A 71,290-nucleotide genomic window follows, 5' to 3' on the forward strand; every position below is an offset into this window, starting at 1 on the left:
GTGATTGGGGCAGCAGCTGCCTCTTGCACCCACTGACGGTAATGGCCCTGCTTGCACCTGATGCTGGTGCCAGCCCCAATCGCTCTGCTCCGTCAGCAGATGTGAGCAGGGACAGTGCTGTCAGTGTGTGGGAGTGGCGGCCGACAGGAGACCAGGGGCTGTGGTGGTAGGGGCCGGGCAGGGGCGCAGAGGATGGGCCGAGACCCGCCCCTGTGTCCACCATCGCAGCCTCGTGGCCCACAGTTCCTTTCAAGGTGCATGAATTCGTACACTGGGCCCCTAGTATTTTAATAAACACTGCCTTTATAATTATTCCAAGTGTTTGTATACATTTTTGGGGGACACCCTATATTTGCAAGTGAAACCTACTGGATTTGCTGGTGAACTGGGTGTTAGGTGCAGAGCCACACTGGGGATGCATGGGGCCGAAGGCAAAGATTTTTTGTGGAGACCCTGTCTATAGAAACTATTTGAATGAAAAATGTGTTACCCAATTCATGGACCCAAGTGAGATATAGTGATTTTCCAATGAAGATTTAGAATAATGGATAGAGAAGAAGTACTATGTGTTTGCTTATCATTCAGAGTGTCCGAATACCATCTCTTTATGTTCTTTATTGCCAGTTGTGTCATTTTTGGCTAATTGAATAGTGCTCATCATGATAACGAGGCTGCAATACTGTTATTCCTCATGTTCTTCTTGCCTCTGCTGATCTCATGTCCTTTATTTAGATCTGGACACATCATTACTCATGACACCAGGAACACCATCATACCATCATGAACACCAGCTTCTGGTGACATTCTCAAGGTTGTTTTTCTTTAAATATATATTTTTGTTGATTTCAGAGAGGAAGGGAGAGGGAGAGAGATAGAAACATCAAAGATGAGAGAGAATCACTGATCGGCTGCCTCCTGCATGCCCCACACTGGAGATTGAGCCCAAAATCTAGGCATGTGCCCTGACTGGGAATTGAACCATGACTTCCAGGTTCATAGGTCAATGCTCAACCACTGAGCAACACTGGCCGGGCCATTCTCAAGGTTTTAATGGGCTTTGTTGATGATGAACACAAATGCAATTCTTTTTTAAAAAAATCTTTATTGTTTGAAAGCATTACATATATCCTGTTTTTCCCCCATTGACCCCTTCTAGCTGGCCTTGCCCCCACCCCAGGCCTTCACCACTCTATTGTCTGTGTCCATGACAAATGCAATTTTTAACCAGAGAATGTAGGAAAATGTGAGCGAGATTTTTTTCTGGTCAGGTTAAATGGGCGTGTTTAGAATTTCCTAGTGTAAATGCAGAACACATCTTCTGATCAGGTGTTTCTTATCTTACATTCTTTAGACCACGATCCCTGAAGTGCTAGAATCTTTCATCCTTGACCATGCCCTTGCCTTCCACACACCACCCCCAGCGAGGATAAAGGAAGCGAAAGGAGTGGCCTCATGTCCTCCTGCGTCTAGCACAGCTTAAGACTGACCTGAGGAAGCATGCTGTTGCCCATTGCCTGGAGGGGACCATGGGGTTGCGGAGTCATGGTCTCAACAGCCCTGGGAGGAAAATCTTACTGTTTGCCGAGTATGGAGAAGACACTGGCCAGTCCTTTAAGAACTAGCTGTCTCTTCCTGGCAGCAGGGGTTACAGGCCATGAATAAGAATAGTTTCTTGGGTAAAAATACAGGGATTGTCACCCATAGCAGAGAAAGAAGTTGCCAACTGCTCTCTGAAGGGATATGGCCTTATTGTAAATTCAAGTTTACTAAATAATTAGCCTCCATATTGAAAATTGGGGAAAGCATAATTCTCAGTTAATAGGCAATTTAGATGAGAACATGCTGAGCATTCATAATCTGTACTATAGGCCCGATGCACAAAATTTTTTGCACTGGGGGGGAAGGGTGTCCCTCAGCACAGCCTGCACCCTCTCCAATCTGGGACCCCTCAGGGAATGTCTAACTGCTGGTCGGACATCCCTCTCACAATCCGGGACTGCTGGCTCCCAACCGCTCGCCTGCCTGCCTGCCCGATTGCCCCTAACCACTTCTGCCTGACAGCTTGATCACCCCCTAACCACTCCCCTGCCAGCCTGATCAATGCCTAACTGCTCCCCTGCTGGCCTGATAGCCCCCAACTGCCCTCCCCTGCCATCCCAATCGCCCCCAACTGACCTCTCCTGCCTGTCTGATCGCCCCCAACTGCCCTCCCCTGCTGGCCTGATTTCACCCCCAACTGCCATCCCTTGCTGGCCTGGTTGCCCCTAACTGCCCTCCCCTGCTGGCCTGATTTCACCCCAACTGCCCTCCCCTGCTGGCCTGATTTCACCCCAACTGCCCTCCCCTGCCGGCCTGGTTGCTCCTAACTGGCCTCCCTGCCAACCTGGTCACCACTAACTGCCCTCCTCTGCAGACCTGGTTCCCCCCAACTGCCATCCCCTGCCAGCCTCAGTGCCCCTAACTGCCCTCCCCTGCCGGCCTGGTCACCCCTAACTGCCCTCCCCTGCAGGCCTGGTCCACCCCAACTGCCCTCCCCTGCAGGCCCAATCACCCCCAACTGCCCTCCCCAGCAGGCCTGGTTACCCCCAATTGCCCTCCCCTGCCAGCCTGGTTGCCCCTAACTGTCCTCCCCTGCAGGCCCGGTCACCCCCAACTGCCCTCCCCTGCCGGCCAGATCGCCAACTGCCCTCCCCTGCCTGCCCGATCGCCCCCAACTGCCCTCCCCTCCCAGCCTGATTTCACCCCCAACTGCCCTCCCCTGCCGGCCTGGTCGCCCCTAACTGTCCTCCCCTGCAGGGCTGGTTGCCCCTAACTGCCCTCCCCTGCAGGCCCAGTTGCCCCCAACTGCCCTCCCCTGCTGGCCTGGTCCTCCCCAACTGCCCTCCCCTGCAGGCCTGGTCCTCCCCAACTGCCCTCCCCTGCCGGCCATCTTGTGGCGGCCATCCAGTGACCACATGGGGGCAGCCATCTTGTGTGAGGGCATGACTGTCAATTTGCATATTACCTCTTTATTATATAGGATTTTGATCAGGAAGCATATGGTGAATTCTGATGATGCTCTATTTAGACTTGGAGAGGAAAACTCTGGTTTCTCCTCCCCACCCAGGGAAAGCCCTGCTTTCCCTGTGCGCATTTCTCCTTTGAGTCTCCTTTACTTTCCACACAAAACACTTCACTACTGATACTTCTGGTAAGCAATTCTGTACTGGAACTATCTATTGGGAAATAGTGTCAGATCCCACAGGTTAAGGCAGGGGTGGGCAAACTTTTTGACTCGAGGGCCACAATGGGTTCTTAAACTGGACCGGAGGGCCGGAACAAAAGCATGGATGGAGTGTTTGTGTGAACTAATATAAATTCAAAGTAAAGGAGCGGAGGGGAGAGCAAGAGAACCGGATAGAACAGCCAGATCCGGCCCGCGGGCCGTAGTTTGCCCACGGCTGGTTAAGGGCTCAGTCCCATAAGAATGTCCACCTGTGCTTCTGACCAATTGACTAGATTGGAGGTTCCCACAACCCTCTCCTCAGGTTTGATTAAATTGCTAGAGTGGCTCACAGAACTCAGGGAAACACATTTGCCAGTTTATTAAAGAATAAGATAAAGGATACAGATGAACAACCAGATGAAGGGATACAGAGGGCGAACTCTGGGAGGGTCCTGAGCACAGGAGCTTTGTCCCCGTAGACCCAAGGTGTGTCAGCCTCCAGTAGATCCGTTCGCCCACCTGTAAGCTCTCCAAACCTCGTACTATGTATGGAGGCTTCCTCACATGAGCATGGTCAATGTTAACTTTGTTTCCAGCCGCCTCCCCTCTCTGGAGGGGCTGAAAATTCCAAGCTCTAAGCATGGATTGGCCTTTCTGGTGACCAGCCCCATCCAGGCGCCAGCCAGGATTGTGTCAGAGACCAAATCTTAGAACAATAATGTTCTTATCACTTGGGAAATTACAAGGGTTTCGAGAACCCTGTGATAGGAACCAAGAGCAGAAAAAGACACATGTGTTATCCCCACCCCACCCTGGGTACAATGGACCAGAGGCAGCTGGGTGGTGAGAACTGGTGCTCGGACCCACCTACTCTACTTTAGCCCAAGGGATGGTGGCAGACTGTGGCTGATCCAGAGCCCTGCACTTGTCCCGTGTTCCCGGGTGAGGCATCCAAAATCAGCATGCTGGTGCTGTTTTGGCAGCTGGCCAGTAGGAACCATCAGCTTGTCAGGCTGCTCATCTAGAACTGGGGTCCAGCCACAGGGCCCTGGATGACCCACCCTGTTAGGACAAAAGGCTTGGAATTCCTCAGGGCTTCCAGAGGGTCCCATGCAAATGTGGGGGTGGGGGTATAGGGGTAGGGCCTGGAGAACACCTTAAAGGGAAGAAACAGAATGGGACCCACAGGGGTCCTGGCCTAAATTTGGGGTAACTTGCCAAGACAGCACGGTAGCCCTGGCTTAGAGAATGTGGAGGAAAGTGCTGCAGAGTGCAGGGCTCCCACTTCCTGGTCTAAGGATGCTCCTGGTAGGGTGTGAGACACAGAAAACCAGATCAACTACAAGGTTTCTGGTCTAAGAACAGAAGCGATCATGCTGCCATTGACAGAGCCAGGAAATATGAGGGAGAAGCAGGTGGGGAAGGGTGGGAAAATCAGGACTCAATTTTGGGGAAACTGAAGCTCAGAAAAGTTAAACCCAAAGACGTATCTAGGGTAAGGATGTGAACCGATTGTGTCTTGTCACCCCAGGCGACACTGCCTGCCCCAACCCCATGTGAAGTACCATTTAAAGCATTTATGATACATGAGGCCTAGTGCTGTGCATGTTTCATAAATGATCTCAGTTAGTCCTCCCAACAATGGGCATTCTGACCCCCTTTTAGGGGAAACAAAAGAGGCTTAGAAAAGATCTTGTGTAAGGCCTCGGACTAAGGAGGTGGCAGAGACCAGTGGGCCTTGAATCCAAGCCCATGTGTGCACTCCCAGAGCCATTTCTCCCCTTCTGTCCTGGGACTGTTTTTCCTGAGGTTCCCTCCTTGTCCTCCCACTGGGAATCAGGGAGCTGAAGGGCCTCATCTTTGCCTCCTGGGGAGCCACAGGGCCTCACGCCTGCTATTTTATTTGCTTTGCTCAGACCCAGCTGGCCCCAGTAAGGCCATGTAAGGCCATGGAAAGGCACTCAAAGGAAGGCACCACTCCAGCTGAGAAAAGACCATTGTGGGCCTGTCCATATCTCCAGGACCCAGGTGTGCCCAGAAGCAGGGTCCCTGCACTGTTGGCGTGGGGGACCTCACTGTGGATTGTGCCCCAGGCCTGCCAGGTGCCCAGATCAAGTATTCAACTCTGTGTTCTCACACCCACATGCAACTCTCAGCAAGCCTTGCTGGTTCCAATTTCATAAATCCATCTAGAACTCGCCCCTCCTCTCCTCGCCACGGTGGCCACCCTGGTCCTGTTCACCCTCACCCCCTGTCTGGACAATTGAAATAGTTCTTCCACAGTCTCCCCGCTCCCTCTCCCTTGCCCTCAGTCTGTCCCTACACCCAGAGGGACCCTGTGAACACCTGCATCAGTTTCCTCTGCTCAGAGCCCTCTGGTGGTGCTATCCTACACTGGGCAAAGGTCAGAGTCCTCAACATGGCCCCTGAGGCCCCACATGATCTTTCCCCATCACCTCTTTGCCTCCATGGCCTCCCACTTGCCTTCTTGCCTACCCTGCTCCAGCCACTTGGGCCTCCTTGCTATTCCATGAACACCTCAAGCATATTTCACACCTCAGGGTCTTTGCACTGGTTATTTCTTCCTGGTGGAACAATCCCCACTGCTCCCTTTCTCCCTTCCTTCAAGTCTTTGCTCAACTGCCACCTTCTCAGCCAGGCCTTCCCTGACAATCATGTTTAATATTACCACTCACCCTTTCTGAGTTCCTGACCCTGCTCTGTTTCTCTCAGAAGCCTTCCATGGGCTTTTCCACCAGCGCCCTTCATGGTCTCCCTCATCCAGCTACTGGGCATGGCCACCTTCCCAGACTTCCCTGTGCATTCCATGCCCACTGTACCAGTGCTCCAGGGAGGCTGGTCAAGTTGGTCGCTTAAAACAGAAACTTATTGTCTCACTGTTCTGTGGACAGAATCCAAAATCAGCTTCACTGGGCTAGAGACAAGTATCACTACGGCTACATTCTTTCTAGAGGCTCCAAGGGAAAATTCATTCCTTGACTCTTCCAGCTTTTGGTGACTGCCAGCAATCCTTGGTTTGTGGCCGCATCACTTCAATCTCTACCTCCAAAGTCACATTGCCTTCTCCTCTTCTGTGTCTAACCTCCCTCTGTTCCTCATTTATAAGGACACTGTGATGGCATTTAGAGCCCATGGGGATTATCCAGGATAATTTCTGCATCTCAAGATCTTTAACTTCATCACATCTGCCAAGGCCCTTTTTCCATATGTGTGTGTGTGTGGAATCATTTCCCCCTGGCCAAGTGGCTCAGTTGGTTGGAGCGTTGTCCAGTACACCAAAAGGGTGCAGGTTCGATTCCTGGTCAGGGTACATACCTAGGTTGTGTGTGTTTGATTCCTGGCTGGGGCATATATGGGAGACAATGGATCAGTGTTTCTCTCTCACATCTCTTTTCTCCTCCTCCTCCTCCTCCTCCTCCTCCTCCTCCTCCTCCTCCTCCTCCTCCTCCTCCTCCTCCTCCTCCCCCTCCTCCCTTCTCCTTCACCTTCTCCTTCTTCTCTCTCTTGAATCAGTAAACATATATTCGGGTGAGGATAAATAAATAAAATATTTTTCTCTTTAGCCTTCTGAGTTCTTGGCTGAGACCTCTCCGTAATAAAAGACAGATTAACAAGAGAAAAACAAATGGAAGTTTACTAACATGTATACCTCACTCACGCATGGGAAATATCTGGGGAAACAGAGTAATTCCTCAGGTGGCCCAAGCCACTACTTTAAATACCATCTTCAGCTAAAGACAAAAGGATGGGTGGGTAGGGAGCAGTTATGGGAAGTTACCAAGAAAAGAAAAGAAAAGCAAACAGTGGGTAAGGTTGTTTATAGATTTAAGTGGGTGCCTTCTCCATTGATAAGATTCTCTGATGATTTACAGTCTTCTATCTCTTTCTGGAACAGAGAGGGAGACACCCTTGCCAAGGGTGATTTCCTTACAAATGTCCTTTACAAAAGGGTAACTTCTACTCTGGTTTTAGAGTTTCTCTTGTGTTTGCAGTTTTTCAAAATGATCAGCTCAAAACAATCCCTACACCAAAGAGGCATATTTTGCAATGGTGTATTCTGCTACCCTTCACATATAAGACAGCATTCATAGGTTCCAAGGTTTGGGATCTGGATATATTTAGGCACATATATTTGTGACGGGTAGTTCACAACATGTGTTACTTAAATTGTCACCTGTGGCCACCTGTCACTTACAGGGTTAGCTCCAGTCCACACGGGTCTCCTTGTTGACCAAGGAAAAAGGCCATTATTAATCAGGGCTGCCTGCTTCCTTGTTCTTATTTCTATTTTCTCCCTGAAGCTCCTTTGAAATGCAAGGGCCTCTGAAGCACAGGGCAAACTCTCCTGGTCTCTCATGGGCTAGATGGTACAGTGGGTCCTGGGAGCCAGCACATGTCCACCTCAGTGTGTACTTGATGTAACAGACTGGCATGTGGGAAAGCCTGCTGTGGATGTCAGACACTGTGGAGGTCCCCCCGCACTCCTCCAACCTCTTCTCTGGTGAGGAGCCCCTCCAGGGGTCAGTTCTGATTAGGCTGATCAGTGAACCACATATCCTGTGGCAGGATATGGGCACGAGGCCCAGTTCTGGCCAATGGGATGCAAAGGGAAGTTTGTTGGGTGAGGGTTCTGGGAAAACGTAGAAAAAAGGGATCACAGATCTCAAAGGCTTTGTGGTTTACTAGAACGACATGGAAGGAATGACAAGGGACACCTACAAGTTGGATGACTACCACATTCCCATTCCTTGAGAGGTGTAGATTGACAGCCATAAAAGAACGAAGTAAAAGACAATGGATTTCTTTTAGGACCATAAATCATGGTGCCAGCTGGTCTGGTAGAATCTTACACTGTTGGGAAATAGTGTAGGCTGCTGAGTTGGCAATCAAGTCATAGATTAGCCACTGTTTTCACTTTTTATTTACTTATTTTTATTTATTTATTTTTTGCCACTGTCATCAAAGGTTCTGATGACATATTCTTGAGGGGATCATAGTACTGGTTCACGATGAAGTAAACACAGGAATCTATCATGTGGATTGAGATCTTAGATTTTCTCTAAATGACAGTCTGCATAACATGTAGATCCATCTACTAAGGCAGCTGATCTCTTCTTTGACCTGTCCTTTGAGAGGCACCAAAATATGCCACCCCAAAATATGCCATTGAGAACCAGCAGACACAGGTAAAGCTCTAAAACAGGGCACAACCAGGAAGCAGCCAATGGATGATACTCTCTTGTCCCTGATGTTTCTATCTCTCCCTTCCTCTCTGAAATCAATGAAAATATATATTTTTAAAAATAAATAAAACAGGGCACAAGTTTTCCTTTTGTAAAGTGTAAAATTTAATAAGGAAAACTTTGCTAAGATAAAGTTGGGAGGCCAGAAAAGAAGCTCTCATGCCCTACCACTCATGATCAATTATCACAAACAGGAAAAGACTTACCTTGCATATCTAACAGGAAGCTGTTTTCTACTTTGCTACCGCAGGCAGGAGGAAGATTTTCTCCTTGTTAAGCAACAGCTCAGTCAGTGAGAGACTGTCACACTCAGCCAACAAAAAAGGCACTATACTTCAAACTCCCAGTTCCTCCAATGGACTCATTGTTTGTACCAACCTTCCCATCTCCCTCCTTTCCTCCATAGAAGAACATTAGTCTCCTTTGTTCTCCAGATTTGCCTATGGTTTTGCCACAGCTTGCATGTCCCAAAATGTAATTCTTTACTGTTCCTGAATAAATTGGTTTTTGCTGGTAAAGTAACTAATTATTTTATTATTTAGGTCAACAAAATAAAATTTACATTTATAAAGGAAATTTTCATTTGTAGGTTTCTCTGTCCTTACCAGGAACAGGAGGACTCTTAACAGCTCTCATCAATGAAGAATACAGGACCTCAAGCTGTATAACAGATCTTATTAAACAACCTTTTTTACCAAACTTTTCCCAGACAACTTCCCTTAACTTGCCTCCCCTCTCCCCCAAAGCTCCAAACTCCTTTTCCTTTGTTTTAGCCTAGAATTTAGGCCCTATGTAACTACTAATTTGGCTTACTCAGCAATGGGTACATCCACCTGCATGTGTGATGCACGTGTTACTAAACTTCTTGTTAGAATGGAAAAAGGGCCTTTCTTTCCCTTTGCTGTAGCCTTCCACAGTTTATGAGAAGCACCTGGAAATTAAACCCCAAGATAGTTAGCTCCTCTGATTCAAACAGCCCCTCTGTTCAAACTGCAAGACAAGGTAAGTTACTCTCAAAGCTACATTCTTGCATATACCTCCTTCCTGTTGGTTTACAACCCAGGGATAATTAGTAGAAAGTTCTCTTCCCTGCTCCTCTTCAAACAAGCCTCTTTTGAACTCTTCTTAACTTTTGCTCTAAGAATATTTTACAGGCTTTGGAAAATTCTGATAAGACAATTCCCTAGGACATTTGCCCTGATTGTCTACTGAAGAACTAACAAACTACAACCCCCTGATGTCTGTTCAATTTCAGCTCCCAAATCCCCCTACTTTCCTTGTAACAGCAGCCAAAATTTTAAAAGGGGGAGCAGTTTTTTGTTCTTTGCTTTCCTACTGATTAGCAATGCACCAGCCCTCTCCCTCTGGGGAAAGTAAAATAAACTCCCTCTATCTACATCTATCTCTTCTCTCCGTTGTGAATTCTTTCACAGCCCGCATCACTGGCCCAAAATCCTAACACTTCTATTCATTTTACTCTTGTTAGTCTGTATTTGGCCAGTGTAATTTACAGGGCCCCAGCTGGAGAACCCCAGATGGGTAAAAGAAAGATTTCCACCCCCCTACACTTTGCAAGGTAACACTCATCATGTTACCAAACAAATAAGGGAGATGTTCCCATTCCTCTCACCAGGAGGGAGAAGCAGAGGAAGAAGAGCTCCAGCTTGTTTCTGCCCTTCACAGTTTCCCCAGGAGGAGGAAGGATGGTTCATTGGAGCTCATCCTTGTGCTTCTAATCCTGCCAGAGAGAAGCTTACATTTCAGAGAGTAAGTTCAATTTTGGGGGGTTGGGAAGCCCACTGTGATCACCCACTTAAGCCTTACCAACAAGCAGAACTTTGAATCTCTGTCAGTGATTTCTGAGACGACTTCTCAAATGGCTTCACTGGAAGCAAGAGGCAGGTGTGAGTAGCTTAGAACTAGTCATCTGCAGCCAGACTGCCTGTTCAAAGCCTGCCTCTACATCTTTCTTCCTGGGGGCCAGTTGGTTATTCATGCTAGTCAGTCTCTGTGACCTCAGTTCTCCCATGTAAAAAATGGGGGAGCTAATGCTACCCACCTGTTAGGGTTGTGGTGAGGAGTAAATGATCTAACTTAGGGTATTTCATTGATCTAAGGCAGTGGTCAGCAAACTCATTAGTCAACAGAGCCAAATATCAACAGTACAACGATTGAAATCTCTTTTGAGAGCCAAATTATTTAAACTTAAACTTCTTCTAACGCCACTTCTTCAAAATAGACTCGCCCAGGCCGTGGTATTTTGTGGAAGAGCCACACTCAAGGGGCCAAAGAGCCGCATGTGGCTCGCGAGCTGTAGTTTGCCGACCACGGATCTAAGGGATTAGGATAGGTGTTAAAATAGATGCTCTGTTTTGGTTTAATTAGCCCTGTTTTCTTTAAAATCTTTAAAAACATTTTTATTGGACTGATGCCTAATGGAGTGGAGTGCTCGACCCAGGAAAAGATGGCATTTGGCATCTGTGGGCAATGTGGGAGAGGGGGTCAGCACAGGGACAGTGGTGGGTGTCCCCCTCTAGCCCTCTTCCCAAAGCCACCCTACTCAGTTTCTCTCTGTATGACTCCAGTTTGCTCTGAGCCACCATCCCTTCGCTGGAACCCAGGACAGTAGAGGAGGAAATGGCTGGTCCTAATAAACTCTGCATTTGCTACTGGACAACCAGGCATGTAGCTGTCTGGCTGAAGGCTTTTTTGAATATGTGGACAAATTATGCAATAAGCACTTACTTGATGGAATCATGTTGCTAACATTGCCTGAATATGATCACCGGCCTCCTCTGGAAATCAAAGTCTTAGGGGACATTAAAAGGTTAATGCTTTCTGTCTGAAAATTGCAGAAAGTACATATCGATGTTTTAGAAGAAATGGGATGCAACAGTGACAGTCTCATGAGTTCCACGACCCCTTTCATCAGTGTTCCTCAGAGTGCAGAGTAGCTCTGTAATGGGGAGCCTTCACATGACTGTGATGGACCTATCATTGATTTGAATTCTGATCAATACCAGTACAGGAAGGGTAAAAACAAACATTCTGTTAGAAGATTGGAGCCAGAGTACTGGGAGACCATAGTGAGTTGTATATATGTTTTTATAGTATTTGGATTTACATCTTTCATTATGGTTATAACCCATGAGCTAGTGCCTGACATGCAGACCTATCCACCACTCCCAGATGTATTCTTAGGTAATTTTTGTTTCTAGTTGCCAAATTTGTAGAATAATGCTATAATAGCAATGATAAAAGCATCTTTAATAATAAAAGCGCAATATGCAAATCGACCGAATGGCCAAGCAGTGGAACGACCGTCTGGACATCCTTTTGGATGACCTTCTGGTTGAAGCTGGGGCTGTGAAGGCCTACTCCTGCACGAATTTCTTGGATAGGACCTCTCGTATTTATAATAACTGTTATTGTTCTTTTGATTAATATATACTTTTCATTTGCTTTATCTGATAGTATAGAAAGATATGCTTTGAAATTACCTCTTTCTCTTAGAGTAAACCAGACCTTAATCCTAGATGAGTGAGAGAGACCACTATTTAATTTATTTTTCTATAACTATATTATAGCTCCCTGGGCACTTCAGATTTTAAAGGATTTCCTATAATATTTGTAATAAATGAAATTTGGTTACTTTTTTTAAAAAATGATGACCAGGGCCCTAACTGGTTTGGCTCAGTGGATAGAGCATCGGCCTGCGGACTCAAGGGTCCCGGGTTCGATTCCGGTCAAGGGCATGTACCTTGGTTGCGGGCACATCCCCAGTGGGGGGTGTGCAGGAGGCAGCTGATGTTTCTAACTCTCTATCCCTCTACCTTCCTGTCTGTAAAAAATCAATAAAAAAAATCTATTTAAAAAAAAAAAAATGATGACCAGGGTTCTGCTTTTCCAAAAATATGGGGAGGTCTCCTGTATCACCAAATAAATTGGGATTATCACAAATAAATAAAAAGTTTTATTGATTGATTTTACAGAGAAAGAAGAAGAAGGAGGAGGAGGAGAAGGAGAAGAAGAAGAAGAAGAAGAAGAAGAAGAAGAAGAAGAAGAAGAAGAAGAAGAAGAAGAAGAAGAAGGAGAAGAAGAAGAGAGGGAGGGAGGGAGGGAGGGAGGGAGGGAGAGAAACATCAATTTATTGTCCCATTTATTTAAGCATTCATTAGTTGATCCTTTCCCCCCCCACCCCAGAGTTGAGGACTTTTAATTTGTCCCATAGCTGCTGAAGCAAAATTATGATAAAACATTCTGCTTTCTTTTATACCCCAACACAGACACAAGAAAACTATTTGTAGGGAAAAAATAGTTTTGTACATGGGAAGAAACAATATAAATTCAAAACTTACAGATAAGGGTTAGCTCTACCACTCATCTCTTTAAAAAGTTTATACGAATCTCCAGACAAAACCAACAGGGTATCTCCTTTGAAATGTTACCTAAATGGATTTCCAAGTAGACCACAGGACTGGATACAATCTTGGAATGTCCTTAGAAGGCTCTGTCATTGATCAGCTAACAGAGTGAAAACACCAGAGTCCTTTCTTTCAAAGAAAGAGGGAAAGACAGAGATAGGAGAAACTATTCAAACTTTGTCTTCTTTCCTTGTGGCTTATGGTCTCCTCCTCCTCCTCAGAAGCCTCCTTGACTGCCGAAACCTCCCCAGCCTCTGCTACCAAATCCACCTCAGCCTCCTCTGCCACCACCTCTGCCTCCAAAGCCACCTCTGCCTCCACCATGACCCCCGAAGCCACCTTCACCCTTAGGCTTGGCCCAGTCCCAAGTGTTAGGTCAAGGCGGGCCGGGGGTGGGGTGGGGGCGGGAGTCCAGAGCCGATGCATGCAGCCACAAGGTAGATGGTGACACAGATAACTGGTGCCTTCCTAGACCCCCGGCCCGAGGCGGAAATTCCACACCGCTCATGCCCTCTGCCCTCCCCCCACTAAACAGCTGTATAAAAGAAGTACCGACACTCCCTCTTGGTGCGAACTTCACTGGCCCACCCTTGGACCAGCTAATTTCACCTGGGAGTGCAAGATTAAAACCTCCCCCTTTTAATCGGCCGGACTCTCTGTCTTTTGTCTCCTACATCACGAATCTCTCATTTGGTGCCGAAACCCAGAAGGGTGCGAGCATCCCATTTGACCGTTCATGGTCCGGGGTGCCTCCCTCTTTTCTCCTCGTGGCTCAGGACCCTTAGGCCCCTCCCCCCCAGCTCGGCATCGGCATCAGTAAGTCCCAGCCCATGCCAATTCCTGGTGGTCGTTTCTCCCGCGTCTCTGTCCCTCCAGGAGGGGTTCCGAACCCAAGCAGGCAGCGGAGATGTTCCTGTCCCTCCTCGGTTCTCCGGCCTTTTGGCCTCCTTCCGGACCCCAGGAGGTAGGGAGACGTCCCCTGCTGTCCCTCGGGTTCCCGTCCGTAGCCTTGGCTCAATGACTGGGACACTGGTCCTTAGCCTCGGATACTGACCCCAGGTTTTAGTATGGGCAATCAAAAATCTAAACCGGATCCTAAGACACCTCTAGGGTGTCTCCTCACCAATCTGGCTAAGCTAGGTCTGTCCCAGTATCTGCATCCTAAATGCCTCATTTACTTCTGTAATGTGGCATGGCCTCAGTATGAATTAGACCATGGATCAAAATGGCCTTAGAATGGGACTTTCGACTTCAACATCCTCACTGACCTTAGTAATTTCTGCTGGCGAGCCGGGAAGTGGCCCGAGGTCCCATATGTCCAGGCCTTTTTTTTATCTGCGCTCCCGTCCCTCCCTCTGCTCCTTCTGTTCCACAGCCCAGGTTCTCCTAGCTCAAGAGAAACCCCCTCTGCCTACTGACACCCCTCCACTTTCCACCTTATCTGAACCCCCTGAGAATCTTTCCTCCCCTCCGACTCGTCCACCTCCCTACCCCACAGCTCCTTCTGCCCTGCCGTCTGTTCCCTCCCTTCCCCCATCCTCACTCCCCAACCTCCCTCTGCCGCCCCCTCCCCCAGCACCTTCTCCCTTACCTGCTGACCTTCCCCTTCCCCCACCCCCTCCTGCTTCCCCAGTCAGCAGGCACACCCGCTCCAGGGCTCCTCCTCTCCTCTGCCCCCTCCGGGAAGTTGCAGGGGCTGAGGGAGTGGTCAGGGTCCATGTTCCCTTCTCTCTGTCAGATCTCTCCCAAATTGAGAAGCGGCTGGGGTCCTTTTCCGCCAACCCCCGAAATCAAGGAATTCCGATACCTTTCTCAGGCCTCTGACCTCACCTGGCATGACATCTATGTCATTCTCTCTTCCACCCTGACATCAGATGAAAGGGAAAAAGTCTTAGGATCAGTAACGGACCACGCAGATCAGATCCACCTTACAGATGCCTCTATGCTGGTGGGGGCCCAGGCCGTTCCTCGTCAGGAACCAGGCTGGGAGTACCAACTAGATACTCCCAAAGGGCGAAAGGGTGCTGACGTTGTGACCAGATGCTCCAATGCCTGATAGCTGGCCTACAGGCTGTTTCCCACAAGGTAGTTAATTTTGACAAGCTGAGGGAAGTTACTCAGGGACCAGATGAGAACCCCACGGTCTTCCTTAACAGGCTGATTGAGGCTCTGACCTTATATACTCATCTGGACCCTGGGTCCCCGGCCGGAGCAACAGTTTTAGCCACTCACTTCATTTCGCAGTCGGCCCCAGATATTCGAAAAAAGTTAAAAAAGGCAGAGGATGGCCCTCAGACTCCGGTCCAGGATCTAGTGAATATGGCATTTAAGGTTTTTAATGCCCGTGAGGAGCAGGCAGAATCAGATCGGGAGGCCCGCCTTCAACAAAAGGTGAATCTGCAAACCCAAGCCTTGGTAGCAGCTCTGAGGCCGACGGCAGCCACGCATGGTCCCAAGGGAACTGTGTGTGGTGGGGGTGCAACGAGAGGACGGATGCCACCTGGAGAATGCTTCAAGTGTGAAACGAAGGCCACTGGGCAAAGCAGTGCCCCCAGCCCCGGGCTCCAACCAAGCCCTGCCCGGCATGCGGTCAAAACGGCCACTGGAAAAGTGACTGCCCCTGGAAAAGTGACGGACCCTTTGTGTCTCAGCATAGAGGGGCCACCCTTCCAGCTCATGACCCACCGCGGGCCATGCTGGGACTGGCTGAAGACTGAAGATGCCCGGACTCGACGACCCCCATCACCCTCACCGAGCCCAGGGTAATGCTCAAGTAGTGGGTAAGCTGGTCTCCTTCCTGATCAATACGGGGGCTACCTTCTCTGTCCTACCTTCCTTTTCCGGGCCACTCTTCCCTTCCACGATCTCAGTCATGGGTATTGACGGCAAATCCACCTGCCCACTGGCCACCGGGCCCCTTCCCTGTCTCCTTGACGATAGCCCTATAACCCACTCGTTCCTAGTCATGCCTTTGTGCCCATGACCCTTTTAGGACGGGATATCCTCACTAAACTAGGGGCCACTCTGCAGCTCATTCGGAGCCCTTCAGCCTCCCTGCTTCTTCCGCTCCTGGCCCCCTCCCTTCACGGGAACGCCGATCCCCCACTGCCTGTGTCCCTTGTCGACCCAAAAGTATGGGATACCTCTACCCTGGTGGTTACTAGACACCATACCCCGGTCAGGATCAGACTTAAGGACCCCACCTCATTTCCCTCCCATCCCCAGTTTCCTATCTCTCTAACTCATCACCAAGGGCTCAAACCCCTCATTACTAGGCTTCTGGGGAAGAGTCTCCTCATACCTATCGACTCTCCCTGCAACACCCCCATCCTCCCTGTTAGGAAGGCAGATGGGACCTACCGGCTGGTGCAGAACCTCCAACTAATCAATGAAGCGGTGGTCCCCATCCACCCGGTGGTCCCCAATCCTTACACTCTCTTTTTCCGCATCCCATCTGGCACCACCCACTTTTCCATCCTCGACCTCAAGGACACCTTCTTTACCATTCCTCTGGATACAGACTCTTACCATCTGTTTGCATTTACTTGGGAGGACCCAGACGAGCAGGTAGCCTGCCAACTCACCTTGACGGTTCTGCCCTAGGGGTTCAGAGACAGCCCTCATCTGTTTGGCCAGGCCTTAGCCAGAGACCTCCAACAACGCTCATTAGAACCCAGCATTCTTCTCCAATATGTAGATGATCTCCTTCTCTGCAGCCCCGCTTTAGACATTTCTTGGAGGCAGACAGCTGGCCTCCTCAACTTTCTAGGGGACAAAGGATACCGTGTGTCCCCTGCCAAGGCGCAACTGTCCCCCACCGTCACTTACTTGGGGATCTGTCTGACACCCAATTCCTGAGGACTGACAGTTCACCAAGCACAGGCAATACGAGACCTACAGCCTCCCTCTTCTGCGGAACAGATCTTGTCCTTTCTAGGGCTGGTAGGATTCTTCCGCCATTGGGTCCCAAACTGCTCTCCTAGCTAAGCCCCTATACCAGGCCGCTAAAGAAACACCAGTAGGTCCCCTCTCCTCACCCTCCCTCGTTCGCCAGGCTTTTTCTAAGCTCCAGGATGCCCTTCTGGCATCTCCCCCTCTCTCTCCCGGACATCTCTAACCCTTTCCAACTATTTACTGATGAGAAACAGGGAATAGCTATGGGGTCCTCACCCAGCCCCTAGGGCCAGCCTTCACCCCCGTAGCCTACCTGTCCAGACAGCTTGATCCCATGGTTCGGGGACGGCAGCCCTGCCTCCAGGCTCTGGCTGCAGCCGCTGCTCTCACCAAGGAGGCCCAGAAGATCTGCCTCCAGCAACCCTTACAGGTCTTCTCCACCCATAGGCTACATGATCTTCTGTCACACCTATCCTTATCTCTCCTTGCCCCCTCTCGCATGCAGGAACTCCATCTCCTGTTCCTCGAGAGTCCTGACATCTCCCTAACTCAGTCCCCAGCCCTGAACCCGGCCACTCTCCTTCCCGCTGCCTCCACCCAACCTGTGGCAATGCACTCCTGCCCCAAGGTCTTCGAGGCCCTCACTCAACCTCGCGGGGCTGGGGGGACTCTCAGATCTTCCTCTCTCTAATCCTGACTTAACTCTGTTTGTGGATGGAAGCTTGTGCCTAGACCCCCAGGGGCATTGGAAAGCCTCCTATGCGGTAGTAACACCCAAGTGGACCCTGGAGGCGGCCCGGCTCCCAGAGGGTACCACCTCTCAAAAGGCCGAGCTCATTGCGCTGACCCACACCCTACATCTGGCCAAAGGGAGGAGGTTAAACATATATACAGACTCCAAATATTCCTTTCTGATAGCCCATTGCCACGCGGTTATTTGGAGGGAGAGGGGCTTTCTCTCCACTAAAGGCTCACCTATTATCAATGCTAGACTCATAACCCGCTTACTTGATGCCTTACAGCTTCCCTCCCAGGTAGCCATCATGCACTGCCGAGGCCATCAGACTGACTCCTTGATGGTTACACGGGGAAACGCCTGAGCAGACGCGGTAGCCAGAGGCTTAACTCAGGGTGAAGGGTCCCCAGCCCTGGTCCTGTTCCTTTCCCTTCCCTCCATTACCCCTCAGTATACAGAAGAAGAAAAAAATAAACTCCTACAATGGGGAGGCTCTTCTGGTCCTGAGGGATGGATCTTCATAAATACCAAGATCGCCCTTCCCAAGGCTCAGGTAGGGGCCATTGCCCAACAGGTCCACCGGTTATTGCACATTGGACCGCTGGCACTTTGGAGGTTCCTCGAACCCCTCTTCACCTCACCCACACTGCGAGAGGCAGTCATGAGTGCCTGCTCCTCCTGCTCCACATGTGCAGCTGTCTCACCCCAGGGAGGAATGTGCCCCACCTTTCCTACCCATCAAATGAGGGGACACCTTCCAGGGCAGGACTGGCAGGTAGACTTCACCCATATGCCTCCCCACAAGAAGACCAAATCTCTGCTTACCATGGTAGACACGCTGACAGGGTGGGTAGAGGCCTTCCCTACCCGCAAGGAAACTGCTGAGGTTGTGGCTGAGACCCTAATAACACACATAATCCCTAGGTTTGGCCTCCTCACCTCCATACAATCAGACAACGGCCCAGCTTTTATATCAAGGGTCGTTCAGCAGGTTAGCACCTCTCTTGGCATCTCCTGGAAACTGCACATACCCTACCCCCCACAATCATCGGGTAAGGTCGAGAGGGTCAACGGCCTCCTTAAAGACCATCTAACAAAACTCTCTAGAAATTCGCAGCTCCTGGCCGGACCTCTTGCCCATGGCCCTGACCAGAATCTGGGCTACACCAAGGAGCCCCACTTTCTTAAGCCCTTTTGAACTCCTATATGGGAGACCCCTCTTGCTCAACCATCGTCTCCCTACTGACCCTCCTCTCCTGGCTACTTATCTTCCATACCTGTCCTTACTCAGGCAGTTACTCCGGGAACACGCTGACAGGTTTCTGCCCAGGCCAGAACCAGCCGACCAAGGCTCCCAAGGACTAGCCTTCCAGCAGGGGGACTCACTCCTCCTTAAGAATCTACATCCCAAGGCCTTGGAGCCCAGGTGGACGGGACCTCACACAGTAATCCTCACAACCCCCACCGCGGCCAAACTACTTGGTGATCCATCGTGGCACCACCTCTCCAGACTCAAGAGGACCCTGGAGCAGCATGACTTCTATAAATGTGAGGTGTTGGGCCCCACTAAGGTCTGCCTTAGCCGCCCTCCCCCTTCTCCTTCTCCTCTTGGCAACCTACTGTAAGGTTTAATCAGAGATGTAAGACTTAACCCGACCGAAACCAATAAGTTGACCAAGACAAGCAGGTTAAAGCGAAAAATCGCATTTATTGAAAGCTCTCGGGTGAGGTCCCGCGGTCCGAGAGCACAGGCCGGGGGAGTCACACTTATTCACCGGTGGGCTTCACCAGTGGGCTTAGAGAAAATGAATTCAAATTCTAAGCAAGGTTACAAGCAGAACTTCCCTTTTTATTAAAGAGCCAGCCCTATGTGCACTTAGTGGTTATCTCGCTGCTGGCCTTGAAAACAACACAGTTCTATCCAATTAAAAAATGCACCTGGCATGGCATTGAAATTATGGGCATATCTAGTCTCTGGCCTACAAGGTCAGACAGCTTAAGTTTATTTTCCTCATTATTCAAGCAGGCTAGAAAGCAAAGTTTGTAAAGTTCCTGCTTTCCCAGCCCCAGACCTTACACCTACACCCACCACCACCTGCTTATGTGTGGAGGTTCAAGGTCCGTGAAACCTACGACCAGGACAGCACACAAGTCACCCGGCAGGTGGGATCTCAGAACTACCCTCTGGTCAGATGCCAGGCGGAGATCCTGATTGCTGTTGACCTCCAGTCAGTGTCCAACGGTGGTCGACCGTATGTCTGTTTTGCTTACGACCAGCGGAACCCAGGTGTAATCAAGATGTCAACACCTATGGGGGTTGCCGCTGGTCAGGCTGTGTCATCCATGATGCCTATAATAAGGTCAGGTCTGGCCCCTTTTTTCTGGAAGGACGGGACCTTCAACATCAGGGTCCGGGACCCCTGGGATCAGCGATGGGTTGTGGGCGTTATGGGAAAACTATATGGGGGTGGTTGGAGCTCGACCCCTTCAGGGACCATCTACATCTCCCGGGAATATGTCATGGCCCAGGAGGCCCAAATCCAGGTCTCCAACAGCATCCTACAGTCCAAACAGTCCCTTAAAGGGAAGCTGCCTGATTCCCCCTGGGGTAGAAGTCCTGTCTTCTTCGCTCCAACTTATCCAACACACTCTACTATTCCTCAACGAGACCCACACCCTGCCCAATGTCTCGCACTACTTTCTATGCATCTCTCTCCAAAGACCTTTGCTGGCTGCCGTCCTGCTCATGACTCCTCCAGGAACTCAGGGACACGGTGAATGTCAGCCTCCCCTGGCTGGCATTCCCCTCTGGGAACCTGAAACTCCAGAACCCACCTTGCCCCGCGGATATGCTACCAAACCAGCAATCCGGTAACTGGGGGACGGGTCACTTGGAACTGTACCCAAAACCACACTGCAGCCAGTCCCACCAAGGCCAGCCCGGGTACCTTCTTTTGGTGCAACAGCACCTTAAGCAACTGCATCAACTCCTCTGACCCCCGGCCTTGCTTTGTGGTCACAGTAGTTCCCCAACTAACCTTGTATGGATAGTCGGAGCTCGCCTGGCTGCTCCCTTCACCCCACCCCCGGGCCCGCCGGGCCGCCTTCCTCCCTGTCATGTTGGGGGTAAGTATCGCTGCCTTGGTAGGCCTAGCTGGGGGGCCCTCGGGAACAGCATAATCTCTGCTCAGGATTTCAATGACAAACTCCAGATAGCCCTGGAGTCTACTACCGCCCCCTCAGCCTCCCTGCAGCGGCAAGTAACATCGGTAGCCCAAATAGCCCTGCAGAACCGACGGGCCCTAGACCTTCTCACTGCAGAAAAAGGGGGACCCTGCATGTTCCTTCAGGAAGAATGCTGCTGCCTCATCAACGAGTCTGGAGTGATGGAGGAGAACGTGCAGACCCTGACTGAGCTGAGTGAAGAACTACGTGCAAGACACTCCCGGGACAACTCTCTTTTCAGCTGGCTCCAAAGCCCTTTAGCTACCTGGATCCTACCCCTGATAGGGCCCCTAATTCTCATCTGTGTCTTTTTTTCCCTAGCTCCCTGCCTCCTCAAATTCATCCGCTCGCTGATCGCGGAAATGTCACAGGTGACTGTAAACCAGCTCCTGCTCCACCCCTATACTCGGCTGCCCTCCGACCTGCCTCTGCCTGACCCTGGCCTTTAACATCCCCCCACCCTCTTTGCCCCTGGTCAGCAGGAATTAGCCAGGACGATTTCGGTGCCCCCTATCACCAAAAGGCCGGGATGTTAGGTCGAGGTGCGGGGGGGGGGGGGGGGGGGGGGGGGGAGTCCAGAGCCGAAGCATGCAGCCTGCAGCCTCAAGGTAGATGGTGACACAGATAACTGGTGCCTTCCTAGACCCCTGGCCCGAGGCGGAAATTCCACACTGCTCATGCCCTCCGCCCTTCCCCCCCCCTCCCCGCCGCCCCCCCCCCCCCCCCCCCCCCCCACTAAACAGCTGTATAAAAGAAGTACGACACTCCCTTTCGGCTCGAACTTTCTGGCCCACCCTCGGACCAGTGAATTTCGCCAGGGAGCGCAAGATTAAAACCTCCCCCTTTTAATCGGCCGGACTCTCTGTCTTTTGTCTCCTGCGTCGCGAATCTCTCACCAAGTAACTTTGTTTCCATCAATTTCACCATCTTCCATGCCTCTTTGGCGGCTTTGGCATCTTCCTCACTGTGAAGTTTACAAAACCAACCCCTTTGAAAGAGCCCATCTCCCGATCAATGACTATCCTTGCCTAGACAGAGCCATCAAATGACTCCTTCAGTGTCTCTTCCATAGTATCCTCAGACAGACCTTTGACAAACAGAGTTTTGGATCGATGGCTTTTTGCATTAGGTGATCCTCTGGGTCATTGCAGTTCCAGCCTGATTGCTCTGCCCTCGATTTCTCTTTTATTTCAGGAACTTAAAGCTTCTTTAGCATCTTCAAATGAAGCAAATTCTATAAATGCATACCCTTTAGATTTGCCATTTTGGTTCTGGGGCACTTTGATAAAAGTTGCCTTCTCAAATACTTCCTGAAGAGTTTCTTCTGTTGCACTGTAGAAAGGTTGCTTAAAACCAGAGTTTTTGATTCACCCCTTCAAGTGCTGTTCTTTCCACCTCCATGGTCTTGATTTTGACCTTCTCTCAGTATAGTACAGAGAAATGGATCGCCTATCTATTTCTGTTCCCTGCTTTTCTTCCAAGGTTTTCCTTGCATCAGTTTCTGTCTTAAATGCAATATAAGCAATCCCTTTACTCTTCCCATCCTTGCTGACTAATGTGATCTCCATAGCATCTTCAAACACTTCTTTTAATTCATCCTGAGTAACTTTACCATATAAGGCAGATTTTTTTTTTTTTTTGCCAAAAGTGTTCTTGCATCTCAATCTTTTTTACTGTCTTTTCCCTTTGGTTTTTCTAGTTTAATTTCACTGCCAAAGTCTTTTAAAACAGTGAGTTCTAAGGCTTTTTCCAGGTCCTCTGCAAATTCCAAATCCACATAGCCAAACTTCCTGGACACACCAATTCTGACATCCACAGCAGCAAGATCATTTTTAGCAAAAACATCACTGATACCCATTTTTAACCAGGAGCAGTCTTGCTGAAGTTCAGGTTTCCAACAAAGAGATTGAAAGCCATCATTGGCTCTGTGGCTTCCACTTTCTGTTTCTTGGCCTCAGGAGCAGCTTTCTGTTTGGCCATTTCCTTCTTTCATTTTCCAGATGCTTCTTTGACAATTTCTTCCTCCTCCTCTTTGTCGTCCTCCTCCTCTTCCTCATCATTATCCTCTTCATCAACTTCATCGTCCTCCTCTTCATCTTCATCCTCAGCTGTGCTCTTAGCCTTCACAGGAACAGCTTTTACGGGAGCTTTCTTGCCTTTGGCTGATGCAATCTCCATAGGTTCTTCTTCAGAGTCATCTTCTTCTTCATCCTCATCTTCATCTTCATCACCATCTTCATCATCCTCCTCATTATCTGAGGCAGGAGCAGCAGCAATAGCTTTCATCACTGCTGGCTTAAATTCATCCTCATCTTCATCCTCATCCTCCTCACCATCATTCTCCTCCTCTTCACTGTCATCATCATCTTCCTCATCACTGTCTTCCTTCTTGGCATTCTTGCCGTTCTTTGCTCCCTTGACTGGGTGGCTCTCCCTTCTTACCAGGAGTTGCTACCAGTGCTTTGCCTGGTGTGCCTCCCTTCTTACCAGGTGTGGCTAACGCTTTGGCTGTAATTACTGCCTTTTTGTCAGGGGTTGGCATAGCCACTGCCTTTTTGCCAGGGGTGACAACCGCTTTCTTGCCTGGTGTGGCAACTGCAATCTCTTTTGTTGGGGAAACCATCACCTTCATTCCTGGAGTTGTGGTAGCCTTCTTTTTTTTTTTAAATTTAAATTCTTTATTGTTTAAAGTATTAGATGAGTCTCTTCCCCCCCCCCCCCCATTGACCTCTCCCCGGCCACCCCACCCCCAAGCACAAGCCCTCACCCCTCTACTATCTGTGTCCATTGGTTTTGCTCATATGCATATGTACAAGTCCTTTGGTTGATCTCTTACCCCTCACCTCCCGCCTTCCCTCATAGGTAGTACAGTCTGTTCGATGCTTCTATGTTTCTGGTTCTATTTTTGTTCATCAGTTTATGTTGTTCATTATGTTCCACAAAGGAGTGAGATCATGTGATATTTATCTTTCTCTGACTGGCTTATTTCACTTAGCATAATGCCCTCTAGTTCCATCCATGCTGTGGCAACTGGTAAGAGTTCCTTCTTTTTTACAGCAGCGTAGTATTCCATTGTGTAGATGTACCTGTGGTAGCCTTCTTGCCTTTTTTTCTGAGGAATGATAACCTCTTCTCCACTGCTTTCATCTTCTTCATCTGACATTTCCTCATCTTCACTATCTTCTACCTCCTTTAGAGGAGGAGTCATTTTCTTGGGGTCACCTTGATTTTTACCAGCCTTTGTGAGTTTCACCATGACAGCGGCTTATGGCGGTGGAGTGTGTGCCCAGAGGAATCAAAGGGCGTCAATGGTGGCCACTGATACTGAAGAACCGTAGCGCGTACGTTTCGCTACCAGCTAGAGCTCGAGACTTCATTGGTTGAGTCTTGTATGTGCCCTTAATGGGGATTGAACATGCAACCTTGGGCTATCGGGATGATGTTCTTACCAAGTGAACTACCCAGCCAGGGCTAATTAGCTGTGTTTTTTCTAAGATGCCTCTTATAAGCAAGGTATCTTAGAGTTGATGAGATAGGGTGTATGAAAAGGCTAAGAACAGAGCCTATAGCACAGAAAGTGCCAGGTAAGTGTTAATCAGTGTCATTACTAATTGCTTCTTCTGAGCAACATCCTTCTCACTCTTGGGGGAAGGTCCCTCAGGAAGACAAGGTTCTCTCTCTCTCTCTCTTTCTCTCTAGTGTCTTGTCTGTCTTTCTCCCTATCTCCTGCTGAACTCAAACAAGGAGTAATGTTGTATTGGTGTTGGCAGCCTTCCAACAACAATGTGAGGATGAAACTGAAGCTAGGGATCACAGAGTAGGGAAACACAAACCTGGGCTGCCAATGACATCACTGAGCATCTGGACAGACCATCAAATCTCTGTATGTTTATTTGCAGCCCAAAGCATTCATTGATGGAAGTTGTATGCGTATGTGGGTGTACAAGTATGAGTGAGTGTGTGTATTTGTAAACATTTTCCCTGAAACACTGGTGGGTTCTGAGAGTTCTGAACATGAGCTGTTTTACTAGTGTTTTTATTTGGCCCCTGGCCCACTCTAAGCCACCTACGGGAGTATTCTCCCAGACAGGCCTCTTTCACCACCTCATGCTACAGATGTCTGGGAAGCCCAGTCCAACAGTCTGATTGATGGGTAACCAGGATGTTGTTGTTCAAAAGTGCTCAGAGGCGCCTGGTACCTCATCTCCCTTTGACATAGCAGCAAACTCTTCTGTCTCCAACCCCGGAGGGCTCTGACTTTATTACCTCTCCTCAGACACCCAGACAATCATTCCTATCTTCTCTTCTATATCTCTAGGCCAGTTTCCCACCTTCAACAAAACAATCTCTCTGGAAATTGTCTCCTATTTCCTCCCAGAACAGCATCTCCCTAAGAGTGGAACACACTAGTGAGATCTTAGGTGGTATAAAAAAAGGAACATTTATTTTTTCAAAGAAAAAAAGTTAAGGAGTGATATAAAGTTACCCTTTAACTAAATTAAGTCTAAAATTGATTTAAAGAAGAATAGTAAGTAAATAATAGTTGAAGTACACCTCAAATATGGCTAAAAACCCCAAATGGTACCTGATCCACTGAGGTTTGAGACACTTGGCCTTAGAGAAACTCTGCACTATGTTTCCCCAGGTGATAGCCCCAATTTGTGTGGTTTGGACACAAACTGAGGCTATCACCTGGGGAAACAGTGCAGAGATTTATCCTCCTTCTTTCTTGGGTCTTCTTTTCATATGCATGGGTATCCAACACCTAGCTGTCCCAAATGAGGGTTGATAGTGGTCACCAACCATCCAGATGTCTCTGTGAGAAGCATCAAAGAGATTATATTTACACTAGAGACCCGATGCGCAAGAGTAGGCCTTCCTTCCCCCTGCTGCCAGCACCAGCTTCCCTCTGGCACCTGGAACCTGGGCTTCCTTCACAGCCCCAGCTTCATCCAGAAGGACATCTGGTCTAATTAGCATATTACACTTTTATTATTATAGACTAGAGTCCCAGTGCACAAAATTTGTGCATGGGGGTGTGTGTCCCCAGCCCAGCCTGCACCCACTCCAATTGGGGACCCCCTCGGGGGATGTCCAACTGGCGGTCGGACACCACTCTCACAATCTGGGACTGCTGGCTCCTAACCACTCACCTGCCTGCCTGCCTGATTGCCCCTAACTGTCTCTGCCTGCCTGCCTGATCGCCCCTAACTGCCCTCCCCTGCCAGTCTGATCTCGCCCCCAACTGCCCTCCCCATTTGGCCTAATCTTGCCCCAACTGCCCTCCTCTGTCAGCCAATTTGGTTCTGATTGATCAGTTTTGATGCCAGTCAGCGTCAAAAGCTCCACCTCCTAAGCAGCCATTGGCTCCTCACAGTTGACCCAGATTTTATTGTGATTGGTCAGTTTCTATGCCAGTCAGCATCAAAAGCTCCGCCTCCTAGGCAGCCATTGGCTCCTCACAGTTGACCCAGATTTGGTTCTAATTGGTCAGTTTCTATGCCAGTCAGCGTCTTTGGGCCTATCAATGGGGCCTGATCAGAAAGGTGGGGCTGCTCAGCAGCCCCCATGGAGGCCTGGAGAGAAATGGAGGCTTGGTTGTTGGCCAGGCAGGGAGAGAAAGAGAGGCAAGTTCTGATCAATGGCTGCCACAGAGGCTACGGATCAGACCTTGCCTCTCTCTCTGCAGGCTTCTCTCCGGGCCTGATCCGCAGCCCCCTAGGCAGTCAGTGCTGACTTGGGGCACCTACAGCAGCCCCAGTCAGTGCTGGGTCCTCACAGCAATGCAGCACTGACTTCCGGACTGGTTGAGCCTTCGGTAGTAACGGTAGTTAGGACCCTGGCTCTTTAATATATAGACTAGAGGCCCGGTGCATGAAATTCGTGCACGGGGGGTGGTGTCTCTCAGCACAGCCTGCACTCTCTCCAATCTGGGACCCCTCGAGGGAAGTCTGACTGCCCATTTAGGACAATCCAGGACTTCTGGCTCCCAACTGCTCGCCTGCCTGCCTGCCTGATTGCCCCTAACTGCTTCTGTCTGCCAGCCTGATCACCCCCTAACCACTCCCCTGTCAGCCTGATTGATGCCTAACTGCTCCCCTGCTGGCCTGATTGCCCCTAACTGTCCTCCCCTCAGGCCTGGTCGCCCCCAACTGCCCTCCCCTGCAGGCCTGGTCATCCCCAACTTCCCTCCCTTGCAGGCCTGGTCACACCTAACTTCCCTCCCCTGCAGGCCTGGTTGCCCCCAACTGCCCTCCCCTGCTGGCCTGGTCACCCCTAACTTCCCTCCCCTTCAGGCCTGGTCCTCCCTTGATGGCATGGTTGCCCACAACTGCCCTCCCCTGCTGGCCATCTTGTGCAGGTCATCTTGTGTCCACATGGGGGGGGGCCATTTTGGACCACATGGGGCGGCCATCTTGTGTGTTGGAGTGATGGTTAATTTACATATTAACTCTTTATTATATAGAATGATTCAAAGTCAGCTGCAACTCAGAAAACTTCTGGTGAAGTAGCATCTGCAGGTAATGCTCACAGTCATGTTTCTTAATGCCCATGGAAGCATGGGGGTGGGGGTGGTGGCTATGGAGTACTGGGTTAAGCTGTGAAATCCAAGACACCAGAGTTTAGGTCCAGGCTTTATCACTGACTAGTTATGTGATATGAACAAACTACCTAATCTCTCTGACCTCAGTTTCCTCATCTGTAAAGTGGAAATGACTAATAAGGAAACATACTTCCTATGCTGTGTGCACTCAGTGAGATAAGGAATATACAATACTTTGAGTGCTTGAAATCAACAAGGGAGGATAGAGAGACAAGTTAGGTGACTCCAGGAGGAAATAATTGGAATGTGGGATGCTGTAAAGAGCACCTACCTTGGACTTCTTCAAAAAGTCACATCATAGAAAATAAATGTATGTCTATGTGGGAAACTGTTCTAAACTCAAAGGGAATACCGGTACATAACAACCAAGGCCATGTCTAAATCTTGGTTGAATCGTGATTGGGAAAACTTAGAAAGGAAGGGGGAGGGAGGAAGGGAGGTAAGGGAAATAAAACCCACTATAAAAGACAATCTTGAGGCCATTAGGGAAATTTGAGATGGACCAAGTAGAAGGTAATATGGACTTAGGTGGGATGATGGCAGTACTTGAGTCAGAGAATGACCCAATTTTTAGATGTGTGCTTAAGTATTTAGGGTGAACAGTCATCATGTCTGCAACTTACTCTCAAATGGCTCAGAAAAAAAACAAGAACAAAGCAAACAGGGCAAATTATTAATAATTATTAAATCTAGATGGAGGTAATAGGTGGTGTTTATAATACTATTCTCTCATTTTTCTGTATGTTTGAAACTTTTTAGTAAAAAAGGTTTTGTCCATCAAAACACCCATTGTGACAATGGATTCTACTGACCCAAGGCAGGGCTGGAAACCCATTGGGGTGGGGGGGGGGTGTTCAGAAGAGATGGGACTCCACTTGATGCTCAAAGTTTCTATTGATGGTAGATCTCCCTGCTGAACTAATGAACATGTTGCCCTCCCCACAGCCAAGCCCCTTACCCCTACCTTAGAGAGCCCCATTTTTTTCAGGTATCAGTCAGCAACATTCTCAGGGAATTGTTTTCATTTGAGGTTGGGATGTCCAGGTCTGTGGGAAGAATGATTTCCTCCTGCTTGATAAAAACTGAGGTATATACACCCCCTTGAGTTGGAGGGGTTCTGAGATTGGGAGGGGCATGATGAGGGGGACTTTGGGATAAGGCAATGCTCTATTTCTTGGTGGTTACATGGGTGTCTGCACTATAGTAATTCATTTATGCTGTATAGTTATGCACTTTTCCGTGTGCATAACTATACAGCATGTGGCAGAGTTGAGTGAAGATACAGTCATGCAAGAAGCTCTGGAGCCATCTTGGTACAATGAAAAGGCTGGTCCCAGGACAGATGCCACCATGCTGAGGGGGAGGAAAGAGAAAAATGGCCAGAGATGCCCCTTGCTGCCATCACTGAGCCACTGCACTAACCGGGTGTAGCCCTGCCTCAACCCTCCTGGTTCTGAGGGAGCATAAATGTCCTTATCTTCAGAGCCTTTTGGAATTGGATTTCCTTTTGCCTCATCCCAGATCATCTTGGGCATCATGTTGGGGCTCTCCAAGACCACCTTTGGGTTTGGTCATTCATTAGGTGCACAGTTTGTTATAGTTTGTTACAATAAAAGGATCCAAAGCAAAATCAGCAAAGGGAAAAGGGGGAGAAATTCAAAAGAAATCAGGCACAAGCTTTCCAGAGTCCTTTCCCAATGCAGTCACACTGGATGTGCCTAAGTCCCCCAGCAATGGCGTGTGGCAACACATGCAAAGTGCTGTCTACCTGGGAACCCAGGAGTCCAGAGTTGTTGCCATGGTCTGCCACTCAGGCACACAGTGCTTGAATGCCTGGCCACAGTAACTGGAACTCCAGAACCCCAGAAGGAAAGCAGGTGTTCAACCACAAAGGACCTTGTTTGCACAAACTATCTAGACAGATGGTTGGTGTGGTTTAAGACCCCAAGCATGCAAGACACTTATCAGAACATTTAGAGAGCCTAATTCCCAGGTGCTGGCCAGGGGCCAGTCATGACAACAGGCCCTTCTTGAGAATGTGCAGCATTTGAGCAACTCAGATCTGCTGAGTTAATTCTTTTCTGCATAAGTATTATCATGGTCCTCATTTAAAAAATATATTTTTATTGATTTCAGAGAGAAGTGGAGAGGGAGAAGGAGAGGGAGAGCTAAACACATCAATGATGAGATAGAATCATTGATCGGCTGCCTCCTGCATGCCCTGCACTGGGGATCAAGCCCCCAACTTGAGCACTGGGGATCAAGCCACAGTGGCTGGCCATTATCCTCATTTTTTAATTTGAGGAAATGGAGGTCCAGAGGAGTTAAGAGATGCACCCAAAGTCACCCAGCTAATAAGTGGTGGAGTTCTTAAGTCCTTGTGTTTCTGCTTCAAATGTCTCCTTTCAAGTTGGTCACGCCTCTAGGGCCCCCTGTCTGGGTCAGAGTAACATGACTGTGGGCTGGCCTTGGCTCAGGGACCTGCAGTCTACATGCTTAGAACATCTGGAGGTTCCACTGAAAATGCCTTGGAATCAAAGAGGGCAAATCTCCAAAGGGAAAGGAAAGGAGGAAGACCAGGCAAAGGGATAGACATGTCAACAAATTTCTCGAGGAAGAAACTTGTTTGGGAAGCCATTGCCTCTGGAACGGTGAGAGGGGACCCTGGGTCATGGCCTGCAGAATGGGCCTGCAGGACGAGCAAGGTGAGGCCAGGTGGGAAGTGGGAGGGAGACAGGAAATCAGGGGCTTCACTGGCTAACTGGCTGCTCACACCCTCTGCCTTCCTGCTCCTCCACACCACAAAGCCCAGGCAGCACAACATTTGAACCCAGGACCCCAAAAATAATGAGACTATTTTCTACAGCAATGCTTTAGGAATTGTGGTAGAGAGACCCATTCCTGGAGTGGCTGCTGCTCCCCAGGGGTGCTTGGGTTTTTGTTACAGGGATTAGGGAGAGCACGAGGAGGCCAAATGTCCCATGAGGTGGCCCATAGTGTCCCAGATAGTCAGTCCCATGAGACATTGGAGGTAAAGAACCTAATTCTAGTTACCCAGACTCAATACTGAGCTCCATTTTACTCATAAACATTTACAATTTTCTAGAATGCAAATACTGGTTAAAACAAGGGGGGGTTATCTTTAGCCAGTTGCTCAGTGGTTAGAGCGTTGGCCTGGGGACCAAAGGGTCTTGGGTTTTATTACCAGTCAAGGGCAAATACCTTGGTTGCAGGTTCAATCCCAACCCTGCCCCCATCGGCTCCGGGAGGCAACCAGTCAATGTGTCTCACAGCCATGTTTCTCTCTATCCCCCTTCCTTCCCTCCCTTCTATTTTCTCTAAAAATCAATGGAAAAAAATATCCTCAGCTGAGGATTAAAAAAACCAAGGGAGGATTGTGCATTGTTTACCGTTTTGTTCTTTGAATCGCCAGTACAGTGTGCCGGGGTCTGTTTTCATTTGTGGTACTCCAGACAGCATTCTCGAAGATTCTGCCCCTAGTACAGACCCTAAACCCCATAATTATGTTTTGCAGTTTAATCAGACTGAGCCTTTCATAATTATATTACAAATAACTTTACTCTTATTCTTCCTTTGTATTGCAATGAGAACATTATCTTGATTAAATTTTTTTGTATGTGGGTAGGTTACATTATCCATAAATTTCATTACAGGGTAGTAAAAAGAGCCTATAAAAACATTTATTATAACACTAATCTATGGCGATAAATATCAGAACAGCTGTTATCCCTGGGTGTGAGGGTGGGTGGTGAGAGGACTGACAATAAAGGGCCACAAAAGAACTTTCTGGAGTGATAGAAATGTCCTCTACCTTGACTGGGTGGTATACAATTGTCAAAAGTCATCAAACTGCATATTTATAGTGGGTGTATTTCATTGTCATAGTAATGTAAATTATACCTCACTCAAACTGAATACAAAACATAAATTTTTAAAATATATGAATAGAAAATTTTAAAATACACATTTGTTATAGAAAGAAGGCTTTGGGCCTGCTAAGGCCTTGAAATTAATGAAGTGGATTTGGACAGGCACTTAACACAAAAGTGAGAAAGAACAGAACAGCCTACCTCAGCCAGCTCTGCTGTGGACAATGCTGGGTTGGGCATCCTACATAAGATATATAAAACTTTCAGCTTAGTAATAGATGCAGAGATGTGTGTTTGCTGAGTTGTAATGTAAACACTTTTCTGATTCTGAACTGTAGGCAAGAAAGTTTGGAAACCACACTCTAAAATAGGAGTCACTGGATGTTCAAAATGATCAGTAGTCTTTTTACATAATACCCACTCAGGGCAAAGGTTTCAAGTGGTGGTGCCTGTCACATAGTCTTCTTGATAATTCCTGATTCTTCTACAACGATGACGACATTATTGAATGTGACCACATTATCCCAGCTTTACCTGAGAAGCCTGCCGATGAGGAGCTTGTGTTTGCAAGATAATTTAATGTGTTTCCAAGATAATTAAACGTGGTAGCTTAAGTTCTCATAACAGGAATTACAGGGGAGGGAGAGAAAGGGTGGTGGGCTAAGAAATTTAAACCTTGATTTTTTTTTTTAAGAATAGTTTATTGACTTTTAGGGAAAGGATGGGGGAGGGAGCGAGAGAAACATCAATGTGAGAGAGAAACATTGATCAGCTGCCTCCTGTACTCCCCCTACTGGGCATGGGGCCTGCAACCTGGGCACATGCCCTTGACCAGGATTTGGACTGGCAACCTCCTGGTGAACCAAGTGATGCCCAACTGAGTCACACAAGCCATGGCTAAATTTTCATCTTTTATAGAGAAAGTCTAAATTTGATCAATTCAGAATAATACTACCAAAATGAGGAAAATACAAATTGTATCACACACTAAGGGCCAATTTCCCTAATATGTATATAAATTTCCCACAATCAAGAAGGCACAATTCCATGGGGGAAAAATGCACAGAGAATATGAACAGGTAGTTCCTGGTAAAGGAAATAAATGTGGCTCTTCAATATATGAGAAGATAGAAGACATGACTTGAAGTATAATAAATACAGACTGAAACAATACTGAGATATCATTGTTTAATAAATCAAATTGGTAAGCACAAAAAGGTTGGCAACACCTGTATTGGCATGATCCCGGAGGGTGGGGTGAGGGGGGAGAACACACATTGTTGGTGAGAGTGTCAACTGGTAGACAGCTTGCGACAGCATTAGAAATGCACCTACTCTCTGACCCAGAAATTCATGTGTAGGAGAATGGCACATGCAGAGAGTACAAAAAGACACGTGCACGAGGTTCGTCATTACAATACTCTGAAATAGCAAAAGATAGGGAACAACCTAAATATCCCTCAGTAGGGAATTGGTTACGTAAGTCATGGTTCTCCCAACACAGCATGATGTGAAGTCATGAAAAACAAATCTATCAATAGTTCCTCACTGTCACCAATGACCTCTGTGTTGCTAAATCCAGAGTTCAATTCTTTCAATCACCTTGTTCCATCAGCAGCATTTTTAAAAATATGACAGAGAATCATTGATTAGCTGTCTCCTGCATGTCCCACACTGGGATCAAACCCGCAACCCCAGCATGTGCCCTGACTAGGAATCAAACTGTGACCTTCTGGTTCATAGGTCAATGCTCAACCACTGAGCCACACTGGCTGGGCTACAAGCAGCATATGGCATGGTTAAGCAATCCCTCCTTCTTTTTTTGTTTGGCTTTCAGAATAGCACGCCTGTTGTATGTTCCTTTGATACAGGATTTTTGGACTGGAACACGCGGTGTTCCCCTGGGCTTCCCTGGATTCTTTGTCTGTCGGAGTCAAAGAATGAAACCACGGACGAAAGGTGGTATAGCAAAAGTGGAAATTTATTGAAGAACAAGTACAGACTCCCACACGGGGAGGGAAAAAAATCTCAACACAGACTCCCACATGGGGAGGGGAAGAGTCCCACCGAGTTCCTTTTTCCCTGGTTTATAAAGACTGCAGTTTTTGTGCCTCGATATCCCCTCTATTGGTCACTGTTCCCCTTTGATTTGGTCACTATATAACTCCTGAGCTCAAAGGTAAAACCTCACATGAGACATGTGAGGCCCTCCTTCTTTATTTTGTAAATATAGACCTTTGGCTACTCCCAGTTCCCTTATCTTATGGAAATGTAACTTCTGCTAGCTCCCTGCTCCCTTGTCATATGGAAATGTGCCCTTTTGCAACTCTGTAGCCCTGTGTTTTTCCATGGACCCCCTTAATTTAAAAATTCCATAAATCTGCCTATTTCACTCCTAAAAATTCTTATTTCACCTTCTCAGTTTCTTAAGACTTGGTTCTTGGTCCTGACCTCTTCCCATTGGTGCTCACAGCCAGTCTCATGGCCTTAAATACCATTGGTAAGCTCTTGGCTTTTAAATTTCTCTCCCCAGCCTGATCTCTCCCCTCCATTCCAGACTCCTCATCCAACTGCCTGTTTGGCATCCTCATTTGGATGACTAATAGGCATCTCCAGATGAACACATTGAAAACCAAATTCCTGATTTTCTTGCCCAAATCTTTTTTCTCTGCCCTTAGTGAAAGGCGACTCATCCTTCCAGTTGCTCAAGCCAAAAACCTTGGGGTTGTCCTTTATTCTTTTGTTTCTCTTCCATTCTCTATCCAATCTGACATCAAATTCTGTCAATTCCACCTTCAAAATCTACTCAAAGTATGATCACATTTCACCACCTCCATCCTCTCGCCATACTTGGTCCTGTCCATTGTTGACTCCTGCCTGTATCATCTCAGCAGCCTCCTCACTGGTCTCCCTGCTTCTATCTGTCTCTTTCTTGTGTCCACCTGAGTTGATAAAAATAGATCCTTCCCAGGATTTGTCACAGTAAAAATTCAGAATTCTGGGGACAAAAAGATTTAACAAGCTTTGGGATGTGTGTTGGGGGGAAGGTGACAGATCGTCATCATCATCAACAACAAAGGATCAAAAAACAGAATGGGTTTAGAGCTTTCAAGAAGAAAACAAGGAGAGCAATGCCTTCAAAATTCTGAAGGAAATTTCTTTCTGTTCCTGAATTCCTTAGCCAGCCAGACATCAATCAAGGAAGTTGAAGACATTTTCCGATGTGCAAACTCTCAAAAATTGACCTCCTGAGAAACCTTTCTTAAGAAGCTAAAGGATGTGCTCCACCAAAATGACAGCATCACCAAGAAAGAGGAAGGACTGGGGTTCCCAACACAGGAAATAAGTGAGGGGAGTCCCCAGGGTGATGGAAATTCCAGTGTGCCAGCTGGGTATCAAGGTTAGAGGCCAACCAGTCCAAATAGGCCCAGGTGACTCAACAGTCATATTGAGGGCTGTCATCACCAGCAAGCCAACCGCCATTGTACTGTTCTGTTTTGATTTTTAACCTGAAGAGATAATGGCTAGGGAAGGCGAACTACGTTTTTTTCTCTACTTGCCTTGTCCTGACCATGATGGAGACACTGTTCTCTCTCCGGATCCACTGAGGATGCTCATTTCTCCACCACTAAATGTGCTGCTTGGCTCCCACTTGTGAGAGCTTGTGGGAGGCTGGAGTATTCTCAGAAGTGGAAAACACAGAGCTGAATATATTCCTGCTGGCCATGCAGAACATGGCCCACATTTCAGCCCTGACAGCTACTCTCATTTGTGGTTAGCCATGTGCTTTCTAGGATTCACTCATGTCCTTGCCCACTCCATTTGCCAGAAAGGGTTTGCTAGACTCTCAAGGTAAGTTGACACCAGATTTTGACCTGGATATAGTCCGGCTCATCCTCTCCCAGTGACTTCTATTTAAGAGTGGACAGCCTAAAAACTCAACCATATAGTGGAAAACAGGTAAAATCTAAATAGTATGTAGTCTAATTAATAATATTATACCAACATAAATTTGTTAGTTTTTCCAAATGTACCATCTATATATATAAAGGGCTAATATGCTAAGTGTCCCTCCCACTGTCTGACCGTTCGCTATGATGCACACTGACCACCAGGGGGTAGGTGCTCAATGCAGGAGCTGCTGTGACATGCACTGGCCGGCACCACGGACCTGGCACTGACAAACCAACATTCGGCTTCCCCCAAGTGGGACACAGGCCCTGCCATCACACTGGAGCAACACCCCACCAGATTGCAGCCAATGCTACCAAGACCCCATTGCGCAAAATGTGGCCCACAGCCCAACCCAGCCTGGAAATGGTTGCTGTGGGCTCCGGGTGATGACGTCACATAGCAATGCCTGGCTTCCTCTCCCTAATGACTAGCCTCCTTGGAGTTTCTTCAGCCCAGGAACACGACTTGCTTTATAGCCAGGTGGAAACATTTTACACTTTAACCAAATATTTGTTAAGTGTTTTCCCATGCCTCATCTCATTTGATCCTCACAGAAGTCCTGGAGTAGGTAGATAGAAGACTCAGTGGAATCCTGTTTTCATTAGCCGGAAAATGATGGAGATTTAGAAAGTTTAGAAACTTGATCCAACTGAAAAGAAGAAATGGTGGACCTTGAATATGACTTCATGTTTTCTCACTGTGCAGAATATAGTCAAACACTGCTACAGTTAAATATTTTACCCTTTGTTCTCCCTGCGTTATCTACAATAATAACCTGCTTTGTGTTGATATTTACTGCTGTTTTGCTGACAATTACTTGAAAGAGAAGTTGGGGTGCTTCACTGGGCTGGAAAAGGTTTAGCTAAATCAGAAAGCAGGTCTAATTAAGCAAGTTTATCTATATTTATAAAGCTCTCTCTGGCACCAATCGTACACGTGTGTTTCCATCTGTCATTGTGATCGTGAATTTGGTTGACACTTTTATTACAGAGACAGGGCAAATAGCGATATTAAAATATGTCTTCTAATTAATTTCCTTTCAATGTGCACAAATTCGTGCACTGGGCCACTAGTAGTGACATAAAATCCTCCTCCACTCCTCAACATGACTCCAACAGAAAATGTAGCCAAACAATGGGATAATAAATAGTTGGGCAAATACTGATGAGAGCTCTCATTTATTGAAGGTATATTCTGTCCCAGGTCTCAATCCTGGATCTTGTGGAGTCATCACTCCCACCCCATGGTTGCACAGTGTTAGGAGATGCTGCTGCACTTGAGGCCTGAAACCTAGGATAGCCAATGTCTCTGGCAGAGGGATGAACTGGAGACAGTGGAGCCCAGTGGTTAAGGCTGGAGGCACAGGGCCCTGGGGATGAATCTTAGTTCTTCTTCTTCTTAAGTGTGATCTCAGGTAGGTAAGCTCAATTTCCTCTTCTAGAAAGTGAGGGTATGAGGGGAGGTGTATGGAATCCACAGTCACACTCATGGTACCTGACATAGAGTGAGTGTCTAACTGGCTGTCGCCGTGATTACGAGGATGAGTGTTCAGGGGGAGCTGCCCTGGGTCGGTCATAGGAAGCTTCCATATCCAAGATGGTGAGTCACCTTTCCTTCCTGCTATAATTTGAGGCAGGTTGGAATCTCTCGGGAGGTGAGCTGTGCCTTGGGCATGCCCCTCACCTTTGGTGGCTCACAGGTCCCCTGACATGTGACATCACAGTCAGAATGAAGTAATGGAGCACAAATGTTGGGATGAAAGGAAATGGTTCTCGGCTTGTGTCTTCCTCCCAACCTCAAATGCTTGGACCCAGCATTTAGCTGGGTTCCTTCTGAAGCAGTGGGGCCCTCAGGGGTGGTCACTGCTGTGTAACCTCAGTTAGGTAGATGGTATGGAAGTTAAGATTAGGTTCATGCTTTCAGTAGTCTGTAGGACTCATCCAATAGTTTAACAAATCTTTATTGTACACCTACATGTGCCAGACAGACCAGCTCCCTGACTTCCTAATGTTGACAGTCTAGTGGGGGAAGTTAGACAATAAACATAACACATAAGTAAATATTAAAGTCAGTTGGGAGGTAATGATTGCATGTGAAAATACTGGGCAGGATAAGCTCAGGGCAGTGGTCGGCAACCTGTGGCCTGCAGGTCAAGTCCAGGCCATCATTTGTTTCTGTAAAGTTCCCTAGCTAAGAATGGTTTTTACATTTTTTAATGTTTGGGAAGTCAAGAGAAAAAGAGTTCATGACACACAAAATGTACATGAAATTCACATGTCAGTGTCCATAAATAAAGTTTTATTGGAAAACAGCCAAGCTTATTGGGTTACATATTGTCTGTGGCTGGTTTTGTGTTATAACCACAGAGTTCAGTGGCTGTGGCAGAGACCAGATATAACTCACAAAGTCTAAACTATTTAATATCTTGCCCTTCATAGAAAAAGTTTGCAGACCTCTCTCTGGCTTGGGGGACTGTGAATGGTATGTGGAGGTGGATTGCAGTTTTATGTTAGAACTTCAAGAATAACCTTACTGAGAAAGTGATGTTTGGGTAAAGCCTGAAGGAGGGAGGGAGAGAGCTATGTATGCATCAGGGGAAGAATATTCCAGGTAGAGGGAACAGCCAGTGCAAGGCCCTGAGGTAGTATGTGTCCACTCTGTTCAAGAAACAGTGCAGAAGCCTCTGTGCCTGGAGCAGAGTGAGCAGGGGGTGAGTAGTGGGAGATAAGGACAGACGGTGACAGGGACAGATCATGTGGGGTGGGCCGTGGGGAGGACTTAGGCTTTACCCTGAGTAAGATGGAGCCACAGAGGGCTCAGGGCAGGGGAGGGCCATGATCTGACTCCGGTGTTAGCAAGCCTCACTGGTTGCATGTGGGGAACAGACTGTGGGGGCAAGACTAGATCAGGGTGACTGGGAAGGGGCTGCTGAAATTGGCCAGAGGGAGATGATGAGTAGAGGCTGGGGCAAGGAGGGTAATGGGCAGATTCTAGGTAGATTTGAAGGTGGAGCTGACAGTAATCCAAACTGGGGAAAAGTCCTTCCTAAAAGTGCTCACATTCTAGGCTTTCAAATGAGACACACCAGCTGATTGGCTACATTCCAGCTGTGTAATCTTAGGTAAGTCGCTCAATTTCCTCCTCTATAAAATGGGGTAAACAACTGGGGTGTAATATCAGTGGGATCATTCATGCACAGCACTTAGTATGTGACCTGGCACACGGGGAGTGCTCCCCACAAGGCTGCAGTGATAATGAGGATCATTCTCCAGGTTGATCCAGGTCACTGTCCCTGAGGTGTATGTCCCTTTTGGAAGGGAGCTGTCCCTCCCTAACTTATCTCATCTGGCTCCCACACTCCTCCTCTGCTCCTTGCCAAGTCAAGGGTCTGGTGGTGGCACAATGAGGTGCTAAGCCTTGCTGAGCCTCAGTTCCCTCATCTGTAAAATGGGCTTTGTAAAATCTGCAGTACAGATAGTCAGGGTCATTAGATGAACCATTTCACATCCAGAGCTCCTGGTGAACACCAAGTTCTCAGGAATCAGTAGCTGCTCTGTTTTCACCATGACCATCAACAACAACAGCTACATGGATCTCCTTAAACATTTCCCCAACATTTTATGAAAATTTTCAAACACACAGGAAAACTGAAAGATTTTACAAGGAGCACACACATATACGTACCTCCTGGATCCTACCATTAATATTTTACTACTTCTGCTTTCTCCACCCATCTGTTCATTCCTCTATTTACCCATCAGTCCATTTTATTTTTTATGATGAATTTCATCCTGAAATATTTTTATTAAGATTTTGAAGACTCAGTTTACACTAAGCACTGTTTTTAGCACTGTTCTTAGTTCTTTACATTCTTTTATTCATCTAATTCTCATAGTGGCTCTCTGAAACATATCAAGTATGCAGTGTGGTATTTTACCCCCATTTTGTAGATGAGGAAATTGAGGCACAGAGAAGCAAAGGACTTATAACTACTAAAGATTGGAGTTGGGTTTGAACTTGGGCCATCTGGCTCCAAAGCCTTGACTTTTGTCCCTAATGCTATTTTCTTCTCAGAATGGGTGAAGTATGCCCACAATGGATTATCATGCAGCCAGTATAGGAGAATGTTTATGAGTCCAGTAAAAAATAACACTGGGTTATGGTATGATCATGATTCAACCCAGATCCTATGTCTAAGAAAAAAAGCACAATGCTCCAAGGATGGGCACTCACTGTTACTAGAGGTAGCTTAGGGGTAAATGGACACTGAATGATTAAATGAAATCCTTTGTTAATAATGGTAGCTACTACTAATTGAGCTCTCTTTTTGGGCCACACCCTGTTTTACAGGTTTTACATGCTGTATCTTTCCAAGCACTTGTGAGGTAGGCACTGCTATACCCATTTTAGGTATTAAGACACTGAGGCTAAGTGAAGTGCAGGGCCCACCCCAGGTTCCCCAACCAAGAAGTGGCAAAGCCAGCATTTTAATCCAGGCTTGTCAGTTCCCTGAACCATTAATCTCTTTGACTTTTCCTACTTTCTTATTTTTCAGTAATAAGAAAAAATTACTTTCATCATGAAAAAATACTTTTTAAAAAGAAATTTCCTTAAGAAAGTAGATTCATTTACCTTTATTTTATTAGCCATGTATGTTCCTTTGATGAAATTTAAAGCCCTACCTCACACCATACACAATTCCAGATAGATTGCCAATTTAAATGTAATGCAAAATGATAATGCTTTTGGAAAATAACATAAGAGAATATCAGCATATTTTGGAGGTATGGATATATTTCTTATGCCCTGGCCTGTGTGGCTCAGTTGGTTGGGTGTTGTTGGTTGGGTGTTCCGCATAGAAAGGTTGCCAGTTTCATTCCTGGTCAGGGCAGATGCCTGGGTTGTGGGCTCCATCCCCAGTAGGGGGCATGCAGGAGGCAGCCAATGGATGTCTTGCTCTCATTGATGTTTCTCTTTCTCCCTCTCCTTCTCTCTTTAAAAATCAATTTTTAAAAATCTATTAATATTTCTTAAATATTATGTAAAAGTAACTATCCTTTAGGAAAAATTTGAAAAATTGGACTATGATAAAGTTAAGACCTCCTCTGCATTAAAAAATGCCATTAGGCCCAGCTGGTGTGACTCAGGGGTTGAGCGTCGACCTATGAACCAGGAGGTCACAGTTCGATTCCCAGTCAGGGCACAAGCCTGGGTTGTGAGCTCGATCCCCGTAGGGGCCATGCAAGAGGCAGCCTATCAATGATTCTCTCTCATCACTGACTTTTAAAAAATCTTTATTGTTGAGAGTATTACAGATGTTTCCCTGCCCCCCCCACCCCCCATTATACCTTACCACATAGTTTCCAACCCACACCAGGCCTTCATCACCCTACTGTCTACGTCCATAGGTAAGATCTTTGGTTAATCTCTTCCCATTCCCCACCCCCACCCCCCACCCCCAATCCCCATTCCCCTTAGAGATTCATCAGTCTGTTCCATGCCTCTGATTCTATTTTATTCACCATTTTGTTCATTAGATTTCTTGTTTGTTTATTTTGATTTTTAGATTCAATGTTGATAGATATGTATTTGTTGCCATTTTGTTGTTCATATTTTTTATCTCTCCTTCTTCCTATTCTTCTTCTTCCTCTTCTTAAAGAATAACCTTTAACATTTCATGTAATATTGGCTTGGTGGTGGTGAACTCCTTTAGCTTTTTCTTGTTTGTGAAGCTCTTTAGCTGACCCTCAATTCTAAAAGAGAGCTTTGCTGGGTAGAGTAATCTTGGTTGTAGGTCCTTGATATTTGTCACTTGGAATATTTCTTGCCACTCCCTTCTGGCCTGCAAAGTTTCTGTTGACAGTCGTATGGGTGCTCCCTTGTAGGTAACTAACTGCTTTTCAAATTCTTTGTTTTTAGCCCTTGGCATTTTAATTATGATGTGTCTTGTTGTGGGCCTCTCTGGGTTCCTCTTCTTTGGGACTCTCTGTGCTTCCTGGACATGTAAATCTATTTCTTTCACCAGATAGGGGAAGTTTTCTGTCATTGTTTCTTCAAATAGGTTTTCAATATCTTGCGTTCTCTCTTCTCCTTCTGGTATCCCCATAATGTGAATGTTGATATGCCTGAAGTTGTCCCAGAGGTTCCTTACACTATCTTCATATCTTTGGATTCTTTTTTCTTTTTACTCTCCTAATTGGCTGTTTTTCACTTCCTCATATTCCACATAGTTGATTCGATTATCGGGCTCCTCTACTGTTGAATCCCTATAAATTATTCTTTTTAAAATATATATATAGATTTTATTGATTTGTTACAGAGAGGAAGGAAGAGGGATAGAGAGTTAGAAACATCAATGGGAGAGAAACATCGACCAGCTGCCTCTTGCACACCTCCTACTGGGGATATGCCCGCAACCAAGGTACATGCCCTTGAATGGAATCGAACCTGGACCCTTCAGTCCGCAGGCCGACGCTCTATCCAATGAGCCAAACCGGTCAGAGCCCTATAAATTATTCTTATTTCAGTTACTGTATGCTTAATTTCTGACTGGTCCTTTCTCATGTCTTTGACATTCTCACTAAGATCCTTGAAAGTCTCATGAGGATCCTTGAGTAACCTTATAACCATGGTTTTGAACTCTGTATCCATTCGTTTCAAATGAATGGCCTGAGCAAGGACAGGCCATTCATATGAAAAATCAGCTGCAAATAGGTTGGGTGGGGCTGTGAATTGGATGGAGTGGGGTCTCAGAGAATCACTAAGGTGCTTGCTTCCATTTTTTTTTTTTTCATAAGTGACATGTTTCTTTGTCTCCCCATTTTGGCTGCTTCCTTGTGTTTGTTTCTATGTATTAGGTAGAGCTGCTATGTCTCCTGGAATTGGTAGAGTGGACTTGTATGGTAGGTGTCCTTTAGGGCCCAGTGGCTCAGCTTCCCCAGTCTTCTGAGCTGGGCACTCTAGGTGCATCCCTATGTGGACTGTGTGCACAGTCTTGTAGTTGAGCCTTGATTGCTATTGGCATCGTGTGGAGGAATTGACCTCCAGGTCAATTGGCTGTGAGGACCAGCTGTGGCTACAGTGGAAGAGCTGCTGTGCAGGAGACACCCCTGTGAAGCAGGACTTGCTCCAGTGGGGCTTTGGTGCTCATTGAGTCTGCCCCTTCAGTGTGTCACTTGTGGATGTGTAGAGTTGTAATCTGCTATGGTCTGAAGCTGTCCACCAGGTGAACTGGCTCTAGGGCCTCCAGGGAGGTGCAAAGTCAGCCACTGCCTGGGGCCTCCCACAGGAGCTATTTGTATTGTGCTTGGAGGAGCCCAGGCGAGGCCCAGCTGTGAAGCAAGGCAGGCTCATGCTAGTGCCAGGTCTTGGGCCTTTTATTGATAGGTTTCGGGCTCCCTGACTCAGCTGCAGCTTGTTTTAGAGATTTTAGCAAAGTCTGAAGCCTGAGCAAGGACAGGCCATTCATATGAAAAATCAGCTGCATATAGGTTGGGTGGGGCTGTGAAATGGATGGAGTGAGGTCTCAGAGAATCACTAGGGTGGAGCAAACATCTATGGCTGCCAGTCAGCCCTTAGACCAGGGAGGTCTCAGCACAGGAACAATGCCCCCTGTGAGCACCTCCGTCTGGAAGAAAGCCACCCCAAGTTCCTGCCCCAATGCTTGACAATCCAGTTCCTCCTCGTATGTGTCTGAGTCCCTTAGTACCTCGCCCTGGCACTGGAGCTCAGAGGAAGTGGGACCTTGTAAGTTCAGTTCATGCACCAGCCCTTTAAAAGAAACCCCTGCCTCTCCAGCAGCCTCCATGTCACTGAGCCCCAATCCCTGCTAGTTTATACAGCCTGAAGTTATAGGGACTTCTTTTCCCAGCTCTGGAACCCTGGGCTGGGGATCTGGTGTGGAGCTGGGACCCCTTGTTCCTCATGGGCAGCCACCACAGAAACAATTTCCCTCCCTATTGAAAAAATGGCACATGTGGGTGTTGGTCCAGCCCATTCCAAACTTCTGCCCCTCCTACCAGTCTCAGTGTGCTTTTTCCTTTACTTCTCTAGTTGTAGGACTTCCACTCAGCCAGCTTTCAGGTGGTTCTGAATGATGGTTGTTCTGTATTTTAGTTGTAATTTTGATGTGATTGTGGGAGGCGTGAGTACAGGCGTTTACCTGTACCACCATCTTGGTTCTTTTACCACATCATTGATTTTTCTATCTCTCTCTCCCTCTCCCGTCCTCTCTGAAATCAACAAAAATATATTTTTTAATTAAAAAAAATTTTTGTAGTCCTCACCCGAGGATAATTTTCCATTGATTTTTAGAAAGAGTAGAAGAAAGAGGGAAAGTCAGAAAGAACTATCATGAGAGAAAAACACATTGATTGCTTGCCTCCTGCATGAGCCTGGACCAGGGTACATGCCTTTGACCAGAATTGAACCCAGGACCCTTTAGTCTGTAGGTCAACTCTCTATCCACTGAGCCAAATCAGTTGTCTCCTGCATGAGCCTGGACCAGGGCCCAGGCTGGGGAAGAGTCTGCAACTAAGGTACATACCCTTGACCGGAATCGAACCCAGGACCCTTCAGTCCACAGGCCGATGCTCTATCCACTGATCAAACCAGCTAGGGAAAAAATATATTTTAAAAAATGCCATTGAGAGAGTGAAAAGGCAAGCCATAGAGTAGGTGTGTATAGTATGTACAACTAACAAATGGCTGGTGTCCAGAATATATAAAGAACAAGTACATTTAAAAAATGGACAACCCAATAGAAAATTGGGAAAGACACTTGAACAAGCGCATCTTGAAAAAGGATGTCCAAAAGGCCATGAAAAGTGTTCAATTCTATTACTCATCAGGAAAATGAAAATTAAAACTACAATGAGCTACATCCAACAAAATGGTTTAAATTAAAACATCTAACATGGCCAAGAGTTGGCAAGGATGTGGAGCAATGGAAATGCCTTTGAGGGAGAAGAAATTATTACAACTGCTTTGGAAAGCTTTTGGTTGTATCTACTAAATATAAACACACACACACACACACACACACACACACACACACACACACACACGTATTCTATGACCCAGCCAGTCTTGATTTCATACCCAAGAGAAATGTATATATATATTCACATTATGTTGTGAATGTACTAGAACAAAATATGTACTAGAATGTTAAGAGCAAAAAGCCAACAAATGGAAACAATTCAAATTTTCATCAAGTTTCTGGCAGATGACAGAAATTGCAGTGTACTCCACAAGAGACTACTACTCAGCAAAGAGAAGGAATGAATTGCATTTCCATACTCAACCCAGATGAATTTCACAATCATAATGTTGAGTGAAAAAAGCCAAGCACAAGAGTCCATACTGTATAATTCTGTTTACATCGTGTGGAAAGTAAGAAAAGGAAGCCCCTGTATGCAGGAAGGCACACTTTTACCTAAGTCAGTAAAATGGGCACCTTCATAGGGAGAGAGAAAGTAGTGCCTGGCAGGAGGCAGAAAGGGCCCATGGAAATCTGGTAAGATTTGCTTCTTCATCTGGGTGCTGGTGACACAAGTGTGTTCCCTTTGTCAAAATTCATTAAGTGGAACATGTATGTTTCAGATACATTTCTGTATGTGTGTCATGTCACAATAAAAAAGATTCAAATTATGTAAAAATGACTTACTAGCCAGTTTGGCTCAGGGGATAGAGCATCGGCCTGCAGACTGAAGGGTTTGGGTTTGATTCCAGTCAAGGGCGCATGCCCAGGTTGTGAGCTCAATCTCCAGTAGGGGGGCATGCAAGAGGCAGCCAATCAGTGATTCTCTCTCATCATTGATGTTTCTCTCCCTTCTTTTCTGAAATCAATAAAAATGTATTTTAAAAATGACTTTGAAAAGTAGGTTCACCATAGCCTTATCTTAGAAACTGGGCAAACTAATGTCTTAGGTACAATAACTAATTGGAAGGAATGTTCGTGGTATTTGCTCTGCTTAGCACTGTTCTAAGAGATTTATAGCTCCTATCTTATTTAATTTTCACAACAACCCTTTGAGGTAGTTACTATTATTATTATGTGTATTTAACAGATGGGGACACTGAGGCATAGTAAGGTATGCTCAAGCTAGATCTAAACACAGGCCATCTAGTCCTACAGTATATGCTCTGCTCACCACAACAGTCTTCACCCTAAAGAGTGAAATAAGAGCCTTGCTGGCATAGCTCAGTGGTTGAGCATTGACCTATGAACCAGGAGGTCACAGTTCGATTCCTGGTCAGGGCACATGCCTGGGTTGTGGGCTTGATCTCGGGTGTGGGGCGTGCAGGAAGCAGCCAATCATTGGTTCTCTTTCATCATTGATGTTTCTATCTATCCCTCTCTGAAATCAATAAAAATATATTTAAAAAAAAGAGTGAAATAAGAAATAGGGAAGTAGAAATATATTTCTCAAAACACAAAGGTATCTAAAAAGAGAAACTAGAAATCATTCGATGGTTGTCTTGAGAGTAGGGGAGGGGCTATAAGTGAGCTATGAGCCCTCACCCACCATGATTCCAGTGGGGCCTTTTAACCTGAGTGGTGCATGGAATTCAGGGGTTGTGTGAACTTGGATGGGAAAAACAATGACCTCTTTGCTTTTACTACCCTTTAACTTAGCAGTCTTCAAAATGTAGTTTGGAAACCCTGTGAGTCCCCAAGTCCCTTTTCAGGGGGTTAATGAAATCAAACTATTTCATAATAAGAAGTGCTGATGTAATTGCAATTTAGCATGCTTTTCTGCCATGTGGTGGGGAAGTGTTGGGGGAGGGGCAGAGGATGGGGGTGTGTGTGAACAGACCACAGGATTATTAGCAATCTCTAGCTTTGTCATGAGAAGAAAACACATCCCATACAGTCACTGCAGGACTCTCAAACAACTTCTACACACTCATCAAAACTTCTAAATTACCATAGTTTGGGGACCTGCCACTAGGACTTGAAGTTTAATGCATGAAAAAAAAAGCATATACTATGCTGCTGTACACCTGAAACGAATACAGAATAATATTAAATGAAAACAGTAATTGAAAGTAAAATAAAAAAGAAGCACATAATTCAACTATAGTTAAATGAGGAATAAACTCAAATATAAAAGCTCAAAAAAAGAGGGAATCACATCCACTACTGTATCACATACTTCTTTAAAAAATACTTGTACATCTATAAACAATATTTGTACATTTGTACTTTTGCTGCTGCTTGAGGAACCCGCAAGCATACTTTGTGGCAAGCCACCCACAGCCTTCCAACAGCGCACAGAAGTTTACAAATTCTCACTTGCTTCCTCCGAGACCCCAGGGCAATTTCTGGAGTTCATGCATTAATATAGAAATAACAGCTGATTCTTATCCAGCCCTTACTCTGGGCCAGGCTGCATTCTTAGCATGAAGTTTCATGTGTCAACTGGTTTAATCCTCACAACAGCCAATAGGGTACAGACCATTATCACCTTCATTTTACAGGTCAAGAATTCGAGACCCGCGCCACCAGCGTGGCTCAGTGGTTGGATTCCCGCTCAGGGCACATGCCCGGGCTGCGGGCTGGATCCCCAGTGTGGGCGTGCAGGAGGCAGCCGATCAACGATTCTCTCATCATTGATGTTTCTATCTCTCTCTCTCCCTTCCTCTCCGAAATCAATAAAAATCAATATATTAAAACAAAAGAATCCGAGGCCCATGGAGGTCGAGTAACCAGCCCAGGGCGCACAGCTCAGAAGCAGCACAGTCTGCCGGGGTTTTCTGCGGCCAAGGGGTGGGGGCGGGTCTGGGGAAGAATCAGTGGGCTTAGCTTGCGGAGGGAGGAAGAGGAAGATGAAGCCTGCGAACGGGAAGGGGATCCCACGGGTCCACGGGTCGCAGGCGCTGGTGCCAGCATACCTGGGCGCTGAGAGATCCATCAGAGGCAGGGGTGGGAGTCGATGTCCGTATCCTGGGGGCTCCGCAGCTGCGGGGTGGGGCGCCTGGGGGACAAGCGCAGCCTTACCCGTCTGGGCGCTCACCCGGTGGCCCGCTTGGAGGTGGCGGCGGCGGCGTACCAAACCTTTCTGGGTCCCCCTTCTTACGCCCCGCCCTAGGGGAGGGGGGCGGGTGGGCGTGGGACGCCCAGGACCGGCCGGACCTGTGGGACCCGGGGCCCTAGCTGTCTGCGGAGCCTGTCACCCGGAGAAGGCAGGCTCTTCCGGGGCTGGGACGGCTGTGGGCGGCGGGATGCCTCTGCGCCTGCAACTCATAAATACCGCAGCCGCACTGGTGGCCGGAGACGCGCGTGCAGGCAGTCGGCGCCCTCGAGGGTGAGCTGGGGACCCGGAGAGCGCCCCCCACCCCCAGCTCCCCGCTTCCGGGCCGATGGCCCCTCCCGGCTCTGCCCCGGCAGGTCCTAGGGGAGCTGGGACCTAACTGGAGCCGGCAGGGAAGGGGTGCGGAGAAGGGGGGTGGGTATAAGGTGGAGATGGGTGGGTGAGGACTGGGGTCACAAAGGCAGGATGCTGTGCTGGTGGGGGGATGACAGGAGACGGGGCCTCTCCAGGTAGGATGAACTTCTGAGGGATCTGGGGATGGAATGGAGGATTCAGGTCACTAAGACCAAAACAGAAGGCTGGAGGATGGAGTAAAGGGATGAGGTCCCTGAGGGCAGGGTGGAATGCTAGGGATGTAGGGAATCAGGTAGAAGAAACTGGGGTTACTAAAAGCAGAATGGAATGCTGGGGGTGGGGTTGCCAAAGGGAACTTCCTACTAGAGCCCCCCCCCCCCCCCCCAAACCTCTTGTGCTGAGAGTGAGCTGTGGTTAAGGGCCAGGGCTCAAGGGTTCCAATCTGGGCTCCATCACCTCCGAGCTGTGCAGCTGAATCACTGGGTTGCTCATTTTCCTCATCTGTGATATGGGGCTGTTGATCACAGTGGCCACCACACAGAGGAATGCTGTGAGGCTCCCATGAGTTAATCTATGCAAAGTGCTAGGCACCCAGCGAGGCTCATTTGCGTTGGCTGCTTGATAATGATCATCTTTTTGTTTGCTCTCCAGCATCTGGATAACCATCCCCTTGAAGACCTCCCTTCCAGCCTGCCTCACTCCCAGTGATACTGCCTGACCCCCCTCCATTCTTCATCCTCCCAGTCCCTCCTACTGTCCCTGACGGAATCTGATCTACTACGGCCCCCATCCCTTTCCCCTCTCTGCCCCCTCCGCCACCACCATGTGCCCCTTTCTTCCCTGCTGGTCCTGTTGCTGTCTGCTTCTGTTGTTCTCCCTGGGAGTCCAGGGCGTCCCAAAGGATCCCAGTGCTGCCCCGGAGCAAGTCCACCTGTCGTACCCAGGTAAGTGTCTGTGACCCTTCCCAGGACATTTCCCAGTGAGGCCCATTGGGAGTGGGGCTCAGGAATCACACACTGATAGCTGTGAGACCCTAGGCTGGTGGCTGGCCCTTCTTGAGCCTCGGTTGTCTTCCTCTGTTAGTGGGGATTACCAGCAGTGGTTCATCTGGCTATGTGGGAGATGATTCTGGTGCCCAGCCTATAGTAAGTGCCCTCCAAAGGGGGCTGCTATTGCTCTTGTTCATTGTGTCACTGCTCATTGTGTCCCCACAAGGCTGTCTCCTGATCCTTGGTCACGAGGTGGTGGTGCACTGGGTAGTAAGGTCTTGGGCCATGGACCTCTTGCATACAGACTCCCTGGGTTTGAATCCCAATTTTGCTACCTACCTGCTGTGTGACCCTGGGCAAGTGACTTAACTTCTCTGGACAATAGAATAACAGTAGTGTGACCTCAGAGTGAGGAATAAATGAGATATTACTTGTGACGTGGCAAAAAGAAGAAACAAACAAAAACAAAGCTTGGTGTGTAGCAGAGGTTCTCATATGTGTTTGTCTTAGGACTCCTTTGCACAGCTACAATTTTTTTTTTTTTTTACAGAGAGGAAGAGAGAGGGATAGAGAGTTAGAAACATCGATGAGAGAGAAACATCGATCAGCTGCCTCCTGCACACCTCCCACTGGGGATGTGCCCGCAACCAAGGTACATGCCCTTGACCGGAATCAAACCTGGGACCCTTCAGTCTGTAGGCCGAGGCTCTATCAACTGAGCCAAACCAGTCAGGGCCAGCTACAATTCTTGAGAACCTCAAAGAGCTTTAGTTTATGTGAGTTATATCCATAGCATTTGCCATATTAGAAACCAAAACTGAGACATTTAGAAATATTTATTGTCATTTAAATGAATAGGAATAAACCCATTCTGCATTAAGGTAAATGACATTTTCATGAAAAATAACTACACTTTACAAAGAAAAGAAATCTAGTGAAAAGAGTGCCATTGAGTTCCATCTGTTTAACTCACTTTAATGCCTGGAGACAGCTTGATCCTCTTCACATCTGCTTCTGCTTCAGTCTGTTTCAATAAAATGCTGCTTTGGAAGATATATATGAAGAAAACTTGGTCTCACACAGACAGGTGGTTGAAACAGAGAAGAGGATTTTAAAAGGAGTTTCAAATAATTGTGGCTATTCCTTTTTTTGCACCAAAACTCAACCCACCCTTCCTTTGTTCTTCCTTTCCTATTTCCCTCCCTCCTTTCCTAATTATTTTAGCTTTTTATTTTGAAATAACTCTAGTCGCAAAGATAGTACACTTCCCATACATCTTTCACCCAGCTTCCCTTAATGTTAATTTCTTATGTGTCCATGGTACCAGTATCAAGCTAAGAACTTAACATTGGTATCACATTACTAACTAAACCAGGGGTGGGCAAACTTTTTGACTCAAGGGCCACAATGGGTTCTTAAACTGGACCGGAGGGCCAGAACAAAAGCATGGATGGAGTGTTTGTGTGAACTAATATAAATTCAAAGTAAACATCATTACATAAAAGGGTACGGTCTTTTTTTTTTTTATTTCAATAGTTTTATTCATTTCAAACATTTTAACAAGAAGAAGGTAAACACTAATTATTATAATTTGAAACTTCAAAAAATGGAGGAATCATAGCACAATAACATACCTTATATTGAAGATGGCAAAGGCAAAATAAAATTGCCTAACAAAGGAAAGGTACAAAAGCCTTTCAAATTAAACTTAAATATAATAAAATAATTTAAAACTAAAACAAATAGAAAAGAACAAAATGTGTAAACAGTAAATTAAACATTTTCTTTAGTGCAATTTCAAAATTATGCCCGGGACGTAGGTGTAGATGGCAATGTATACTGGGTTGAAAGGTTTTTGGTCTTTAAAACATCAACTTCAGTGGGAACAGTGTTGTTGGTCTCCTTTTTAGCTAATGCTCTGATACTGTGCTCTCCAGGGGCGTGTCTCCCTACATCACCACGATAACGTGTCCACGCATTCCCAGGGTGATGTCGGGGGACACGTCCGCGGGCATTACAAGGAGCCCCTGGAAGATTGAGAGGTTGTTCCTTCTACTGAATGGGCGGATATAAATCCGCCCACTCAGAAGAAGGAGCTGCGGCCGTGTTTCCCGACGTTGCCATGTTAACACTGCTGCTGGTGAAGGAGCGGAGGGGAGAGCAAGAGAACCCTCGGCTCTTTCGGCTCCACGGTCCGGATAGAACAGCCGAACAGGCCGGATCCGGCCCGCGGGCCATAGTTTGCCCACGGCTGAACTAAACCATGGATTTTTTTTTTTTTTCATATTTCACCAGCTTTTCCACTAATGTCTTTATTCTAATCCAGGGTCCATTGCAGGATCCCATGTTGCATCTAGCTGCCATGTCTCTAGTCCCCTCCTATCTGGGACACTTCCTCAGTTTTTCCTTGTTTTCTGTGACCTTGACACTTTTAAGGAAAATACTTTCTTAAAGATTAGTCGCAATGTGGAATCTGAAACTGCATGAGTGAACTGGCTTTGGCATTTGTTGATCCAGTGACCTTGGACAAGACACTTTGCCTGGAGACCTCTGAGGTAAAAGGAACAATAGTAAAATCCATCTCACAGAGCTGCTATGAAAATCCGGAGATGACAGCTGTCCTTTGGCCCACAAAATGATAGTAGTAAATATACTCTTTGACTAAGTGCGTCAGAAGGATAACTCAATTGATCTCATTTTGGGCCTTAAGCTATAGGTACTATTGTTATTACCATTGTACAAAAGAGTAAACTGAGGCTCATGGAGATGAAGAGTCTGACCCTAGGTCACACAGTCTGGAATTTGAACCTAAGCAACTCAAGAGCCATGGTATTTGTTTTAAGATTTTATATTTTGTACTAATTTTAGATTTAACAGAAAATTTGCAAAAATATTACAGAGTTTCTATATCCTCCTCACCCAGTCTCTCCTAATGTTTACATCTTACCTAACCATGGCACGATTTTTTCAAAATACATTTTTATTGATTTCAGAGATGAAGGGAGAGAGAGAAAGAGACAGAAACATCAATGATGAGAGAGAATCATTGATCGGCTGCCTCCTGCACGCCCCGCACTGGGGATGGCGCCCACAACCTGGGCATGTGCCCTGACTGGGAATTGAACCGTGACTTCCTGGTTCATAAGTCGACGCTCAATCACTGAGCCATGCTGGCCGGGCTGGCATTATTATTAACACCAGTCACATTGGTACAATGCTATTAACTAAACTACAGATCTTGTTCGGACTTCACCAGTTTTCCACTGATTTAGTTATTTAACATTTAGTTGTTGTGTCTCCTTAGTATCCTCCAATCTCCAGTTTCTCAGTCTTTCCTTACCTTCCATTATTTTGACATTTTTGAATACTGAGCAGTTATTTTATAGGACATCCCTCACTTTGTGTTTGTCTGATATTTTCTCATGATTGGAGCTAAGTTATGTGTTTTTCTGGCAAATGACAAAGATGTGATGTTGTGTCCTTCCTAATGCATGATGCTGACATGGCTTGTTGCTGTTACTGGTGATGCTTATTGTCATTGCTTAGTCCTTGGGTTTCTCCATTGTAAAGTTTTTATTCTTTCCTTTGTTGTTAATAAATATCTTAGGGAAGATTCCTTGAAACTACAAAAATCATACTTCTTTTCAAACTTGTCCACTAGTATTAGTATCCATCGGTGAATCTTGTCTGCAACAATTATTAGCATGATGTTCACCTAATTGTGATTTTGTAGTCTTCTAATACTCTCTTTTCATCTAATTGAAATTTTATTCTAAGGAAAGGCTGTCTTTCCCTCCTCCATTTATTTATTTATTCAATTATTTCTTTATATCAGTATAGACTCATGGATACTTATTTTATTCCATGGCTTAAAATTCTGTACTATCGTTATTTATTTTGTGGCTCAAATTTTCCCTGATTTGGTTTTTTGAAATTCCTTCAGATTGGCCTCTGTGTTCTTTTATTTTCATTTTTTTATTTTTGTTAATCGTCACTCAAGGCTGTTTTTTCCATTGAATTTTAGAGAGAGTGGAAGGGAGGGTGGGGAAGAGAGAGAGAGAGAGAGAGAGAGAAACATTGGTGTGAGAGAGACACATCAATTGGTTGCTTCCTGAACATGCCCCGACTGGGCTAGGGATCGAACCTGCAACCCAGGTATGTGCCCTTAACTGGGAATCAAACCTGGGATTCTTTGGTGCTCAGACCTATGCTCTGACCACTGAGCAACGCTGGCCAGGGCAGCTTCTGTATTCTTTTCACAAAACTCCTTCATTTTTTGAGCACTTCCTTCCTCTCTGGCACCTCAAATTATTCCAGGCTCATTCTGTATATTTCCTGCCCATCTCTGTAATCAACAATTTCTCCAAAGAGCCCTGATTCCTTCCTTTGGAGGATGGGTAATTAGAAATCAAGTTCTGAGCACTAGCTGTGCTTATTGCCACTGAGGTGTGATTGTCTCTAGTTCCTCACAAATGAAGCTAGGCCATGCGCGTGAGTATGCTTATTAGCACGTGCATGTCTCTATTTCTGTATCTATCTGTATATTTATTATGCTATGGGATCATACTGATACCTCTGATCTCAGTCCAACATCAAAGGTTTATTTTTCCTTCTTTCCTTGTTTGTAACTTCTTCCTCCAACACTGGGAACCATAGCTTCCACGATCTGCATACACTTGCTGGTTCAGTGCTGGTATAGACATGAAGTCAGAATTGTTTGCCCGTATCCCTGCGAGAACCCTTACTGGATGACGGCACTTATGCGCAGTCCTTTTTCTCTGTCATCTTACAGTGCCCAGTCAAGACCTATTTCCTACAGTTACCTTTCTTCCCCCACCCTTCAATGTGGTTACTTTATTCGTTTTTAAATATAGTTACATCCATTTGTTAGTGTTTATATTCCATACTAGCTTCTCCCTACATCCTGGGTAATTTTGTTAGTTTACTTTTAGGGTGTATGAAGGAGAGATTAAACATGACTATAGCTTCTAGAATTCAGAATTTTTATGCAAAAAAGATAGACTCAGAGAGGCATCCTCCCTCCTCATTCCAACTTCTCCATTTCTTCTTTCTCCTACCCCTTTCTTTCCCATCCACCCCAGGTAAGTAATCCATCTCTTTAGTTTCTAGTATATCCTCCCTGTATTTTCTTTGTACAAATGAGCATATCTTTGTGTATTGTCTTATACCCTCTTCCATGAAGAGTAGCTGACTATACTTTTGTATACTTTGCTTTTTAATTTAACTGTATGTCCCGGACATCATTCCATATCCTAGAGTTCCCAGAGCTTGTCCTCTTCCTTTTTGACAGCTGCGTAGTGCTCCACCGTATGCATGTTGTAGGGTTTATTCAGTAACTCTCCTACCCATGGGCCTTTCAGTTGTTTCTGGTATATTGTGCTTGCACACTGTGTGGCAATCAGTAACCTTATGCGTGTGCATTTTCATGGTGCTGGTGAAGTTATTACCATTGCTGTTGTGACATGAGAGGACAGGGAACCAGATGGGAGGTGAACACTCTTCACATTACACTGTACCTCATGATATTTTTAAAACCTTGATTTGGTTGCTCATGTTTAAGAATTTGGAACAATCACTTAAAAGTCTGGATTTGTATATCTATCTATATATACTCAGGACATAAAAACCACAGTATAAAAATTTACTCTAGAAACTGACAGGTTTGGTGGCACTGGGCCTGCTTCTTGCATGGCAGGTGTCCCCAGAGCTGAGCGATGGCTGTCCTTTTTAGACAGGCAGTCTGCAGTTTGCCACCCCTCCCCCCAACTCCTACTGTCTTGCTCCTGACAGCTGGCCCTTTCCCCATTTATATTACCTAGCTGGCCTCTAGACATCTGAGTTTATAGCCCTTAAATGATATTATGTATGTAAGATGGTTGGCACAAGTCCTGCACATAGTAAATAATAATATTATTAATAATAATAGTAATATCCATTCACTCATATAACCCTAAGCATGCTAGGCACTGTTTCAAATGCTTTACTTATTAATCTATGCCTCATAACAACCCTGTAGAATAGGTACTATTATTATTCCATTTGACAGATAAGGAAACTGGGGCTCCGAGAGGCAGGGACTTGCCCAAGGAAAGCAGGGCTTGGAAATGGCAGAGCTGGGATTGAACTTGGGAAGCTCCACAACCTCTGTCCTTAACTACGGAGTCTTAAGGAGCTGTTAATCCTTGCCCTCACTCTCTCTGCGCCTCTCTCCCTGCCCTGCCCAGACCTCACTGCCCAGCCCCTCTCTGTTCCTTTCTGCCCAGGTGAGCCGGGCTCCATGACTGTAACCTGGACCACATGGGTCCCCACCCACTCTGAAGTACAGTTCGGGCTGCAGTTATCAGGGCCCCTGCCCCTCCGGGCCCAGGGCAGCGTCAGCCCCTTTGTGGATGGGGGCTTTCTCCGGCGTAAGCTCTACATACACCGCGTCACGCTGCAGGGGCTGCTGCCGGGGGTCCAGTATGGTGAGAGGGGTCCCAGCCCGGGTGTTGAGGAGGGAATGGGGAGAGGAGTGGGACATGGATTAGAAGCTGCCACTGGCAGGTGGCGCAGGCTGGGCTGGTAATTCCTCTGCTTGTCTGAAACACGGATAAAAATGGAAGGTGTGGGGTCCTGGGGTGAGATGGACAGAAGGGGCATGGATCAGACTCACTCAACCCCACTGCCCCCTCCCTCTACCAACTGAAGATGGGTGGGGGTGGAGGCATGGGAGGCCCAGCTGACTGTGACCTTCCCTTTCCCCCAGTTTACCGCTGTGGCAGTCCTCAGGGCTGGAGCCGCCGGTTCCGCTTCAGGGCCCTCAAGAATGGGCCACACTGGAGCCCCCTTCTGGCTGTTTTTGGGGATCTGGGGGCTGACAACCCGAGGGCCCTACCCCGGCTGCGCAGGGACACTCAACAGGGCATGTACGATGCTGTTCTCCATGTGGGTGAGGCATTGGCAAGGGTGTGCCTGGAGGTATTGGGGGGGAGGGCGCGGGAAACTTGGGTGGGAGGCATCGCCAGGACTGTAGAGGGGATGGGGCAAGGGCCGGTGTGGTTCTGAGGGGACTGGGGATGAGGCTGGCCATGGAGATGGTGTCTGTGATTGCCTGACTTCCCCAGTTAAAGTCCAACTCCCACCTTAGAGCTACGTGCATGGTTTTCTTCTCTGTTATTATTACTGGACTAAGATGTGTTCAGAATTCATGGGACTGTTGTGATGACTAAATAAGGTGACGTTGCCCGGCACGTAAGTGTTAGTTATTATCATTGCTGTTGTGACTTGAGGGACAGAGCCAGATGGGAGGTGAAGCCTGGGGCTGGTGTGATTCAAAGCCACAGACTCGAAGTGGACTCCTAGGTACGATTCCTCGATCTTCACTAACCCGCTCTGTGACCTTGAGCGAGTACTTAAACTCTCGGGCCTCAGTTTCTCCACCTGAAATGGGATAATAACACCCGCCTCAGAATGTGTTTTAAAGATTCTAATGACCAAGCATGTAAAGCCTTTGGGACTGTGCCTGGTGTAAAACCAGTACCAGACTACATCAGTTGCAATGTTCTGGGAGGGCACAGGATGGCCGGCAGAGGCCAGGGCTGCTGTGATCAGAGCACAGGAGACTAGCACGGTCCCGTGGGGGTCTCAGGGGCCAGAGGTTCAGGAAACACTTCAAGTGCACACATGGGTGGGTGTGAGGCAGGGGTCAGAGAACTGGGATGGCTCAGAGGCCAGAGGTTGCCCAGCCCACACCTGAGCAACCAGGGCTCTCAGTTCTGGAGAAAGCAGAGCTAGTTCTGGGTCCTCACTCTCCTTTCCCCCCGGCCCCCCTCCCCAGGAGACTTTGCCTACAACATGGATCAGGACAACGCTCGTGTCGGTGACGAGTTCATGCGTCTCATCGAACCTGTGGCTGCCAGCCTCCCATACATGACGTGCCCTGGGAATCACGAGGAGCGCTAGTGAGGGCCAGGGGCTTCTGGGTGGGCGTGGGCCTGGCCAATGAGAATAGACAGGTCCTTGTTAGTGTCTCACCTTAGTCCCTCATGCTGCAGCAAATCCTTTGTGGTCCTGAGAGGAGAGGCGGGAGGGTCTGGGAGCCAGACTTGACCTCAGGGTCCTCAGGAGATGGGTGGGCGGGGCACCCAGACCCTCCCCCATCCTTTTACTTTCTTTTATCCAGCAACTTCTCTAACTACAAGGCTCGCTTCAGCATGCCCGGGAACAACGAGGGCCTGTGGTACAGGTAACCTGAGAGGGGGGGGGGGGATGTGGCAGGGGGGCACTGGGGGACTGACCTCGCTGTCCTGAAGGATGGGAGATGTAGCACAGACCCTATCTCTGATCCTTGTCTTTTGACCCCCTCAGCTGGGATCTGGGCCCTGCACACATCATCTCCTTCTCCACCGAAGTATATTTCTACCTCCACTATGGCCGCCACCTGGTAGAGAGACAGTTTCACTGGCTGGAGAGAGACCTCCAGGTAACTGGGTGGAGGTCCCCGTCACCTCTTGGACCTGCCTCCCCTCCCCTCCTACTCCCACCTCTCACTCTGGCCCTTCTCTCTAGAAAGCCAATAAGAACCGGGCAGCCCGGCCGTGGATCATCACCATGGGTCACCGGCCCATGTACTGTTCCAATGCGGATGTGGATGACTGTACGTGGCATGAAAGCAAGGTGAGGACCCCTCCCTGGGTAGGGTGCTGAGAGCCAGGAGGGTCCCCCCAGATCATCCATCCCTCACTCTTTGCTCCTCCTGCCCAGGTTCGAAAAGGCCTCTTTGGCAAGTTATTTGGATTAGAGGATCTTTTCTACAAATACGGTAAGTGACTCAGGGGGTGGGAAGTGCTCACCGGCCCCGGTCCCACCCTCAACCTGGATGCAGGGGCCTGACCCCCACTTGCTCTGTCTCAGGGGTCGACCTGCAGCTGTGGGCTCATGAGCACTCGTACGAACGACTGTGGCCAATTTACAACTACCAGGTGAGGTTCAGGGAGGGCTGAGGGCTGCTGTCAATGGACCCTACTCAGACCCTCTGGTCTGGTCTGGTATGACTCACCCCTCTCCCTTGTCCCCTTCTCCAGGTATTTAACGGCAGCCGAGAGATGCCCTACACCAACCCTCGAGGCCCTGTCCACATCATCACAGGATCTGCTGTGAGCAGGGCGGCAAAGGGTGCCTCTGGCTTCTCTCCTCTTGCTATTTATGGAGGGTCGAACTTGTACCAGCCGGGGTGCTGCATGCTTCATACAGTCACTATCACTAACTCAACCTAGCAACATGCTCACTGCACAGATGTGTAAACAGAGGCTCAGACAGTAAAATACTCATTGACAGTCACAAGTACAATAGGTGGCAGGGGTTGGGTGCTTGCCCAGGTAGACTGGATGGATCCACAGGCAGAGGGCTTATTATTATTATTGCTAGAAGCCTGGTGCACGGATTCATGCACATTGAAAGGAAATTAATTAGAAGAAATATTTTAGAGGCGGGGGAGGGACCACAGGAGATTGGCCGGCTGGGAGGGACCCAAGGAGGGCCCCAGGATGTGTCTGGCTCTTCTCACCCAGTCCTGATCAGCCAGACCCCAGCAGCAAGCTAACCTACCAGTCGGAGCATCTGCCCCCTGGTGGTCAGTGCACATCATAGCGACTGGTTGAACGGTTGAATGAACGGTCGGACACTTAGCATATTAGGCTTTTATTGTATAGGATTGTAATTGAACTCCAGACTTTATTCACATTTTCCACCCCTTTATCACTAATGGCCTATTTCTGTTCCAGAATCCCACATTGTATTTAGTTATTGTGTCTTCTTAGTCTCCTCCAATCTGTGACAGTCCCTCAGTCTTTCTTTTTCTTTCATCATTCACATATTTGCAGACCCTTGTGTTTTACAGAATGCCCTCAATTGGGGTTTATTTAACATTTTCTCATGCTGAGATTCAGGTATGCATTTTGGGCAAGACAATCACAGAGGTGCTGTCATGTCCTCTCAGCGCATCAGACCAGGGAGTATGGGATGTCAATGTGTCTCTACCCTGGAGGGGTTTCTCTGAATCACCAGCTTAAGGAGGTATCTGCTGTGTTCTCCACCATAAAGTTATTATACCTCCCTTTTAAATTAATAAACATCTTGGGGGAGATCCCTTTAGACCATGCAAATGTCTTGTTTCTCCTCAAAGTTTCATGTATACAGGTGTATATATGCACAAATTTTCGACTGTCAGTGGGTCTGCCTGCAACAATTAACACTGTGGTGTTCTCCTGGGATCTTCTAGTTTCCTCCTTCCTCCTAGATTTATTATAATCCTCTTATGAGGAAGAGCTGTCCCTCGGCCTCACTTACTTGGTTAGTTAGCTATTGATTTACACCGAAGTGGACTCATGGGTAATTATTTTATTCTGGGGGCTATGATCCAGTGTTATTGACTGTGTTGCTGCTTAGGTTGCTCCAGCTCTGGCCACTGGGCACTCTTCAGGTCAGTCCCCTGTCCTTTCCACATGAGCACTTCATTACTCTTCAGCACTACAAGGTGCTCAGGATCATCTTGTGGCTTCCCTGCCCTCACCTTGGAATCAGTCACTTCTGCAAGGAGAGAGGCTCATTTTATTTATTTTATTTTATTATTATTTTTTCATGGCGAAAATGAGATTTTTAACAACACTCTCTAGAGCGGGTGCTCATTGTACAGGAACACTGAGAGGCTCCTTTTAAAGCTGATTCTTACAAATTAGTAAGAGCCTCTGGTAATAAAAATTCAAACAGTAGAGCAGGCAGGAGGTGAACACCGGCCATCTACACCCCTTCTTACTCCCACTCTCAGTTGTTCCCTCTCTTGCTAGCATTTAGAATGTTCTCTGCATGGACACGTAATTGTCTACCTAGAAATGTGTTACTGCGTCATCCACTTTTTAAAAACAACTTGGATTACGCTTCATACCTTTGCAGTTCTCAACCTTGGTGCCTGTTAGAATTACCTGAGAGGTTTTAAAACTCTGATGCCTGGGCCCTACCCCAGACCAAACACCAGAGCCTTCAAGGATGGGCTCTGGTGATGCACACCTGAGTAGTCACTCCAGGAGCAGGAAACAATGCAGTCATCACCAGAGGCTCCTCGGGCCCATAGGTGATCACTATTCCGATCTTTATTAGCACAGATTAGTTTTCCTCTCATTTAGAATTTTGAAATGATTTCACATGTATAGGAAAGTTGCAAAAAATAATACAAAGACTTTCCATATCCCCTTGATCAAGATTTCCCAAATGTGAACATTTAACCATACTTGTTTTAATCTCTCTGTATGTATACATGTGTATATATGCACATATATATATTTTATTATTATTTTCAGATCCAGTGAAGAATAAGTTTCAGAAATTATGCCTTTGTCCCTCTCTGTCTGTCTTTCCTAAAAAACAAGACGATTATCTTATCTCTTATCATTACAGTGTAATAATCAAATTCAAGTAGTTAACCTTGGTAATATACTATTGCTATCTGATCCACAGATCTTATTCAAATTTAGCAATTTGCCCCATTCCTGTCCTTTAAATCAAAGCAAAGAATTTTTCTGGCCCAGGATCTAGTCTAAAATCACATGTTCTATTTCAGTGTCTTGTCTTTCTAGCTTCCTTTAATTGGAAACATTTCCCTATGCTGTCTTCATTTTTCATGACCTTGAAAAATTTGAAGAGTATAGCAAAATCATTTTGTGGAATATACCTCAGTCTGGGTTTGTTTGATGTTTGCTCAGGTAGATGGAAGTTAATGCCTTTTTGATAAGAATACACAAAATTGATACCGTGTTCTCAGGGCATCCTCCTAGGAGGCGCGGGGTATCTCTTTAACCCCTTTAAGCCTCAGTTTCTCATCTTGTAGATGTGGTAGGGAACTGTCTCATTACTGATGATGTTCACTCTGATCATTTTGTTAAGGTGGTGTCTGCTGGCCTCTACCACCACAGTTCCGCGCCCCCCCCCCCCCCTTTTAATTAACAAGTGTCCTGCAGAGATACTTTGAGGCTATGAAAATTATCATGTTATACCTCAAACTTTCACCATTAGTTTTACCATCTAGTGATAATTCTTGCTTCAGTCAGTTATTATAATGATGTCTGCAAATGGTAATTTTTTTGAGCTCCCTCATTAACCTGGCATATTCTACTGTAAGAACAAGCACTCCCTTTTTGGTAAATTTAAAAAGCTTTCTTGGAGTGTCTACTGTTCAGTGTGGGTTGAGACCCTCCAATTTCTTCTGCTTTGCAATTGCATTTTCCCTTTAATGACATATCCTGGCCCCTTTCTGTATCACCCTGCTTTGTAATGGTTCTGCTATAATGTACTTAACTGACCACTGATGGGCACTTGGGTGGCTCCCAGCTTGGGGCTTTGACAGAAAATGCTGCAGTGGACAGTGTCATGTAGCCATGCACTTTCTAGAGACCCCAGCACAGGATGCCTGGCTGGGGCAAAACACTCACTTGTGAGCATTATTGATGTCAAGTTTTAACTGACTTTTTCTCCCTTGGGGGCAGCAGGGTCCTGGCCTGGCAGGTTGTTTCTACTCCTCTGCGGGTCCTCCGCCTGCCCCGGCCGGCCCCGGTCTGAACAATTGTTCCTTGCAGGGCTGTGAGGAGCGGCTGACCCGCTTCACCCTCTTCCCACGGCCTTGGAGTGCCGTGCGAGTGAAGGAGTACGGGTACACGCGGTTACACATCCTCAATGGGACCCACGTCCACATCCAGCAGGTGTCCGATGACCAGGTCAGTGAGGGGTGCCCGAGTCACCATCCTGAGTAGCCAGGCGCAGCGTGCTCGGAGCTGACAACTCTTGAGCCAGGAATCTTGGCTTCAGATCTTACCAGCTAGCTGACCTCAAGGAACTTAACTTTGAGGCACAGTTTTCACATCTGCCAAATGGAGATGTTTAATAGTCTCTACCTCACAGGATGATATGGGGTTAAGTGACTTATTATATATAAAGTACTTAAAACAGCTTTTAAAACACGGTAAATTCTATAGCTATTTATCAACATGAAGCAGGGAAAGAAAAAGACAGGTGCTGGGAGGTGGGTAAGAGAAGCCAATACTATACTATGTGTGTGTGGTCCAGATGGCTTAAGGTTAGATGACCCAAGTTATCATGCCCATGTTTCTTTATTTTGGTTATTATAATTTTAAAATAATGATAATCACTATGATTTGTTGAGCACCTATTGTGTACCAGATGTTGGGCTCCACAATGTATATTTAGTAGCACTTTAGTCACAACAATCCTGTGGGGAGGATTTTCTTTCCATTTTACAGATGAGAGAACTGAGGCTCAGAGAGAGAAGTAATTTTCACCCAGCCGGAGGGTGGCAGAACTGGGATCTGACCCTAAAGACCATGCTCTTTTTATTACACATAACTACCATTTACTGAGTGGCACACACACCAGGGCAGGCTGTTGTGCGTATTACTTTTTTCTGTCCTCCCTAGTTTATAGAACATGAACGTTCGGCTCAGAGTCAGGTCATGTGCATAAGGCCACACACAGAGTGGCTGTGCTGGGATTAAAGCGAGGTTTGTCTGACTCCAGGGCTTGTGCTCTAACAGCAATAACCTACATTTACACAGCCCTTTCCAAATCTCATTTCATTCCCACCACATCTACGAGGTAGATACTATTACTATCATCTTGCAGATAAGGAAAATGGAGGCTCAGAGAGATCTAGCAAATTGCTCAAAGTCACACAGCACATCGGAGGCAAAGCTGGCATTTGAACCCAGGTGACCTGGCTCCAGAGTCTAGGCCTTCAGTCCTTATGTCATCTGTTTTTGTTACTTGCAGGATGGAAAGATTGTGGATGATGTATGGGTGGTGAGACCCCTGCTCCACCGGATGATGTACCTCTAGGGATGGGGCGACTCCGAGCCTTGCGGCCTTGGCTTATGTAACCGGACACTACCCATGCCCGGCTGGGGAGTCAGGGCAGGCCTCGACTCCTCTGTCTTTCTGGGGGCCCATGTGGATGAATGCAGCCCTGAGGGGGCTGGGCAGCTCTCCCCTCCTGGAGAGGTGGGGGGTCCCCAGCAGCTGTGTTCGAAGGGCAGTTGCGGACACAGACAGACACAGACGCACAGGTGGGTGGCACAGCCCTGCCCACTGCTGCATAGCACTGACTGGGCGGGTGCCCACAGGGCCTCGGGAATAAAGAGGCTTATGGCTGTGGCTCCTTGGACTCTGCACTTCTGCTGGGGATGCCCACGAGGGCACACCTCTCCTGCCTGCGGGGGTGGGGGGGTGGGGGGGCGAGAGGCATGGCCAGCCCCAAGTCTGAAAAGTGGGCACGGCCATCAGGACACCACTCTCCAGCAGGTGGCGACGGTGACACCCCCCCACCCCCCAGGCCTGCCCTCAGTGCACCCACAGCCAGAAAGTGCTAATGACTGTCTTTTAGTGTCACAGTTCCCCAGCCTGGCAATGGCTTATCCTGGAAGTGAGAAGGGTTACCACTCCAGCCTTCCAGCAGGGGTGGCTGACAGCCTTAGGTGCTCACTGACCTGCTGTTTCCCTCCCCTTTTCCTCCTTCCCCTGTTTCCCTTCTTCCTTTCATTTATTCGACCAGTATTTATTGAGCACCTACCATGTGCCAGACTCTGTTCTCCGTCCTGGGGAGACAGCCATGAACAGGACAGAGGTCTCTGCTCTAGTGACATTCTATCCGGTGAAAGACAGCAAACCCAATAAATAAGTAAAATATATAATGGTGTCACTATTTAGTGATAAGTGCTCAGAAAAAGCAGGGAAGAGAGGTGGAGAGTAGGGGAGGGAGTGTGAGGCAGGAGCCACCTGAGGAACCACATGGGCAGTGTTCCAGGCAGAGAAGCAGCCAGTGCAAAGGCCCTGAGACACAAACGTGCCTGCCCTGTCAGAGGACCAGTGGGGAAGCCAGTGTGTCTGGAGCAGAGAGAATGAGGGGAGAAGGGGGTAGTGAGTGATGGGGCAGACTGTGTGGGGCCTGTGGGCCACAGGAAGGACTTCTTCCTTTATCCTGAGTGGGATGGAGTCATGGGCGGGCTCTGAGCCAGCTGATGAACATGCTCTGACTCCAGCAGTCCTAGGCAAAGGCTGAGGGCTCTCCGGAAGGTGTCCCGTGACATCTGTTCTTCCATTGCGCTGACACTGTCAGCCTCCTCACATCCTATCCCACCCGCCCCATCCAGCCCAGAGCACACTGGCTCCTGGCAGTTTCTTTCTTTTTAAAAAAACTTTATTTTTATTGTTGGCACTATTACAGATGTCCCCATCCCCCCCCCAACTTTGCCCACCTCCACCCAGCCCCAGCCCCCCTTTCCTCTAGCCATGACCTCACTGTTGTCTGTGTCTATGGGCTATAATTATGTTCTTTAGCTAATCCCTTCACCTTTTTTCATCCAGTCTCTCCCCACCTCCACCCCCGCCCTCTGACAGCTGCCAGTCTGTTCCATGAGTCCACGCCTCTGTTTCTATTTCGTTCGTCACTTTACCTCGAACACACCGAGCTGCTTCGGCCATGGGGCCTGTGCACTGGACCTTTGCTCTCTGAGTGCCCTCTCCCCAGCTCATCCCAGGCTGGCCCCTTCGAGGCCTCCGGTCACAGCATTCCCTGACAACCCAGTTAACATAACCACGCCCACTCTCTGTCTCACCCTGTGTACTTCATTTCTAGCTCTAGCATTCTGCAGTGCTCGCACTGATTTGTTAACCGTTCATTGTCAATCTGCCCTGCTGGGCTGGGGGTCTGTGAGGGTGGAGACCAAGACCATCTTGTTCATTCCTGGGTCTTTCACCTCCATCAACCTCTCCCAGACCCTTGTCAGGCTGGGTTAGGACTCCGGACACCCCCACTTGAACCCCGCCCTTTCTGGGCCGGCACTGTCTGGGGGTGGGTCTGTCTCCACCACTGGACTGTCAACCCAGGAGGGTGGTGTCCAGGGCTCAAACCAGCCCAGCCCAGCCCAGCACAAGATAGATGCTTAATAAATATTTGTTGCCTTAATGAAGGCTGCCACGTGCCAGACGCCAGGCAATGCTGGGACGGGAAAGCAATGAATCAGAGCCGGTCAGGCCTGGCATGTTCTGTGTGTGCTAAGTGAGGCTGTGAGCATGCCCAGGCGATGGGGTCCACAGAGAGCAAAGGCCTGGCGCGGGAGCCAGACAGAAACCCAGTTAAATCTCAGCTCTGCCACTTCCTGTGGGATGTGGAGTCCCTGAGCCTCTGTTTCTTCATCTGGAACAAAAGAATGATCACACCTGGTGGGGTTGCCATGGGATTAAATGAGATGAAACCTTTGGTGTTGTTGTCCTTGACTCCTCTTTTTTTCATGCCCATATTCAATTACCTAATAAATTCTGTTGGTTTGTCTTTAAAAATTTATCTAGAATGTGTCTCCTCACATTTGTAAGGCCACACCCTAGTCCTATCCACCTTATCTCTCACCTCCTGCTTGGTCTCGCTGCTCCTGTTCCTGTCACCACCGTCTGTTTCTCACACACAGCAAAGGGACCTGGGGACTCCGCATCACATCCTGTCTCTCCCTTGCCTGAGCCTTCTTGTGGCTCCATCGCACTTGGGGCAAAAGCCAGTGTCCTCCCTGTGGACCATGCCACATGAACTGCCCCCAGTACCTCCCTGCCCTTACCTCCCACTAGCTGTCCTTGCCCACTCTGCTTCAAATCTATCAGGTTACCCTCCTCGGTTTTCACTGGCTGTTCCCTGGGCCTGGGACTCTGCCCCCAGGTACTCACATGGCTCCCTCTCACTCCTTCAGGCCTCTGATCAAATCTCACCTTTTCAGTGACCCTTCCCTGACCACCTGTTTGAAAAAATATTCCACCCCCCACCTCCCATCCCCTTTCCCTGCTTTATTTTCCTTTGGGCCACTTAGACTTTGTGACCTACTATGTAGATACATGTTTGGTTATGTATTCTTTATTTCCTCCATCAGTATGTGGGCCAGGGTGCAGGAGTTTCTGCAGCCCCAGTACCCAATACATATTAGTTGCACATTGTAATTGGTGGAATGAATGAAGGAAGGAGAAATAAAGGTAAAATGCTTAACACAGACCTGGCGCTGAGGGAGCAGGTAACTAATACTAAGGATGACAATGATTTAGGTGAATCAGATTAAAGCCCAACCCTTAGGGCACCCACTGCTAGGTGCACAGGAGACAGGCACGTACGGCTGGTTGCAACACCTGTGATATGTGACATGCACAGGAAGTGACAGGTTGCAGGGCCAGAGACTCTGGCTTCTGGGAGACAGAGCTGAGCAAGGCTTTTGGAGGCTGCATAGAGGCCTGCCTAAGCAGGACTGGGGTGAATGCTCCCAGAAGCAGCAGCAGGGCCCAGGGGAGAGCTTGTGGGGTGGCTGGGGGTCTATGCAGAGATAAGGAGTGGGAAGCTGCGGGTGTTTGGATTCAGTCATTAACAAATTTTATTTACTAAAGTCCTTCATTGCTCACATCAGCCAGAAATAGTTTCTGTGGATTGCAACCAAAAACTGTGAAAGATCTGGGCACCTGCTATGATGCAAGAGCTGGAAATACCATGCTGGCCCAGATGCCATTTTCCTCCTCGTGAAACTTAAATTCTACCCAGGGAGGAAAAGAAGCCCGAAAACATACTCTCACATGTAAGTCCAGTGTGGGATAGTAAAGTTGCTTTAGGAGAGGAGGTGACATTTGAACCAAAAGATAGGGAGTTGGTCAAAGCAAAGACCTAGAAGAGTGACGTAAGCAGAGGGGCCAGCAGGTGTAAGGCCCTGAGGCAGGACTGAGTGTGTGTGTTTAAGAATCAACCATGAGGCCAGGGTGGCTGCTGTGGATTGCCAGGTAAAATAGGGATGCCCAGTTAAATTTGAATTTCAGATAAGCAATAAATACATTTTCAGTATAAGTATGTTCTGATTATTGCATAGAATATATTTATCCTAAAAAAATGACTTGGGGTTTCTTGAAATTCAATTTTAATTGAAATCCTGTATTTTTTATTGGCTAAGTTTTTATTGCAACCCAAGGTGTGAGCAAGAAAGAAAGTTGAGGAGCTGAGGACAGAGGACATGGAGAGAGCAAAAGTTCTCTGGGTCCTACGTGCACGCATGAAGAGACAGGACTCTCTGAGGTCTATAGGGGTCCCTACTCCCCGGGCAGTGGCTGCACCTCCCAACCCCCTCCTCCCTTCAAAGACCTCCTTCCAGATCTTTGCTGCTTAATTTCAGCAAATTTAAGAGATGATAATATCCTTATTTTTCTTCAGGAGAGAAAAATAACACACTCAAATTCAAACCATGCAAAAATCTATGTATATAAAAGGCTAAGTGATCGTCCCATCAGCCAGTAGGTATGATGCGCACTGACCACCAGGGGGCAGACACTCAATGCAGGAGCTGCTGAGCTGGGGTGACTAGGCAGCAGCAGTTCTTGGGTGACGCACCCAGAACCAGAGAGGAGAGAGCCCAATTCCAGGGTCTGTCACCCAAGAACCGCCCTCTCCCAATCTGGGACCCCTCGGGGGATGGTGGAGAGCCAGTTTCAGACCTATCCCTGCAGGCCAGTCCAAGGGATCCCACCTGCTGAGGGGACCCCGCTCACTCTGCAGATGCCCTTCGAGCCACAGCACCTGGCCGGGGAGTGGGGAGGGACCACAGGAGGTTGGCTCCAGGGTATGTCTGGCCCCATCCCCCCACCGTCTTGCCCAGTCCCGCCCCGCTGGCCACCTTCTAATTAATTTCCTTTTAATGATCATGGATCCCTGCACCAGGGCACTAGTAAACAAATAAAATAGAACCAGAAAATTTCCGACTGTCCTATTCCTAACAGCTTCTAACTTTAAACATTTTAATTTTTTTTTTATTATAATTCTGTATTAAAAAAAAAATGTACAAGCCCGGCCAGTGTGGCTCTGTGGTTGAGTGTTGACCTATGAACCAGGAGGTCACGTTCAATTCCTGGTCAGGGCACATGTCCAGGTTGTGGGCTCAATCCCCAGTGTGGGGCATGCAGGAGGCAGCCAATCAATGATTCTCTCTCATCATTGATGTTTCTCTCTCTCTCTCTCCCTTTCCTTTTCTCTCTGAAATCAGTAAAAATATATATTTTAAAATGTAGATACTATCGAACTCGCTTTGGCAGCACATGTGCTAGAAGTCTAGTAATACAGAGATTAGCATGGCCCCGTGTGAGGATGACACGCAAAGTCGTGAAGCGTACCATATGTCTCATTTGGCAATACGGTATAAACAAATATTGATTACGTTGTACACCCGAAACTAACACAATATTATATGTCAATTATGTCTCAGTTTTAAAAAAGAAGGAAAAGCCCTAGCCGGTTTGGCTCGGTGCATAGAGCGTCGGCCTGCAGATTGAGGGGTCCCAGATTCGATTCCGGTCGGGGGCACGTGCCTGGGTTGCGGGCTTGATCCCCAGTGGGGTGCGTGCAGGAGGCAGCTGATCAATGATTCTCTCTCATTATTGATGTTTCTTTCTCTCTCCTTCTCCCTTCCTCTCCGAAATCAATAAAAATATATTTTTTAAAAAGAAGGAAAATACTAATATATTATATGGGTGAGTTTGTACCCTGCTTTTCTTTCCCACATAAATTAACATGGGCAGAATATCATCTCCATTCTGTTGTTGATTTTTTTTTTTTTTTTAGTTTAAAAATAAAGTTTAGCCGAAACTGGTTTGGCTCAGTGGATAGAGCGTCGGCCTGTGGACTGAAGGGTCCCAGGTTCGATTCCGGTCAAGGGCATGTACCTTGGTTGCAGGCACATCCCCAGTGGGAGGTGTGCAGGAGGCAGCTGATCGATGTTTCTCTCTCATCGATGTTTCTAGCTCTCTATCCCTCTCCCTTCCTCTCTGTAAAATATCAATAAAATATATTTTAAATAAAAATAAACTTTATTTTTGAAACAGTTTTAGACTTACAGAAAATTTTCAAAGATAGTATAGAGTTCCCATAAATCCCATACCCAGTTTCCCGTTATTAAAATCTTCTGCTTAGTGGAATACATTTGTTACAATTAAGGAACCACTATTGATACATTATTATTAACCGAAGTCCATACTTTATTCTACTGCATTTTAGTTTAAATATAACTTTATTGAGATGTAATTTAGAAAAAAAAGAGATGTAATTTAGTGCAATTAACTTCACCTTTTGAAAGTGTACAATTTGAGTTTTGACATGTGCATTCCCATGTAACCACAATCAAGAATCAGAATATTTCCATCACCCCACTTTCCCTTCTGTCTTTTTGCCATTAATCCTTTCCTCTGTCCCCCAGCCTCAGGCAATAACCAATCTGCTCTCTGTCACTACAGAATTACCTTTTCCAGAATGCTAGCAATGGAAGCAGGTACTATGTAACCCTTTGAGATTGGCTGCTTTCACCTAGCCTAACACATTTGTAATTCATCCAAGGTGTTCTGCTTACCAACCGTTCCTTTTTTATTACTGAGTAGTGTCCCATGGAATGGATCTACTGCAATGTATTTATCTGTTAACCATTTCAAGGACATTTGGGGTTGTTTCCAGTTTGGGGCAATTATGAAAACAACTGCTTTCCTGTACTAGTCATATGTTTTCATTTCTCCTGAGTAAATACTTAGGAGTGGGCTCACGGGGTCCTGTGTCTTCTGCATTCTGTGGCTGCATGGATGTATTTCATGACATGTTTTGAGTTCTGCTATCACCTTATTTTGTTATATTATTTATTTGTTCATGTGTTTATTATCTATTTCTTGAGCATTTGTTCTCTGAAAAAGAAGAGAAATAGAAACCTAACCCTGAAGCTAGGCTGCTGAGTGACTTTAGAGAAGTTATTTAACCTCTCTATGCTTCAGTGTGCACATTTGTTGAATGGCGTGCATAGGGCTGTTGCAGAGATTAAATGAAATAGTAAAGGGCCTGCTATACAGAAAATGCTCAATAAATGTTTGTAGTCACCATTAGTTATATGGCTTGGCATGCAGATGGCATTCAATGAATACATTTATTGAATGAATTTGAGCCATTCTAAGAACATCAGCTTTGAAGTCAGACTTCCTGGTTAAAATTCCAGCAAAGCTGCTTAGAGGGGGTGGGACTTTGCTCCACTTCCCACCCTACTCCCATGCCTCAGTTTCCTGGACTGTTAAATGGGGCTAAGGATCCCATCTTCTAGATAAGTGAGGAGACAGGTAAAATCATATAGTGTTTAGAGAGGGCCTGGCATAGAGAACAGTGAAAAAAAATGGAAGCAATCTAAATGTGCAAGGAGAATTGTTAAGTACAGTATAATACACCAAATTAAGAAACAATCATGACTTTAAAAATTCTTACTAAAAAAAACTAATGATGAATGGCTGCACATTTACACCTTTGTCTATGACTTTCTTTTCCTTTAAGAACAATTTCTGGAAGTACATATCAAAAGGTGGACAGCATTGTTAAGTCTTTTGATGGATATTGCCAAAGCCTGCCCTAGATCAGTGGTACAAGTGGGGTATGAGAGTGGCTGTTATCTAGTATTTCATCATCACTGATTTAATATTTAAAAAAAATTTTTCTAAGAGATGATAAAAGGAGATCTGTGCAGCCATTATGAAAAACTAGAGGCCTGGTGCATGAAATTCATGCATGGGTAGGGTCCCTAGGCCTGGCCAGCGATCAGGGCCGATCAGGGCCGGGCCAATTGGGGCCTGCTGGACCGAAGGAAGGACCCCAGGAGGTTGGCCGGCTAGGGGAGGTTGGCTGTGGGAGCGCACTGACCACCAGGGGGAAGCTCCTGCATTGAGCATCGCCCCCCTGGTGGTCAGTGCACATTATAGCAACCGGCCATTCTGGTCGTTCGGTTGTAAGGGTCACTTAGGCTTTTATATATATACTAGAGGCCTGGTGCACGAAATTCGTGCACGGGGGGGGGGGTGTCCCTCAGTCCAGCCTGCACCCTCTCCAATCTGGGACCCCTCGAGGGATGTCCGACTGCCCGTTTAGGCCCGATCCTACCGGGATCGGGCCTAAACGGGCAGTCGGACATCCCTCTCTCAATCCAGGACTGCTGGCTCCCAACTGCTCTCCTGCCTGCCTTCCTGATTGCCCCTAACCGCTTCTGCCTGCCAGCCTGATCACTCCTTAACCACTCCCCTGCCAGCCTGATTGATGCCTAACTGCTCCCCTGCCAGCATGTTTGCCTCTAACTGCCCTCCCCTGCATGCTTGATCGCCCCCAACTGCCCTCCCTTGCAGGCCTGGTCCCTCCCAACTGCCCTCCCCTGCTGGCCATCTTGTGGCGGCCATCTTGTGTCCACATGGGGTCAGTCATCTTTGACCACATGGGGGCAGCCATCTTGTGTGTTGGAGTGATGGTCAATTTGCATATTATTCTTTTATTAGATAGGATTAGATAGCATAGAGGCCTGGTGCACAGGTGGGGGCTGGTTGGTTTGCCCCGAAGGGTGTCTTGGATCAGGGTGGGGGTTCCCTTGGAATGTGGGGCGGCCTGGGTGAGGGGCCTGTGGTGGTTTGCAGGTCGGCCACGCCCCCCGGTGACCCAAGCGGAGGCCCTGGTATCTGGGATTTATTTATCTTCTATAATTGAAACTTTGTAGCCTTGAGCGGAGCCAAGCCTCCTGCCTCCTGCTCTCTCTGTGGCCGCAGCCATTTTTGTTGGGATTTGCTTATTTTCTATACTTGAAACTTTGT

At 47.3% G+C, this 71,290-nt stretch overlaps 1 protein-coding gene and 2 pseudogenes across 4 annotated transcripts; 2 read left to right on the forward strand and 1 right to left on the reverse strand.

Moving 5' to 3' along the window:
* Positions 1 to 11,106: 11,106 nt before the first annotated feature.
* On the forward strand, positions 11,107 to 11,687 carry LOC308235990 (sphingomyelin synthase-related protein 1-like; annotated as a pseudogene). Its single transcript has one exon. The product of its transcript is annotated as a sphingomyelin synthase-related protein 1-like (transcript).
* A 1,372-nt stretch (positions 11,688 to 13,059) lies between these two features.
* On the reverse strand, positions 13,060 to 24,004 carry LOC308235991 (nucleolin-like; annotated as a pseudogene). Its single transcript has 3 exons — positions 23,835 to 24,004; positions 21,645 to 23,405; positions 13,060 to 13,258 (listed from the first exon to the last, which is right to left on the reverse strand). The product of its transcript is annotated as a nucleolin-like (transcript).
* A 23,468-nt stretch (positions 24,005 to 47,472) lies between these two features.
* On the forward strand, positions 47,473 to 62,752 carry ACP7 (acid phosphatase 7, tartrate resistant (putative)). Of its 2 annotated transcripts, none has more exons than XM_080643995.1 (13): positions 47,473 to 47,507; positions 48,240 to 48,532; positions 54,862 to 55,062; positions 55,344 to 55,526; positions 56,415 to 56,538; positions 56,760 to 56,822; positions 56,945 to 57,059; positions 57,146 to 57,253; positions 57,341 to 57,398; positions 57,491 to 57,558; positions 57,661 to 57,732; positions 61,204 to 61,341; positions 62,411 to 62,752. In XM_080643995.1, exons 2-13 carry the CDS (start codon positions 48,412 to 48,414, stop codon positions 62,474 to 62,476), a joined length of 1,317 nt encoding a protein of 438 aa, XP_080500121.1. In that variant the 5' UTR covers positions 47,473 to 47,507; positions 48,240 to 48,411; the 3' UTR covers positions 62,477 to 62,752. The 2 variants fall into 2 exon arrangements, with proteins under 2 accessions (XP_080500121.1, XP_080500122.1); XM_080643996.1 differs by lacking the exon at positions 47,473 to 47,507 and adding an exon at positions 47,513 to 47,648.
* The last annotated feature ends 8,538 nt before the right edge of the window (positions 62,753 to 71,290 follow it).

Source organism: Plecotus auritus, assembly GCF_963455305.1.
Source record: "Plecotus auritus genome assembly, chromosome: 10".
Lineage (NCBI taxonomy): Eukaryota > Metazoa > Chordata > Mammalia > Chiroptera > Vespertilionidae > Plecotus > Plecotus auritus.

Coding starts and splice junctions, on each gene's coding strand:
- ACP7 (XM_080643995.1), top strand. CDS start 48,412: ATGTGCCCCTTTCTTCCCTGCTGGTCCTGTTGCTGTCTGCTTCTGTTG. Junction 55,063..55,343: donor GCTGCCGGGGGTCCAGTATG/GTGAGAGGGGTC, acceptor CCTTTCCCCCAG/TTTACCGCTGTGGCAGTCCT. Junction 57,254..57,340: donor GTACGTGGCATGAAAGCAAG/GTGAGGACCCCT, acceptor CCTCCTGCCCAG/GTTCGAAAAGGCCTCTTTGG.